At 40.2% G+C, this 59,670-nt stretch overlaps 3 protein-coding genes across 3 annotated transcripts; 1 reads left to right on the top strand and 2 right to left on the bottom strand.

Moving 5' to 3' along the window:
• Window positions 1-702: 702 nt before the first annotated feature.
• Window positions 703-9,404, bottom strand: sdf4 (stromal cell derived factor 4). The gene is made up of 7 exons (XM_054796954.1): window positions 9,129-9,404; window positions 8,092-8,419; window positions 7,894-8,030; window positions 7,711-7,824; window positions 6,117-6,275; window positions 5,830-6,005; window positions 703-2,947 (listed from the first exon to the last, which is right to left on the bottom strand). Exons 2-7 carry the CDS (start codon window positions 8,406-8,408, stop codon window positions 2,771-2,773), a joined length of 1,080 nt encoding a protein of 359 aa, XP_054652929.1. The 5' UTR covers window positions 8,409-8,419; window positions 9,129-9,404; the 3' UTR covers window positions 703-2,770.
• Window positions 9,405-10,196: 792 nt separating this feature from the next.
• On the top strand, window positions 10,197-32,743 carry c1qtnf12 (C1q and TNF related 12). Its single transcript, XM_054781548.1, has 8 exons — window positions 10,197-10,985; window positions 24,606-24,710; window positions 26,221-26,332; window positions 26,403-26,590; window positions 27,328-27,436; window positions 28,848-28,941; window positions 30,286-30,364; window positions 30,456-32,743. The coding sequence occupies exons 1-8, from the start codon at window positions 10,809-10,811 to the stop codon at window positions 30,552-30,554; spliced, it is 963 nt and encodes a 320-aa protein (XP_054637523.1). The 5' UTR covers window positions 10,197-10,808; the 3' UTR covers window positions 30,555-32,743.
• Window positions 32,744-51,378: 18,635 nt separating this feature from the next.
• Window positions 51,379-58,665, bottom strand: LOC129190234 (type-2 ice-structuring protein-like). Its single transcript, XM_054792750.1, has 7 exons — window positions 58,629-58,665; window positions 58,417-58,479; window positions 56,376-56,397; window positions 56,221-56,306; window positions 52,347-52,487; window positions 51,712-51,814; window positions 51,379-51,492 (listed from the first exon to the last, which is right to left on the bottom strand). Exons 2-7 carry the CDS (start codon window positions 58,477-58,479, stop codon window positions 51,395-51,397), a joined length of 513 nt encoding a protein of 170 aa, XP_054648725.1. The 5' UTR covers window positions 58,629-58,665; the 3' UTR covers window positions 51,379-51,394.
• Between the last annotated feature and the right edge of the window lie 1,005 nt (window positions 58,666-59,670).

Raw genomic sequence — 59,670 nt, 5'->3', positions numbered from 1 at the left:
GGCAGCAATCCCAGAACTACAGACTTCCCGCTCTCTGGCCACCTCTTCCAGTTCCACCAGGACACCAAGTTCTTCCCAGGCCGGCTGTGAGACACGATCCCTCCAGCATGTCTTAGATCTGCCCTTGGGCCTCCTCCTGGCTAGGCATGTCCAGAACACCTCATCTAACTAGATGACCGAGCAACCAACCGATGTGAAAGAGCAGTGGCTCAACTTTCATACTTGTCAGTTCTTTTTTAAAGGTGTCTACATTTTGCAGCCCATGACCCCAGTACCAATCCCTGACAAGACCAAGAACAAAGCGATCCAAGGTTGCTCTGGACCATCCGCCTGTGAACCATGAGTACTGACTCACCATCACACTACCACCACCACTTCCCAACACTTGAAGCCACAGAAGACCACGCAGATGTTATGACTCATGCATGTCATTCAAATTACTAATGATTATGACAATTGGTTGCCAGGTCCCGGGCACATTGCCGCCACAGCCAATCGTGATTAATGACTTATGGATAATTGGTTGCCAGGTCCCGGGCACATTGCTGCCACAGCCCATTGTGCCCAGTTAAGTTTGAACTGCAGAGTTGAGACTGTTGAGTGAAATAACATTTCCCGGATCCACAGCTTTACCTAGATCAGCACAAAACCTTTTTCCAGTCTACAAGGCAGACATCTACCACCCATGGAAGGAAAAACAGCTTTCATTGGAAAGATTTATTTGGCGGTGCATCTGCAATAGTTGTGATGAAAAGCTGTCAAGCGTTCCAACACTACAAGGGAATAAAACTTTTTACTGTACATGCTTGTCAAATCTGCTAAATTGATTTGTGTGCATTGACATCAAAGCAGCATCTTAAGAAACCGAGCTGCTCATAGAAATATATGAATTTGTCAGTCTTCAAGTCTTGTTTCAGGACGAGGGGTGTATCATCACAGTTACGATCATTTGGAGTACAGTAGCTTTGATGATTTTTAAAATAGAGCAAAAACCAGTGCGAACTGAGATCAGGTCATTCTCTAACATATTGTGTCAAATTACAACTTATGTTACATGACATTACATTATTGCAATATTACAATTTTCATCTTATACAATTAAAACTAAGTAAAATTATGACTTATACCACATTATTCTTTTAAAATTTGACAGGGTTTTTGTAAAATTAGCTGTTCCTCATTAAATGACTCATGAAAATATGACTTTTTGTCATATGAGGGTATATCTAAAGACTACTTATTACTTAAAATGTTAAGACTGTAATCCTTAGTTTATCATTGGTTCCATACCCTGCGTGATAAGTGAATTCCCACAAAGTAGGGTTTTTTCTTTTTAAATGCAATATTTTTGTAGAGCATAGACAACCGGTGTAAGAGCTAAATGTGTTTAGAGCCCCCAAGACATGATAACACCCCTACAGTCACCTTCAAACTCCTATTATTCAATATACAGGGTCAGGTAAAATGATCTGACACATTTGTAGGTTAAACAAAAGGCAAATAAAGTAAAGAAACAAAAAAGTGTTTTTATTTTCGAAAAGTACATAAGCCATTTTTTTCCATATGTCATTTTGCTTCGTTTCTTTTTCAGTTGCTGCCATGATTTGGACTGGTGAGCATCGCGCTTTCATGTGGAAACATTTATCAAAAAAAATGAATCTAACTGCAACACAACGAGCGTTCCGTTTGCACTTCAATCTTGGTAGACATGATCCCGTACCAGCTCGAAACACCATCTTGTTGGTTACCAACAGAGCTACTGGATCTGCATTGAGTGTGTGGACAGTAATGGATCCCATTTGACTGATTTAATTTTAAAACATAAAGAAACAGAATGGCATTAGATGTACTTTTTGAAAATAAAAACGCTTTGTTTCTTTACTTTGCCTTTTATTTAACCTACAAAGATCATTTTGCCTGACCCTGTAGTAGACTTAGCGAAAATAAGACAGAAAATAAGAAATAAGTTGGTATTGGGAGAGTTCCCCGTTTATTTTATTTCCTTCGGCACAGTACATCCTGCAGTGGCTACTGCCTGATGAATGTACATTTCTGACACCTAGTGACCAGTTTAGAGTACTACATGTCATCGCAATGTCTTTGAATGCTTTATATACTGTATATTGGGATTTTACTTCATTGAGCCGTTTTAATGCTTGAAAATGCTTCATTTAGGGCAAATAAGTAAAATTTGCTCCGTTTTTAAACTCATTTCTCATATTCTGACTTTGTTCTTAGAAAAAATTGCAATATTTTCACATCGTGAATGACGTTTTCAAAATATTCTGACTTTAATCTGTTAAAACTAATATTTGTTTACGTTTTTTTTGTAAAGTGCAAGGATGCAGCCAAGCGCAACAGTAAAATCATCAAGAGCATGAATGATTATTGTAATTGCAGTAAAGTTCCTTATTGGTGCCAGTGTAGTATTCATCATTGAAGTTGCAGATGCACTCCCACAGTTGTGCCTGTGTGAGAACTTGGACCAAACCCCACAAATTTTATGAATACATGAGCAGTTACACCCCAGTCCTTTTGTTTTGGAGCTACAATTAAAAGATCCCAGCTTCAATGACGTGAAAAGCGATGCTGCGTGTGAGTTTTATGGATTATTTACACTGTACACTCACTCACAAGCTGCTCTTTCAGGCTCTTTCAGGGGTAAGTCTCATATGCAAAGCACCAAGCGTGCTAACCAACACATTCTTGGGTCGGCTCTAAAAACCGAAAACAAAACAAAAAAAAAAAAGTGAGACTTTTTGGACTGCGCTCAGAATTCCTCGTGGACGTTCTTGGCATAGTCCATCAGCTTGCTGCCTGTGAAGTACTCGCTGTACTTGAGGATCTCGTCCAGCTCCAGGCTGTGGTTCCTGTTCTCGTCGGCTACAGCGATCATCTGCTTGGCTTCATTCAGAGCGTTGTGCTCGTTCATCGGGTCCATGTACTCCTGCACCACAGTCACATAGATAGAAAATATCAACACCTGTGTGATTGTGACAGGTGCTCCACATTACACACCGTTCTTATGCTACAGTAGATGATACTCAGATACTCACTTAAGGGAATAAAGTTCAAATATTATGGGAATAAAGTCATAATATTTTGAAAAAAAAAACAAAGTTGAAATAGTTGGAAAATTAAAAAACAGCAGCAATGGGGGAAAACAACTCAAATTTTGCAAGATAAAGTCAAAATATTGAGAAAAATGTCGTATTCTAACAACTTTTTAAAAAGGCACAATTTCACAAGAATAAATATTATGAGGAAAAATAATGTAAAAAAAAAAAAACGTAAAATCATAATATGAGAAACAAAATAAAGTTGTTGATTTTGGAAAATTAGCTTTGGGGAAAAAGTCAAAATATTATGGGAATAAAGTCAAAATATTACAAAAACAAAATTTATGACAAGAAAATGAAATAGTTGGAAAATAAAAAACAGCAGAAATGGAAAAAACTGCTGTAAATAAGAACAAAGTGAAAATATTGAGAAAAAGTTGTATTCTAATGAGATACCGATACTGATGTAGATCATCCTTGAGTGAAATCGGCCGATACTGATTACACAGATTAAGTGTACATTTTTAAATTTACTATTGGCTATATCAGGGGTCACCAACACTTTTTTTTGTGAGAGCTACTTTTACAAAATGAAAATGGCCAGTTACGTATTCATTTTTGTAACATTTATTTGTAACATTTGTTTCCATAGCTTATTTCAACCCAACAAAGCAAATATGCCTTTTTTACTAGAACATTAACAGAATGCTGGTATCCACAACTGGTGAAACTTAAGAGACGGGTGCCTTCTTTAAGGAGACTTTGGATGCAAGAGCAGATTGACGGCGCACCAGCAGCACCCCCAAGCAGTCTGCAACCCCGGTGTCCCGCACCGCCGGCGGCAGCTGGCCATCCAGTTCGACGAATCCAACCACTTTTTGGGCTATCCGCCTTAGATCTCCGACTTACCCGCACACATGGGCGCGTGTCCCGCGTGTTGCCTAATTAGCCGCCGCCCAATCGATCACATCGCGAGCTGCGAAAACTCACCAAACCCTGCCTAAGTGCCGGCCCCCCAATGCTGCACCAAACTAAAGCTTTTTAAGGCGCCACCCCGGCGAGACATTTTTCATGGCATGTTTAGTAGGGTGCAAAACTTAAATCACTCTAACAACGACAGGAACTCACACTTAGCAGACATGCTTGTTTTGGCTTTGTGAAGGGAAAGTGGGTGGGGAACACTCTATATGTTGCATTTAAAGAAAGACTTGTTTAAAGAAAGACCGAGTTCAAATCTGAAGTTACTTTTTTTCTGCAAGCTACAGATTTTATGCAATCTTTGATTTTTATTAAAACAGAAAAAAAATCGAGCATTATTATAGGATATTGCAATGTCAGCCACAAATCAGTACATTTAACAAGGCAAAAGAAACAGAACAATAAAATGTGATTTTAGATTAAAGTACACCATTGTTAGAAGTGCCATATGTTTTTTCTGGAAGCGTTTCTCAGAAAACAGTCTTTATCGCAACGTGAGATAAGCGCCATTCAGAACGTTCTTAAGAGTCAATCACAGCTAATAACGCTTATCGCTTTCTGTCTGGACAGTATTTTAGTCAGGCAGGAATTTGCGTTTGTAACTTTTGCGTTTGTACACTTCATCTGGGCAATCTCGTTTAATCCTCCAGCAGTAGTCGGCCATCATACTTTTGTCCCAGCGACCTTGGTAGCATTCTTCCATGATCTTTAGGTCTTGGTGGAACCGCTCTCCTTGTTCGTCACTCACAGCCCCAGGTTTTCAGGGAACTGGTCAAGGTGGCTGTTCAAAAAATGAAGCTTGATGCTCATGTTGCACCTGAGAGCACGAAAAGCGAGGAGCACTCTGTTCACAAGTTCATTGGAGTTCTTTGCCTTGTTCTTTCCAAGGAAGTTCTGAACGACTGCCACAAAGGATAACCATGCTGCCTTCTCCAAGGCGGTCATCTTGGCAACAAACTGATCATCAAGAATGAGGGTTTGAATCTGTGGGCCATCAAACACACCTGCTTTGATCTTCTCGAACGACAATGTCCAATGTCTTTATCGTCTAATGAAGGCAAATCTTTGAAAACTGGAACAGGAACGTCGTCAGAGTGCGGAGCAGGCCGAATAGCTGAGGGAATGTTCGGATATACGATCTTATGTCTGTTTTTCTTGCCCACACCCGCTGTGTTTGCCATGCAGAAGTAGCAATCAGTAACATGGTTGGTGGGTTCTCGCCAAATCACTGGAACTCCAAAAGGCAGACCATTGTGTTTTCCTTTGGTCCAGCTTCGGAGCATTTCCTCATAATTGTGGCACACAACATAAGGAGCCCATTGCTTGTCTTGGTCACCAAGATGAATTTCAAAATAAGCCTTGTAGGCTCACTTCACAAACAAGGATATGGTACGTCTCTGATGATGGAGTGTGTAGCAACTACTGATGTAACAGAAGGCATCAGGCTTGTTTCTACAGTGATATCTCGATGAGGAAGCCATGTTTGATTTGGAAAAAAGCATGATAAAAATATTACAATCTATCTATGTATATAATCTCAAAACGCTTAGATTTGGGTTACGTAAATTCATATTTAGACTATTTCATCTATCTCAAATTGCATGAAAACTAGAGCTTATGGAGAAAAACTAATTTCAGCGCCTAAAAATCCTTCAGAATCAGTCAAAAAATCCAATGCAACACAAAGTTAAAATAGTGTTCCTCAGTGTTATTTAAGAAGAAATTTTAAATATTTGGAAAATATTGTATATTCTGCAAACAGCAACATAGAACAAAGAAAGCGTCACCCTACCTCCAGCTCTTCCATGGTGACGATGCCGTTGCGGTCCAAGTCGATGACGTTCTCAAACTCTTTCCTCCGCTCGCGGACCCAGCTGTCGTCCATGTCCTGGGCCTGCTGGTTCTCCACGGTTCCCGCGGGCAGCGAGATGAACTCCGACAGCGTCAGCTTCTGGTCGCCGTCCTGGTCTGCGAAACGGGTGCACAGGACACATGAATGACAAACGTATCGCACGGCAAGCCTGCCGTGTAACATCACGGTGCCACCCGGTGGACGTTTGAGTCGAAGTGGGAACATACCCAAGTCGCGCACGATCTCCTTGACCATGTACTTGAGCATTCCTCTGCTGTGCTCAGGGTGCAGGAAGGACAGGAACTCCTCCTCATTCAGCAGCTGGTCGGTGGGAGGGTTGTCGGCCTGCAACCAGCGGTCCTTCAGGTTCTCCAGAACCTCCTGAGCTTTTGAGGGGCAACACACACACGCCACTCAAAATCCAAATTCTACAGTCCAAATTATTTGCTTTTCCCCCCCCTTTATTATTTAATAATTGATATTCTTGAAAAATTGAAACTCTGTCATATATTAGGCATTTTTAACCCTACTACAGCTTTGAGAATTTCTGGATTTTCTCCTCAAAAAAAAAAAAAAAAAAAAAAAAAAAAAAAAAAAAAAAAAACTACTTTTTCCTCATAATATTGTAACTTTTATTACTGTGAAATGACAATTTCATATTTTTATTTTTTTTTTACTCATTTTACCTTGGTAAATGAATGACTTTGTTGTTGTAAAATAACATCTTTTTCCATGTAAATATACCCTTTATTGGTATAAAATTACAATTTAATCTCATAAATGATGTACTTTTTTGTCATATTTTATCTTTGTAAATTAATGACTGTTCTCGTAAAATGACAACTTTTTCCTTGTAATAGGACAACCTTTCTCATAGATTACATGTTTTCCTCATACTACATCTTTACATCATCATTTTGCATGTTTGTCCTCGTAAAATTCTAAGTTTTATTCTTGTAAAATGACAATTTAATCTCATATTATGTATTTTTCCCCCCTCATATTTTAGCTGTGTAAATTACTTTGTTCTCGTAAAATGACAACTTTCTCCTCGCAGTATTTCGACTTTCATTCTTATAAAATGACCTTTAAAAAAATGACAATTTGATTTCAGATTATTCTGATATTTTAGCTTTGTCAATTTAGGATTTTTTCCTTATAAAATGACACCTTTTTCCTCATAAAATGTTAGTTTTCAGATTACATGTTTCTGTCATATATCTTGACAACCTTTTTCTTTGTAATACTCTTATTTCTGTAAAATGACAATTTAATCTCAGATTAAATTTTTTTCCCAATTTTAGTTTTACAAAGTAATGACTTTGTTCTCATAAAATGACAACTTTTTCCACGTAATGCTCTAATATTTTAAAATGACAATTTAATCTAAAATGTATTTATTTCTCATATTTTATCTTTGTTAATGATTTTGTTCTCGTGAAATGACAACCTTTTTCTTTGTAATATTGTAACTTTTGTTCCTGTAAAATGCTAATTTAATCTCAGATTACATTTTCCCCTCACATTACAGCTTCACCAATTTACATATTTGTGCTTGTAAAATTGGCTCATAACATTCTACCTTCTATTCCTATAAAGTGACAATTTCATCTCATGTTTTTCAGCTTTGTAAATGAATGACTTTGTTCTCTTAAATGACAATTTTTTTCCTTATAATATTCAAACTTGTTTTCTTGTAAAATGACAACTTCTCTCTTGTATTGTTACACCTTTACTCTTGTACTACTTTAAAGACATTCTTCTTACCTTCCCAACCAAGAACCAAAAAGCAGGAGACATTTGGCGTCGTTTTCAACTTACTTTCTTCATCCAGTTTCAGATCATCTTTTTTCTTGATTTTCTCTGCAATCTCCTTTTCGTTAAAACCTTTGCTGGCAAGAAACTTGATTCTGTATTCATCCCACGTCACATGACCTGCACGTTCAAAAGAAAAAAGTTGAAAAAAATAAAGATGAGTTTGTCATGTTGCTCAAATTGGCCCACCATCGCCGTCTGGATCGACGGCACGAAAGCTGTTCTTGTTCTCCTTCTTGGCCTCCTGGAAATGCTCCTCCGTCTTTTCCATGATCCAGCGCTGCAACTCTGTGGCGCTCACACTGCGGTCCTTGTTGAAGTCCACTCTGGAAGAGAAGCGTTACAATTAGTGGCCGAACAAACGTCATCAATAGAATCGCGTCGTACTTTGTGAAGATCTCACTAAGCTTCTTCCTGTTCCGCCTCGGCTCAGAGTCCTCGTCAAACTCCTCCATCTCTTTGCCCAGAAAGACCTCCTGGTGGAAGTCCCTGTTGAGGTGGCCGTCCAGCTCCATCTTCACGCCGTTCAAGTGGTCCGGCGGGAGGATCTCGTTGTCGTTCTTGCCGGCCGCGCCCTTGTCTTTGTCGTCGACGGACACGTTGGCCGGCCGCGCCCTCACGTCTATCCCCGCGAAGAGCAGGGCGCACAGGAGCAGAGACGCCACCTTGAGGTTGTGGCAGCTTAGTTTTCTCCACATGTACATTTTAATATCACCTGCAGACAGGTTAAGTGTCACATTACAAGGAGTGGGAGTTCAACATCTCTGAAAACATACAGAATGTATCTCCTTGATTTTCTAATGCATTAAATATGGGGTTTCATGACTACTATTTTGCCTTTAAAGTCACCTTAGCTCTTTAACATATGAAGCGTTTTCATTTGTCAAAACTGTAATGTTAGCAAATAATAGTTCATGTTTACATACAGAATCCGAAAAACTGCCATTGGCGTGCTACTGCCGTACATGTCTCAAAGCGTCCTTAATGATGTAATAATGACCAGAGAAGTGACGCGTCATGTAAAATTTGAGACTTTCTGGGAATCGCTAAGCAACCACTTGAGAAATCAAAGCGTCAGCTTATGACCCAAAACAAAAATAATGACGCTCCACTTTAGGGAAGTTGGGTGACTATAATGCTGCCGTAAAATAGACCGACATATGGCGTACATTACACATGACTAACATGTAACTGCCGAAAAATAGGCCGACTGGACGTAAACGCGTTCTGCACATGCGTAGAACCGATTGCGTTTCCGGGGCGGATTGCGCCGTGACGCGGACCACCTCTAAGGTGTCAAAATAAAGGCTAGCTAGTCAATATAGCCCTGCTGTGCTAGCATAGGCAGACACATGACTGAGGACATGGTAACAGTTATTAAATAGAAAACACTTATTTTATGCAATACAATAATGATCGCTCACCTTAACAAGCGTTACAGAAGTCAAAACCCACTAATGCAGACGTCGGTGGGTGAGAGGCGGGCGGCTACCTGCGGTGCTGAGCGGCTAACGACACTAAACTGTTGTATGTTCCCGTTGACGTGGCTACCCTTCCTCCTCCGCCTTTGACTGCACAATGTAGGACGGATAACGAGTGACCTACGTAAAAATCAGAGGGAACGTTGTCTTTGTTTTTTTTAAAGACGCATCAAAACTGACGCCACACGGCTGTAACTTGTAGTTCACGCTAATCCAGGAAGGAACATGAAGACAGGAAGTAGGGCTTTCAAGTTAAAACGTTTCCGTACGAACGGAACAGGAAAAAACTATTGCCCAACATGGAAATGTAATTATCACCAGAAAAAAACTATCATCAAACATGGAAATTTAATTATAACAAACAGCTAAAGAAATTAACTTCTTGGTAATAATTTCGATATGGATTTACGGGCTTTTAAGTCTAACATCAAAACACCCCGTTTGCTGTGCGTTTACCCAACTGACGCGAGCTTCATAGAACAAAGCCAGCTGTTGACTCAGCCACTGGAAGTCAGGTGACACGGGTTAGGCGCCATATTGGGAAGGTCAGTTGTACTTCACGGTACGGCCTTTGGGTGGCACAATATTATAGCGTAATAATACTGGGTACTACAGTAAACAAAAAGCTGATCCAAATAAGAGTCAAATTTTATTGATGATATCCAATTTTATTTATGAAATATACTTGCAACGATTGCAGGATCTGACACTATTTAGTGACATTTTGTAGCCCTTTGCGCCTCTCCTACAAGATGAATCAGATGAGATTCCATGAATTTGCTCAAGGCAACTTGAATCTTGACGTAGGGTTTCACCTGAATTATCATGCCGAGATCCACACGTCGTAACACACCTCTCACGCATGCGAGTCTTTGCCAAAAGAACCTCTTATGCTTCAGATGAGATAAAACAGAACCTAGCTGGGTCAGCTGGCATGCTTGCCAACAGCGGAGAAGGGCGGGAGGACGGCTCCAGCATGCTCCCTCCTGGAAGCTCAGAAAGCCAAGAGGACTCCGACGCACTGAGCTCAGCAACACAACTCGCTGCTGGTGTCTCATGTCAAACAGATGTGAGTTTGCTGGGGAGGGGCGCAACCTTCAGCGAACCACAACTTCTACACCTGAGCAGCACAAAGACCCTGAGGTAGCACGGATGAATATTCAAGAGGAAGAGACTGGGAAGCAGAACTTTGCATATACTCAAAGACGTGATCTTTTTTTGTTGGCAGACTTTAGACTTTTAGCCACTGCATCACTGTGCAGTGAGAAGAAACGTTGTGGACGCCCCTCCTCTCTACTTCTTTTGGTGCACCCCCCCACTTGCCTCCTACCTCCCATCTTCCAGCTCACCCCCCAACAGAGCAGAAAGCGTGAAAAATCTCACTAATGGGTTTATTTGCTGTCAGATCCGGGCCCATGTGTCATTCCCTCGGAGCATTCTGCTTGAAACATTTCATAGTTGAGTAACCAGGAGGGCGAAGAGGGGAGAGAGTGGAGGTGTGGGGGGGCTCAGCTGCAGTTAGTGACTGTCTCTCAGAGTTGCTGCATTCTTCTCGGCTCGGTGGCTCGTGAGCATCCTCCCAACAGAGAGTCCCGTCAGGAACCCGTGCATACGAGTCTGGAGATGTGGTGTGGGACCGCTCCGCTGGCTGTGGTGCTGGCGGTGTTGTGGACGTACTGTGTCCTGGATGCAGTGGAAGCCAAGAAGGAGAGGAGGAGGCCGAAAGAGACCCCGCCGCAACACACCGAGACCTACAACGTGACTCTGTCTAACAGTGAAGAAGAGTCCGGAATCCTGAAGGTACGCGCCAAAACACTTGTGATTAATGGTTTCTCGCCAACGCTAACAGGTTGCAGAGGACAGGTGTGATCTGCAAGGGTCAAACCTAATCAGAAATGTGTGAAACCCTGAATGGATGACTCCCAGGGGGTATGCCAGGAATTTGCGCAGCTGAAGGCTGATCACAGCATCAATTAGTGTGAAGTAGAGTGTCAACATCCTCCAACCATTCCACTGATGAGGTTTTTGCAAGGTTAGCATTGTTAGCATTGATACCTTGACCCAAGAATAACTTGTAGACACTTTCTAGTTTCTGAGTTAAGATGCATTGTTTGATGGTTGTCTTTATACTTTGGGCAGCAGTGGGTTAGAATGCAGCGCAGGTCATTGAGAAACCGGAAGGTCGGTGGTTTGAACCCTGCTTCCTCCTTCCCAGTCACTATTGTTGTGTCCTTGAGCAAGACACTTTACCCAGTTTGCCTTCAGTGCTGCCCACACTGATGGTCACGTTTTTATTAGTGTGTGGCTGTGGATTCTCTCTGTGAAGTGCTCTGGGTAGCTCAGGGTTTATCCTAGGATTTTTTTGAAGCTGTGGTGGTGGGCTGCATGAGAGGGGCTGCCGCCACTGTGTCATGCCGCTGCTGTGTCTGCAATTTTATTTTTAATGACAAATAGCAATTTCTTTGTGACTTACTTATTTATTAACTTATTTAACTTTTTTCAACAACTAGCAGAACATGAAACCAGAACATTGCAAAACTGTTAATTTAATGGCAAAGTTGCTGAGAGCACTGCCAACACTTTATTTACAAAGCACATCTCCACTCTGTGCTCATTTGTCATTAAATACAGGTGCCATGTTTGAATAGAACACTTATAAAAATACTAACAGGTGAAGCAAATATTCTTTGGTGAACTACTCAACATCAGCTGGTGAGCTACTGCTAGCTTATGTGTTACCTGTTGGAGACCCCTGTGATAGCGTCACTGTTAAAGCTGTACACACTACTTGTTTGTGTTGCACCACTTCGACACACAACTAGTGTTTTGAAGAAAAGCCATAGGTGTTATAATGATAACAAGAGAGCAAGATTAAGTGACACTTTAAAAAAGTTCGTTGTAATAGCCACTTGTAGCTCTGAGCTAGCTAGATACTGCCAGCCAGGCATGTAAACAAAGATGCCAGAAAGTGAGATTGAAACGTGAACAATCACACACGCTGGCATAGATAGGCTTAGCATGTGACAAGCTGTCGTCATTTGTCTCCACATTTTACGGGCTATTGTTCATTCTCCTGATAATAAGAAACAAAGTCAACACAAGACGTGTCGCGTATCTGGTCACATGCGCAAGTGCCAGGTGAATGCCATTCCGGTGAATGCTTATCAAAATAATGCGCAGTGAAACATTTTTATGATATTTTAAATCGTTTTCCAAATAATTGTAGTCAATATGTGCGTAAATAATAATCTATATACGTATCCATATAGCATATATATATATATATATATATCCATTCACATAATATATGCCTTAAATTGTTTTCAAGATTTTAAAAAAATCTTTATTTTTAAGATGTGGAGGCTTATATTTTGTAGTGGTTGCAGGGGTTTTCTCCGGGTACAGAAAATCCCTGCCATGATCTAAGACCACCTGCGAATAGTGAAAAAAACACTAGAAATTGAGGCACCCATTTCTATTTTAATTGCCACAACCTTTTTAAAGTATAAAATGTATAGTTACTGACCGCCAATGAATGATAATGAACTGTGATCCAAGAACAGATGGAATCAAAGTCCCGGTTTGTTGTCCTTGGGTGTGAATGTGAGAGTGAATGCTTGTTTATATGTGCACTGTGATTGACTGTCGACCAGTCCAGGGTGTATCCGGCCTCTCATCCAAAGTCCAGCTTAACCTAGTGAAGACAAGTCAAGTCCTTTTCTGCTTTTCTGATGTCATCACTGTCATCATAGCGAGTGGAGTGACATCATAAGGTAGAGTGAATCCTTTGTCATGGGGAATGACTCAGACTGCTCACAGTTTAGTGACTAGCAATGAGCTTGCAGCATTTCAAGGTTTTATTTGGCAAGTCTGGGGAAAAAAATGCAGACAGACTCATCAGTGGATCAGGTGGCTCTTTTGCAGACTGTGTCCAATCATTTTGAAAAAATCTCTCCAGCCCAGTGGTGCCTCCTGGCTTCGGGTGATTTTGACTCCAGCACGGGGGCCACTCTGGCGGACATGTGCACAGAGATAACTCAAAAACTCGCAGCTGATACAATGAAAAGCATCATACTGTTGTTCCAGCGGCGGATTGGTGACACAATCGTTGACAAGGTAAAGCCAATCCCAGAGGGCACTATGAACAACACGTTTTCTCTGGCGCTTAGCGTCCCTGTGCAGCCATGCGACTACGCCAACATGCTGGACTCGCTACTAACGGATGAGATTTCTCAAAGGGTTAACTGTGGTTTGGCTTCAGCCATCAACATGGAAGCTAAGCCGCTGGTGCCGTTCATCTACATCCCCGGCACCTTTACTAATCTCAAGGTACTCTTCCAGATGGTGCAGCTTGCTTGTGGTGCATTGTGGACTTACCTGGGTCAAGTTAAGTTGACAACTCGGTGTTTTGGACCCTGCTGGCGTCAGGTGTCAGGCCATGAGCCTCATGACCATACCCAGGTCACACAGCCATCGAGTCGGATGTCGTCCAACAATCCAAAGTCAAACATCAGCGTTGATGAGACAACAGAGGCGGTAACTGAAATCCTCTACAAATGGTCTGAACCCAAGGACGCAGAACCTGCAGGTTTACGACCCAAGACACCCGTAAATGTACAGGGCACAGCGTCTGACATTGTCACCACGATAGTCGGCGACCTTCACTATCCCCCAGACAGGAACAGCAGCAGCAGCAGCTCGGTCAGCCCTCATTTTGATTTGAGGTTGATTCAGAAGACGCTAATCAGCTTCTTTGCATCGAGCGTACAACCCATCCACCGCCAAGTGTTCCTCCGCAAAAACAGCTTTGTGGACTTCTCAAGAATGCGATTCGACAAGATGATGGCGGATGTGGTCAGCCAAGGTCTTTGGGAAAAGTCTGAGTACCTGGTGAGTCTCCACGGCATCTCAGCTGGCACATCAGATGCTACGGTGTCCCTGCCAACTGTCCTTCCTGAGACTTCTTTGACTTTTGAAGTAATCCAAGACGATGTTGAGGACCTGTACAACAATTTTGCAATCGCAGGAACAAAAGTCACTGAAACCCTTGAGAACCTGAGTGATGAGATCACAATGTTTTCCAAAAAACTGAGGAATAAAATCTACAACTATGTCAATGCTAACCAGGAGACCTCTCAGCTTGCAGCCAAGCTGTCACACGGGCGGAGAATGCCCGCCAAAACGGATGTTTTGTTTCAAATTGTTGAAGATTCTGTGGGGAAGTTTTTGCAGCAGGTGCTCCTCTGGATGGAGATGGAGCCCAGGAAGTGGAAGGCCAGTGCTGATGAAGTTTGCGGTACACTGAGTGACATCGACACGCTTATCACAACAATCGGGACCTCAACCATCACTGACTCATCGCTTTCACGATTTTGTGCGCAGACTCAAACAAAGCTGGCAAGAAGCTTCATGAGCAAGCTGATCAAGATGCTGGTCAAAGATGTACCCCCGAATATGCGGAAGTTGCTGAAACCACACACCATACAGCTGATAATTGTCCGACTCGGAAGCAAAGTGTCCAAGAAGGCCAACCTGAAGTCTCTGTGTACTTTAGACAGTAACTTCATCCAGACTGTTGCTGCGGACATCCTCCAGCATTACCATTCTCACGAGAAGTTGTTAGAAGCTTTAATCTCACAGGAATCGTCTTTTGATAACGTGGTGTTGAACCATCTGATGAGCAACCTCAAAAGCTGCAAAAGTGCTGCTGAGAGAAGTAAAATCAAGAAGTTCTTTTCTGTTTTACTCAAACCCTTCACACCTTTCTGCATGAACTGAGTGGAGGAAGGAAGACCGTTCATTCTTTGGTCCTGACCAAAGCATGGACACAATACACAGTTGATGTCCAGTAATAACACAGGTTGCTACTGGAATCCTCTTCCACTTCTCCATGATGACATCATTGGTGGAGCTGGAGGATGTTAGACACCTTGCACTCCTCCATCGTCCTTTCTTCTTGCGCTTGAGGATGCCCCACAGATGCTCAATTGGGTTCAGGTGTGGAGGAGACAGGCTTGTCCACTCCATCACTTTCATCTTCCTCGGTAAGACACTTGTCACCTTGGAGGTGTGTTTGGACTCTTTGTTATGTTGGAAAACTGCCATGCAGCCCGTTTCTGCTGCACAATATCACAGTATGTTGGAATTCATCTTTCTTCTCAATTAATTGCAGCTCTCCGAGTGCCAGCAGCACTCGTGTAGCCCCAGACCGTGACACTGCCACCACCAAGGGAGAGGATCTTCAGTATGTTACAGTACACATTGGCATTCATGTATTTCAATGAACCAGACCTCCCCCATTGTTGGCAGCACTGGTGCAGCCCCAGGCCATGACACTACCACCACAAAAGGAGCGGATCTTCAGAATATCACAGCAGAATATCACAGCACATTTTGGAATTAATGTTTTTTCTCAACAAACCGCAGCTCTCCTAGTGCCAGCAGCACTCACGTTTCCCCTGACTGTGACGCTACCACCACCCACAATATCCCAGCACATGTTGGAATTCCTATTTTTCCTCAAAAACCGCAGCTCCCCCAGTGCTGGCAGTAGTCATGGAGCCCCAGACTGTGAGACTGCCACCACCAAGGGAGTGGATCTTCAAAATGTCCCAGTACATGTTGGAATTCATGTTTTTCAATGAACCACACCTCCCCCAGTGTCGGCAGCACTCGTGCAGCCCCAGATCGTGACACTACCACCACAAAAGGAGCGGATCTTCAGAATATCACAGCACAATTTTGGAATAAATGTTTCTCCTCAATAAACCACAGCTCTCCTAGTTGTAGTACCACTCATATAGCCCCAGATTGTGACGCTGCCGCCACCAATGGGGCAGCTTTTCCGAATGTCCCAGCACATGTTGGAATTTGTTTCTCCTCAAAACTGCAGCTTCTCCAGTGCTGGCAGCACTCATGGAGCTCCAGACTGTGAGACTGCCTGCCACAACCATGGGAGCGGATATTGATAATGTCACAGCACACATTGGAATTCATGTTTTTTGAAGAACCACACCTCCCCCAGTGTCGGCAGCACTCGTGCCGCCCTAGATTGTGACACTACCACACCAGTTGGAATGTTGGAATTCATGTTTATTGCCAGCAGCGCCTCCCATTTACCTTCATTGACCGCAGCTCCCCAATTATGGCAGCCCTCGTGCAGCCCCTGAACATGATGCTACCGCCGCCATGCTTGATTGTGCACATAATTATCCTGATACTCGTGTTGAGTTGTAGTTCCCTCTGTGAACCGCCGCTCCCCCGTGTCAGCAGCATTCATACAGCCCCTGACCATGATGCTACCGCCATGGTCGACTGTAGACACAATTATCTTGCTACCTACCTGTGTTGCCAACTATTTAAACAGCAATGGCTGTTTGTTGACTCATTTTCAGAGGAGAGTAAATCTATTTGTTAAGCTGTACACCGACTTCTCTAAAGTACTGTATATCCAACTTTGCTTTCTGTATTATAATAATTAAAGATATCATGTGATAAAAATGCTGGAGTTACACTTCCAGCAAGTGCATCATTTCATTTTATTGTTGGACTGTTTCATGGTTCAACAAAAGATAAATGCTAAAAACAAAACACAACATGGGATATTTCTGTCAAACGTTACCCAGCATGAACCATATGTGTTTTGTGAAGGCGGGGTCACGAGCTCGAATGTCAAAAGTCTCAACTGGATGCGATCCAGGCTGTGCATTTGGCAAGAATTTAAAGGTAACATGGAAAATCCCATTGAACATGTTGAGACGCTTTAATCCATCAAATCCCAGCGGCTCAGGTTGTCATGTGTTGTGTTGACGTAGGCTCTGGTTACATTGTGTTCCCTCGGTTGAAACACCACCTATTAAATATCCAACTCATTCATGAATGTACACGCATGTAAGTAGCAAACCGCCATGAAAAGCATCGGTGTGCAGCTACTGCCTTGCCTTGCCTTGGGGATTTGTTTGTTGTTTTGGGGTTTTTGTTGACGTTCGGCCCACCCATTATGTTGGCATCAGATTCATAGTGTCCTTTATAGAGTTGTGCTTGTGTGTGTGTGTTTGTTTGGAAGACAACACGGGGGTGCTTGCGGCCGGCTGCTGTTTATTTGGCTTGGTCTGCCCCGTAAAAGCAGAGCCAATGAAGAATGACCCTGTGTCAACTGAATTCTGCCCAACATTATAAGTCCCTGGGATTCCGCTCGTCTGTCTAGGGTGGATGAGGGGGGTCTCGCTATTTTGACAAACGACACCCTTGCCCACCTCCTCCGCATTGTAGGCCTTGTGTCATGATGTAATTCCTGGGAACGATAGGTGGGCAGATATTTTTAAGAGTTCTTCCCAGTCAATTGATTCTGTCATTCAAAGCTCCGTCTGACTCCGCCGTGTCTGGGACATCCAAACGGGGAGGGGGAGGGCGGCCCTGGAAAGTGTAAGGTTCTCACAAAGACCGCTAAAGTCCTGAAAGAGAACACCTTCAAGAAGGGGTGTCCAAAGTGTGGCCCGTGGCTGTTTTTTTGTTTTATCATTGGCCCGCGGGACATTCTAAAAATATAATTCAACAGGACAACTAAAAAAACAACAGCAAAAATCTTAAAATCAGCAGTAATTTTCCAAGAATAAAGTCAAAGTAATAAGATAAAATTGTATTGTAATTCAATTCTAACAAGAAAAAGTAATTTTACAAAAATACTGAAATATTGTGAGGAAAAATAACTAATAATAGCATAAAGTTGAAATTAAAAAAATATAATAAAAATATAATATGACAAACAATCAAAATTGTAATTGTAAATTACAGTTGGAATTGTAATTTGAAAATTAGGTTGAGGAAAAAGTTATAATGTTGCAAAAATAAAGTCAAAATATTATGGGTAAAAAGTCAATTTCAAGAAGGAAATAAAACAACCGAAAAAATGGAAAAATCTGCAGTAATTTTACAAGAATAAAGTAAAAATATTAACAGAAAAAATTTGTAATAGAATAACGTCATAATATGAGGAAATTTTTTGGGGCTTTTTTGCCGATATGCCGATATTGTCCAACTCTCAATTTCCATATCGTCCGATTCTCAATTTCTGATTCCGATATCAACCGATACCGATATGTGTAACATCACCTATCTCCTGTAGTGGAATTAACACATATCTGTTCTGAAACTAATGGATACAGCCAAGTCATGCTGTCTATGTAGCAATGTTACAAACTTGTGAAATATGTAAAATCAAGTCTGTGATCAGTGTTCCCTCACTACATCATGGTTCACCTTTCCCGGATTCACTGTTTTGCTGATTTTTTGAAGTGCAAATTTGCTTTTTTTTTACAGTGTAGGAATGCGCATTGTGTTCTGCGTCCTTGTGGTGTATTAGAGCGATCTATCGGCACTCTGTTGTATGTGTCTTACTGTATTTACTATTGCCACCAGTAGAGGGTGTTGTATACTCATTTTGATGACATGTGCAGCTCCACCTTTATCAGTATGTGTTTACGTGCCTGTACCCAGAGTAGACAATAGCTGGCTAAACATAGAGCCACAACAGTCTTTATTGGCTAAGGGAGAACCTGTCCATTGTGTTCTGCGTCCTGATTGGCTGGAGACTATTGTCAATCTCCTTTGTGCCGTTTCCTGTTGTGGTCGATAGTTGCTAGCAAACTAGGTAACTGTGTGAGCTGCTTGTTAACCGCCAATAAAAAATAGAAGAAGCAGCTAACCGGCTAAATGAATCTTCGGTTCAAGGAGTAGGACGACGGCAGGAGCAATATGTTTTAACAAGGATACAAAAATGCTACAGCTGAACGGCGCCAGGACGAGGCACGGTCAGAGTAGTGAATACGCGTCAGTCGCTTAATAATTTGTTGTGTCCAACCTAGTGTCCAATGAAATTTGAACTTTGAGAGTGTTTAAACAATAGAGCAATGTGAGAAAATGTTATTGCCTGTCTGAGAAAAGTTTATAAAGTGTATTGTGAGGGGTCTTACAGGCTTAAAACATGTACTGTATAATAATTGCAAACAAATAAAGTTTGCTACTTAGGGGATTTCACTTATTGTGGGCTATTTTTTTATTTACGTGGCTATCCCCCATGATAAATGAGGGAACACTAATTGTATCTAACACAGCATGTCTTGAACTTTGATATATTTGATACCCCATTCACTTCTCTACCCTAAATATTAAAGAAGTTAGAGCAAATTTCATAGCGGGAAATAGTGCCTACGGTCCCCATTGCTTTAACATTGAGTCAAGACAAAAGCTGTGATCGACCCACGGACCTTGGCAAGTACAACTGTACGACAAAATATGTACTACAAAATATATAACTTAGGCTGTGAAATTCTGTTTTTAAAGTCAACAGAGTAGCCATTTTTTAATTGTTTTTGAAAATCAGAAAGTCCAGGGAAGAAAATCAAGTGTCATATTTTTCATGTACATGCCTCACACTGCAGTGCAGCACCGCACTGTGTGTGCATCCATATTGAAAACAGGACAGTTAAAAGTAACGGGTTAAAAAATAACATATTTCATACCATCAGATTTGAATTAAATTTCATCTGCAGATAGATATTAAAGTGAATTAATATCTTATATACCTTTGTATATCGTGTTCTGAAGCTCCGATCCATGAGTTTGAAAGGCTTAAAGTTGGACTTAACATTCAAAGTCGTCGTATGAGTCGATGTGGTTCAACTCTCAGTATAAATCCGATTCAAAATTGAAGATGAAGAAGTAATCCAACTAGCAAACATGTGTACGGATGAAAATACACTCGATATCCTAGGAAAAAATAGTATTTTTACAGACGTATTTTTACAGACGCATGCAGTGTCAGATTTTTGCAGCGCTAAATTACGGGTTTTGTAACATTGCTCGTCTATGGGCCAAATACTATCAAAGGTAATTATGACTTAAAGGGCCATATTGGCTTTCATTATAGGGAAAAAAAACTACTGATATTGACCGATATTACATTTTTATGCCGATATCGGACCAATAATATTGGCGGGGTGATATTATCAGACATCCCTACTTTACTCACATGATATATTGACTTTATTCTTGTAACATTAGAACTTTTTCCGCAACGTAATTTTCCCAAATTGACAACTTTGTTTTGTTTTGTTTGTTTCTCATAATATCAGAATCAGAATCAGCTTTATTGGCCAAGTATGCTTACACAAGCAAGGAATTTGACTGGTTAAATGATCTCTCACTGTATGTACTGTATATACACACACACTTAAGAAATAAAAAAGAGTAACATTGAGTTGTGCAATGGGATAACAGCAATATAATGACGATTAAAGTAAGTAGGTGTGTGATTAGTAAACCGGGACATCTGTAGCGCCTACCTGAGGGGAGGAGTTTGAACAGTTTGTGTCCACGGTGTGAGGTGTCCACATTAGACACTGTGCTGTTGAGGATTGTGACTGCAGGGGGATTTCTCCTGAAGTCCACTGTCATCTCCACAGTCTTGAGCGGGTTCAGCTCCAGATGGTTCTGATCGCACCAGAGGACCAGTTGGTCCACTTCCTGTCTGTATGCGAACTCCTCGCCGTCCCGGATGAGACTGATGACTGTCGTGTCATCTGCAAACTTCAGGAGTTTCACAGACGGGCCCCCTGAGGTGCAGTCATGGGTGTGAGTGGAGAAGAGCAGTGGAGAGTGAACACACCCTTGGCGGGCGCCAGCGCTGGTGGTCCGCGTGCTGGATGTGACGCCCTTCAGCCTCACCTGCTGGCTCCTGTCAGTCAAGAAGGGAGGCTGGCACAATGAGCTGGGAGAGCTTCTGGTGGAGAGCTTCTCAGGGGATGAGGGTGTTGAATGCCGAGCTGAAGTCCACAAACAGGATCCTTGTATAGGTCCCTGGGGAGTCGAGGTGATGCGGGATGTAGTACAGTCCCATGTCCCATCCATCGACCTGTTTGCCCTGTCGGCAAACTGCAGGAGGTCCAGCAGGGGGCCTGTGATGTCCATCAGGTGGCTCAACACCAGTCACTCAAAGGATTTCATGACCACAGATGTCAGGGCCACAGGTCTGTAGTCATTTAATCCTGAGATAGACGCTTTCTTGGGAACTTCTTGAATATTTTAACTCTACGCTAATAAAATGCCTTTTTTTTCTCTTAATATTTTGACTTTATTGTCATAAAATTACAGCTGTTTTTTTTTCCATTTATGCTGTTGTTGTTTTTTAAAATATTCCAGCTAATTAAACTTTCTTTTTTGTAAATTTTCTTCCCGTAATTATTTATTCCAATAATATTTTGACTGTATTCTTATAACGTTTTCTGCAACCTTTTTTTTTTCCAGAAATAACATTTTTTATATTTTAAACCTGTGCTACTAAAATGACATTGTTTCCTCGGAAAATTACAACTTTATTCTCGGAAAACTGCGACTTTTGTCTCATTATGGTACAACTTTTTTCTCTTGATATTTTGACCTTATTTTTATAAAATTACGGCTGTTTTTTCCATTTCTGCTGTTGTTTTTAAAATTTTCCAACTATTTCCACTGTCTTCCTGTACATTTTCTTCTCCGAATTATTACATTATTGCAACTCTCGTAACATAACTTTTTCCGCAACCTAGCTTACCAAAAATGACAAATTGATTTGTTTTGTTTCTCTTTCAACTTATATATGGTACGTATTAAGGTACGTATGGTACCTTTTAAGTGTTGAGTGTTGACACATGGCGAGTACAACGACACGTCCTGCCGTGACGCGTGCGTTGTGACAAAAGAGGCAAACATTTACGCCTGACATTGACGTAGCAGACAGGGCCTTCTCTGTAGTGATCTGCAGTGCTGGTAATGCCTTTCAAAGACATGTAATCCTCTCCTTGTGCCAATTTACACTCTCTTAGAGGGAATGCGAGCCTTATTGCTCTCCAAACAAAAGACGAGAGCAATCTGTCATTGTTGAGAGTGCTGAGGAATCTGCCACGGCTGTAATTGTGTGTGTGGGGGCGGGGGGTGGGGGGGGATGCATCGAGTCAAACATCACGCCCGGCGTGTTGAGTAATGGCGGGATTTCGCCTCAGGCCCAGCCTTTTCTTTCCTGTCAATCGTCCTCGCTGTCGATGAATGCGGCAGTGTCTGCCTGACATTTTGCACCAACCAGCGCCACAGACGCTCCTCTTGTTCGATAAGTCTGCCCAACCACGCTCACCCACCTCCATAACCCTCTCTCAAAACTCTCATTTTAGTATGTCAAATACTTCAACAGATGCATTGTTTGGGTTTCAAAACTATTTAGTGCCATGGGGAATCAGGGAAACTGTCATGCAAATGTAAAAAAGTTAAACACTGCTAAGAATAATGTAAACAGAAATAGTCTGTTCCAGGATGCAACTGTGGCCATCATAAAAGCTTTATTAAGTGTACAGGCAATGTTTTAAGTCACATTTTAAACATTCTTAACTTTCAGGTGTAAAAAGAAGTCAAGCACTGTTAATAATAAAGTAAATAGAAATAGTCTGTTGCATGGTCAAACTGTGGCCATCATAAAAGCATTATTAAGTGTACAAGCAATGTTTTAAGTCACTTTTTAACATTCTTAAATCATTCAATAGCAAAGATGTATTTATAAATTTTTTAAAACCCGAATGCTCGCTCTCAAAGATGTATTTTACGTGTTTTTGCGCGAGAGGCAAAAAGAGGTGATGATGCAAGTGCACAATACAAGAGGTGACTTTTCATGGCGTTTTAAGCTATAAAAGCAGCCACAAGGTGGCCGAAGTGCATTTGATAGGAGCTCTGCATGGATCATTTGCATGTATTAACACGCTCGACAGCAAGGAGGAATTGAAAGAGCATGGAGGAGAGTAGGGTGCAGAAGGTTCTTATCACACATTGTAGTTCCAAATGTGAAAATGGTAAATATTTCATGGTGTTATATTTGCAAATAAATTGTTATTTTGATGTAAAACAACCCTTTTTTGTTGTTTATGTTGTGATGCAGTTGTTTAGATATTTGAGCTGTCACAAAAGCAAAAGATTCTAAGTGAACGTTATGCTTGAAATGTATCTTTTCACAAAAAGCTGTTTTTCTCCCTTCTGTTGGGAACTTACCTATGTTCTACTCCTGATTACTAAAGAACGGAACAAGAGTCGAATCTTTCTTTTGGTAGGTTCCATGTTTGTATAGCCATAAAACACCATATTCTGTGTGCCTTGAAAAATCAGTCAAAATGGTCTAAAATGGCCCGTGCTGAAGGCGTTGAATTTTGAAAAATGACTGGGATTGAATGAGTTAACTGTTATACAAGTGTAAAAAGAAGTTAAGCACTGTTAGCCTACATTCGGAAACAATCTTTTCTATAGAGTTAATCTGTTCCATCATAAAATCTTCCAGTCATATTTGAACATTCTTAACCGTCATGCAAGTGTAAAGTGTAAAGTGTAAAAAGAAGTTAAGTTGGGTGTAGCTGGGATGACTCACGCAAGTTTTTCTCAGGTGTGAATAATAATTATACGCACAGCATGTAACGGCTGTATTCATTCCATGTGACTGCTGCATGGATGTTCATTTTCAATCAGGCGGTTCCTTACAGCCACAGCTGTTAAAGCCAGTGTTTTCAGAGGCGGCGCTCGTGACAGAGCCCTGCAGTTACCTACTTTTATGGACCACGCACCTGGTGGTTAATTGAATAGAGGCGTTAACTATCATGTCTCATTTAAACGGTAGTGTATTCTAAGGTCTCATCTGCATGGAAAGTGAGTTTGTGTTTGTGGAAGCCATCTTGGCGCCTGCTGTTGCGTGTTTCCCAGCAGAAGGGGATTTAAAAAAATGCTAGCTTGTTTGTTTAGTCTGAGAAAGTCGCGCCAGATATTTTGAAAGTGTTTTGATTCCAGCGCGTTGAGAAGGCAAACAAGAAGTTTTTTTTTTTTTTTTTTATTGCAGTGGAAACAAGACGCAGGTCTACTGTTGCTTTTGCAGATAAGCCAAAAGCTAAACAAATTCCACCTTGCTCTTTATCTGCTCATCTATCTGCACTGAAAGACGTTTGCTGAAAGGCTGCTTAAGATTGATGCTGCTGGAATTCATCCGGCCTGGCGTTCGACAGCAGTAAAAAAAAAAACCAAAACGGATGTAGGGCGATGCGTGAAAACAACGCTGCTTCCAGATGTCTTTTTGGAGCTTTCGTGTCTGGCGAGCTTGTAGGACTGGCTTGTTTCACACCAGCTAACAATATTCTGCAGTGTGTTATGATGTTGTGTTGAGGGTCCGCAGAAGCTTCCATCACACTCACAAACGGCACAAAGCCAACAGGGAGAAACACTTTTTGCAAGATTCAAATCCCCCAGAGGATAACCGTGCTATTACAAGACAAGATCACCGGCTTGCACGAATGTTCCACCGTTGTAGGGTCTTGTTTGCCGCCTTACTTGCAAAGTAAGGAACATTTTGGCTTCTACTTGCAGGTTTCCGACCAGCAGAGAGTGGATCCACTGGGATCATGGATGGACTTTGTCAAAAGACCTGTAGGCAACTTCCCGGCCAAGTGTCGCAAACGGAAAAGACCTCTGGTAAACACTAAATAGTCCCAACACGACCCCTTGACATTAAGCACAGTACAATGTATTATTATTATTGGTATCACTGATATTATTATTCGCAGAAATAGCATTATTATTATCATTATTACTAATATTTCTGTTATTATCATGATGACGATTATTATTATGAATATTATTGCTAGTAATATTATTATTATGGTTAATAATATCATGGTAATATGTTATTATTATGGTTAATTATTCTAATCCTTTGTATAATATAATTAGCATAGTATACTGTAGTTAGTTTAGTTAGTATAATATCATATTATATTTACATGTTATATTTACATGAGCAGTAGTATTTGTATTGCTTTTAATAATTATTATTGTTATTACTATTATCATTAATATTATTACTATGATTGGCATTACTAATGTTATTGGTAGTGATACTATTATTGCACATTGTCCACAGGCGCCGAGTTATTGTCATTATTGCTAATATTGCTGTTACGATGACAATGATGATGATTATTAATATTATTGCTATTCATTGTTATTATTACGATTAGAATAATTATCATAATTAGTATATTATATTAGTAGCATTAGTATTATAATTAGTAGTAGTAGTATTGCTTTTAATAAATATTATTGTGATTATTATCATTGTTATATATTTTTTAAATATTGCTATTATTATTATTAGGATTATTACTTTTACCATTATTATTACTATTATTATGATTATTACTATTATTACCATCATTATTATGACTATTACTGATATAATTATTAGTAGTAATAGTATTATTGCACTCCACCTACAGGTGTCTAGTTATCATTATCATTACTAATGTCATTATTACAAATACAGTATTGCTGTTATGATGACAATGATCATGATGATTATTAGTTGATATTATTATTATTGCTAACCATTGTTATTATTATGGTTATTATGACTAGCAGCATTAGTCTTATTATAATTAGTAATTATCATTATATCTTTTAAAATATTATTGCTATTATTATCATTATTCATATTACAATTATTGGTAGTACGAATATTACTGGTAGTTGTAATATTGCTTTTGATAATTACTATTGTTATTATTAACATTATTATAACATTTTTTAAATATATTGCTATGATCATTATGACTATTAATATGGCTATTACTATTATGAACATAATTAATGTTATTACTATTAATGGTATTAGTTGTAATAGTATTATTGTGCTCCGCCTGCAGGTGCGTAGTTATCATTATTATTATTACTTTTGTCAGTATTACTTATATTGCTGTTATGACCGATATCATTATTGTTGTTGCGGTGCATGAGCTGTATATGGCCCGCCAAGAATTTCTAAAGAAAAAAAAAACATAAAACCTCACAGAAGCCCAAAAACACTGAACCTGCACATTCATTATACACAACTTATTGATTATTAATATTGATTCAAAATAATGAATAATTATGGCCATCTGAAGTTCTGATTGGATGCTAACTTTGAGTGTCTGGCCTTCCCGAGCCGGGTCCAGCTGGTCCCCCGGGTCCTCCAGGCCCACAAGGCCCACCCGGCTCACCTGGAGCTGAGGTGACCCAGGAAGTTCTTCTGCAGGAATTCAAAGAGATGATCAAAGGTAGATGTGACGTAGATATACAATGTTGTAGATGCACGTAAGGTGATTGTGTGTTGTTGTGTGACGACAGAGGCCACAGAGAGACGGACCGCGTCCCTCGAAAGACAAACCGCGTCCAGCCAGCCGGCCGTTCCTCTCCTCACGCTGCAGGAGAACTTGACCTCCTACCGGCGAATCCAGGAAGCCTTCCACTGCAAGCTCAAAGGACCTGTGGTCGTCGACAAGAAGACTCTGATGGAGCTCCAGAATTTCCAAACAGTATGTTCTTTACTTTAATCATGACTTGGAATGCACGAGAAAGAGGAAAGGAAAAATAGATCTCCTGGTGTAATAACCGAGGTGCCACTGTCTAGTTTTAGTGTGTCTGGGTAGACTGCCGTAGACCTGAAAACGGTCTTTCCGACCCGTTTGCACGTCTTTCTTAAGCCTGTTGTGGTGAGATGTTGTTGTTCTTGGTAATGGGCAATGTGTTTGCATGGTGCCAGTCGCCCTCGGTGGTACCTGGCACAGCGCAAGCCCGAGGTTCCACCCAGAGCCGGCCGTCAAAAATATCAGTTGAGTCGCACGCATCACTCTCTGGATGGTGCACAAAAGACACTCTGTCTGTGACTTGGACGACACTTTGGAGAGGACAGAAATAGACACCTGGAGAAACAGCGCGCCTGTTGACCCGGCTAGCATAGCGCAGAACTGAAAAACACACGTTGGTGTCTTTCATGCAGCCGGAACGAGTTCCAGTCCTGAAGAATGGTCATTTCATTCAGGGCGGCACGGCTCAGGGGACAGAGTGGTCGTCTCCCCAACCTGAGGGCTGGTGGTTCGGCCCACTGTCCTCCCGTGACCGTGTTGAAGTATCCTTGGGCAAGATACTGAACCCCCTATCTTGAAGATAGAGGAAATCATCGTTATCCATATGGTCATTAAAGGTCTTTCACGCACCAAACCTTTCTACTGTTTATCTGTTTCCTGTTTACGACACCTGATTGTGTTTTCAGCCCCCAGCTAAGGGAGCCTTCCTCAGAGGGTCCGGCATGGATCAGTCCACCGGGAGATTCACTGCCCTCGTCTCAGGGATCTACCAGTTCTCTGCCAACGTCCACATTGGTAAATCACACAAGACAAGCTTCACTTAATCAGTGCTCGAGATAAGTATGATTTCTGTGCCTAAGACGGGGATGTAGGACACCGAAATCACTCCCACTGTGAACAGGTCACATGAAGGACATACAAAATACAGTCATACAAACATTAAATCCAAGAATTATCCCTGTGGTTGTCTTGCACACTGGAAGCGGGGTTGCAAGGGAGGGAGAGACAGGCAGTTATCACTGTCCGTTTCATAGGAGCAGACCCTTTCACATGCTCAAAGATACCATCTTTATCCATCATGATGGCCGCGGCAGTCAGACGGCTTAGACCGGGCAAAGTTTGGTCGACGTTACTCGACTTTCTGAGCATTTTAAGATATCTCCTTTCACTTCAATTTTCACTTTCATTTTCATTGGCGCACTGCGATCAGGAGAGTCTCCCTTAGGTCTGAGGGACATAATGACGGGAAAAAGTGAACTAAAAAAACCAAAAGTGACATTGTCCTTCCACAGTGTTGCAACGCGTGACTTACGTATTCTTCCACCTATGTATTCTTCCTCCATGCGCATGTAACTAGTCCTCTTTTTTGTGTGTGCAGTATTAATCATTTAAACGAGTGCATCATAACAATGACACATTATAACTCGAAATGCCGTAATGCGAAACGTCATACGACATCATCATCACGTAAAATGTCATAACCACAAAACTGCGCAACACGAAACTTCTTAAGGTTAACGCTGTAACCACAAAATTACATAACCACGAAATTTTGTAACATGAAATATAACAATGAAATGTCGTGACCATGAAATGCCTTAAACATCGTATTGCAAAATGCAACATGCCATAAAAACGCTGTAACCACGAAATTACGTAACCACGAAATTTTGTAACACGAAACATCATAACAATGAAACGTCGTAAACACAAAATGCCTTAACCAAAAAACATCGTATTGCAAAATGCAAAACGGCATAAAAACACTGTAATCATGAAAAGCCATAACACGAAATACCGTAACCAGGAAACATCGTAACGAGACACGTCGTGACCATGGAACGGCGCAACACAAAACACCATAACAGAATGTCGGAACACAAAATGGCATAATGCAAAATGTCATAACCATGAAAAGTTGTAACCACGAGATGCCTTGAACACAAAACGTCGTAACCAGGAGACGGCGTGTTAAGAAATGGCGTAACGCAAAGTGCATCAATGCGAAACGTAACCACGAAACGTTGTAACGTGAAACGTCGTAACCACGAGACGTCATAACCACAGTCATTATTTTACATTTCTTTTCTATTGTTTTGATTTTCAACATTTTTTAAATGTATTATTGTTATTGTAAATGTTATTTCTGCATTATTAGTTTCGGTCCATATTGTTGCTTTCGACATAAACGCCACAATCTTTCCAGATCACAGCGAGGTGAAGAGAAGCAAGAGTCAACTCAAGGCCAGAGACAACATTCGAGTTCTCATCTGCATTGAGTCGCTGTGCCACAGATACACGTAAGTATCACACATGGCGTCATGAAGCTCCAACACGGTCCGGTACTGCTCAACACCTTCCTTTTGACCAAAATTGAGAACATCTGTCCCCTCTTAAATTAAGCTAAACCGGGCACTAGCTGGTGATGTTGTCTTTTTTAATGGTCTTTTCTCTTTGTGTGCCCCCAGGCTATTGTTGTCCTCTTCTGTCATTTTGTTCTCTATATTTGTCCCCTCTTAAATGAAGCTAAACCATGCACTAGCTGGTGATGTTATTGTCTTTTTGATGGTCTTTTTGAAATATTGTCTTGTCAGGTTGTTGTTGTCTTCTGTCAGAGTTTGGTCTCCATATTCCCTCAGTCTGTCCCCTCTTAAATGAAGCTAGACCATGCACTAGCTGGTGATGTTGTTGTCTTTTTTATCATCTTTTCTCTTTTTGTGCCCCCAGGCTATTGTTGTTGTCCTCTTCTGTGATTTTGTTCTCCATATTTGTTCAGTCTGTCCCCTCTTAAATGAAGCTAAACCATGCACTAGCTGGTGATGTTATTGTCTTTTTGATGGTCTTTTTGAAATATTGTCTTGTCAGGTTGTTGTTGTCTTCTGTCAGAGTTTGGTTTCCATACTCCCTCAGTCTGTCCCCTCTTAAATGAAGCTAGACCATGCACTAGCTGGTGATGTTATTGTCTTTTTGATGGTCTTTTTGAAATATTGTCTTGTCAGGTTGTTGTTGTCTTCTGTCAGAGTTTGGTCTCCATATTCCCTCAGTCTGTCCCCTCTTAAATGAAGCTAAACCATGCACTAGCTGGTGATGTTGTCTTTTTTTAATGGTCATTTCTCTTTTTGTGCCCCCAGGCTATTGTTGTTGTCCTCTTCTCTGATTTTGTTCTCTATATTTGTTCAGTCTGTCCCCTCTTAAATGAAGCTAAACCATGCACTAGCAGGTGATGTTATTGTCTTTTTGATGGTCTTTTTGAAATATTGTCTTGTCAGGTTGTTGTTGTCTTCTGTCAGAGTTTGGTCTCCATATTCCCTCAGTCTGTCCCCTCTTAAATGAAGCTAAACCACACACTAGCTGGTGATGTTGTTGTCTTTATTATTGTCTTTTTAAATGATCGTCTTTCCAGGTTGTTGTTGTCGTCTTTTGTCATTTTGTTCTCTCATTTCTCTTGCTATGTCCCCTCTTAAAGCACATATTGTTTATGATCCGGTGGTGTTCCAATACAGGCTGCGAAATGAGTAGTATGATTCCCTTTGTCCTTGTCTCTTAAGTGACCAGGGCACATCCCCTTGAGTGATGGCTTACCTGGCAGTTTTTGTGCTTTCGCTATTGTTACTGGATTTATGGTAGTTTGTGATGTCTTGCAGCTCGTTGGAGATGATTGTGGGCTTGGAGAGCAACAGCAGGACCTTCAGCGTGAGCGTTCAAGGACTCCTGGAGCTCCAGGTGAGTCCAAGGCAATCTTTTCAAAGCATCCATTGATTCTGAGTGAGGAAAGACACCTAGCCTTGGCTAATAATTCCACTGGCCCCTGCAGGCCGGCCAGTACACCTCCATCTTCGTGGACAACGCCGCCAGCGCCGCCATCACGATCCAGAACGGCTCCGACTTTACGGGCATGCTCCTGGGCGTGTAGCGTGACGCTGCGGCCGTTGTCGCCGCCACCTAATGAACTGCTGCGCCGAGCGCGGCCAAGCGAGTCCGAGCTGAAGGGGGCGGAGCTTAAGCGAGTTTATTTTGGACAAACTCTGAGCGGCAAAACGAGACATGATTGCCACGCTTGTACTCCACGTAGAACATAGAAGCATATGTACAGTACGTATGATTCATACCGTGTACATTTCTTTACACAGCATCACTTTATAGCCACCGGTTGTCATGGCAACATGCTCCAAAGTCATACATATACTGTACATACATATCACTGTTCTATCCTGCCTTGTAAATGATCATAACTTGTTAGCACTGTATTTTGTTGTGATATTTATGTATGAATCTTGCAGTATGTATGCTATTTGACCAAATAAAATGATTTTTTTGTGACTTTTGTTATAAATTATAACATTCTTAACTCGCATACAAGTGTAAAAAGAAGTTAACTGCTGCTAATACTAATTTAATACAAATAGTCTTTTCCAGGGTCAAACTGTAGCCATCATAAAAGATTTATTAAGTGTACAGGCAATGTTTTAAGTCACATTTCTGACATTTTTTCCTGTCATACAAGTGTAAAAAGAAGTTAATCACTCTTGATAATAATGTAAATACAAATAGTCAGTTCCAAGGTCAAGCTGTGGCCATCATAAAAGCTTTATTAAGTGTACAGGCAATTCTTAACTGTTATACAAGAACAGGAAATCAAAAAATGTGTTTGAAAACTGTTCACTGAAACGAAAAATAAAGTGAAACTATTCATACCGGCCTTAGGAAGACGCTGCAGAGCGATACTGTCCCCTAGTGGCCTTTTACAGGTGGCGCTGGACTGAAGTGTTGCATTGTGTATTTTTGTTTTGTTTTAATTGGTCTTGGTCCTGAATAAATTGTCTTCCAGCCAGACCCTTTCCCATATCGCAGATCGTTCTATTCCCTGTTCTATGTTTATCATCACATTTTACCAACTTTGGACACCCCTGCTTTCCAGGCTCACTGAGCTGAAGTCTCGTGGGATTGGCTAATGTCTGGCCTGATGATGTTTGACTTTTGGGGCACATTTTCAAACCTCCAAATTTGTTGAAAATGGAGGATTTTTCCTTGGTACGTCCAGTCTCCATGGAGACAGCTGGAGGTGTTGGACGCGTGTGCTCAATGCCGTCCGTCACCGGGCAGGTCGGTGAGGTGAAGGAATGTGCTTATTAAAGCCTCGTTAGCGCACGCACACACACACACACACACGCATACAAACAATGGCGCTGCTTGATCTCTCAGCGTTTGCTGTAATCGCAGTCACTCAGTCTGATGCTGATAATGGCGACGATGGGAAATTCCTGTCAGCACTTTGGCAACCTCTGTCTTGGCAGGCTCCGTCAAATGCGTTACAGCACGCACGCTGTCATTAAACACTATTTGGAATAAAAACACACAATTAAAACTCACAAGGCGTGTGTGTGTGTCTGTGTGTGTCAGTCTGCGCCTTCCTTGTTATTTTTGGCGCGTCATGAAGAGGAATAAAAATTGGTGTTTGAGCGGCCATGATGATGCGTTTATGTGAACACACAATACGACATACGAAACCTGTCAGGTCATCAAGCTCTAACAGGGCACAGGCTTTTGGACTCGTGGTTTAGAATGAGGCCTATTAACTTCTTTTTACACTTGTATGAATTGTACTTGTACTTGTTAAAAATTTAAAACATTGCCTGTACACTTAATACAGCTTTTATGATGGCCACAGTTTGACCCTTGAAAACCTATTTTTTTTAACAATCATTAACAGTGGTTAACTTACTTTTACACTTGTATGACAGCCAACAAGTGATTTAAAACATTGCCTGTACACTAAAAAAGCTTTTATGATGGCCACAGTTTGACCCTGGAACAGGCTATTTCTATTTCTGTTATTATTCAAGATTCAAGATTCAAGATTCAAGAGAGTTTTATTGTCATGTGCATGGTAAAACAGCAGTTATACCATGCAATGAAAATCTTATTCTGTTCATTCTCCCAAGAAAAGAAAGAAAACAAATGAAAGAATAAGAACATAAGAAACATAAACACATAAACATATATACCAATAAATTAAGCAACAACAACAGACGAGACATTAATACAAGTAAATAATACAAATAAATAAATAAATAAAGTGCTATGAGTGTGTGCGTGTGTTGTGTGCGGCGTGTGCGAGTGCTTCGTTGAGGAGCCTGATGGCCTGTGGGTAAAAACTGTTTGCCAGCCTTGTGGTCCTGGACTTCAAACTCCTGTAGCGTCTGCCTGACGGTAGGAGTGTGAATAGTGAGTGTTGTGGATGTGTGCTGTCCTTGATGAGGTTGTGTGTTCTTCGTAGGACTCTAGATTTATAAATGTCTTGCAGTGTGGGGAGGGCTGCCCCAACAATGTTCTGTGAGGTCTTGATCACCCGCTGGAGTGCCTTCCTATCACGTGTTGTACAGTTACCGTACCAAACAGTGATGGAGGCGGTAAGGACACTTTCGATAGTGCATCTGTAGAAGCAACTCAGGATTGTGGTGGACATGCCAAATTTCCTCAGTCTTCTCAGGAAGTACAGTCTCCTTTGGGACTTCTTCAGAATTTGTTGGGTGTTGTGAGACCAGGTGAGGTCCTCGCTGATGTGTGTGCCATTATTAACTACATTGAACTTCTTTTTACACTTGTATGACAGTTAAGAATGTTAAAATGTGACAAAACATTGCCTGTGCACTTAATAAAGCTTCTACGATGGTCACAGTTTGACCCTGGAACAGACTATTTATATTTCCATGACTTCCTATGAAAAAAAAGGTTTTGAAGGTTCAGCTGGTCCAAATAAGGCGGTGTAGGACAGGTGACCATAGTAGGAAGCCTGAGTGTGAGGAGGTGCAGCAGTGGCTGATCCGGGACTCCTCCTGGGATCTTTCTGGCTTTTGTCAGCACTTCCAAACATGGCCACCTGCAGAGCGGATCAGACAGACAGACGACGGTGAGCAAAAGGATGCCAGACTCCTGTATGTGACGTCTCTGGCATGCCTCACATATTTTCACCGCTGCCGTTGGTTACTCCAAACACTGGCCTGCTGATACTAAACAAAAGCTGCTGCCAGGACATCTCCGTCCTCCTTTCACCACAGACAGTATAATGGAAGCATGCTGGGGCCATTTTCATATTCTCCACTTTTATGAAGCACGCTAAAACCAATCCAATGAATCCAACGTAGGTCAAGATATGCTGAGCGCTTAAATATTGTTGGCTACATACAAAATAGAGGCCAATTTTTTCATTTTCAATTTTTTTAAATCTCAAATTTAAATTAATTAAATAATTTACTGATTATCCAAATACTCTATAAATATTATATAGGCCAACATATTTTTTCACTACTATTTTTTTGTGTTTGTTTTTCATTTTAGATTATTTTGTTTACATGATTTTTTTTATTTTGGATTATTTTTCTATATTTATGTTTATATATTAGAATAAGTTGTCTCATCCACAGTTGTAAAAAATAAAAATAAAAATTCCTGGCTAATGTGATTTTTTTTTTTTTGCCAGTTAAAGGCAATCATAACACAGTTGTTTCATTTGCAATTGTATTTATTATTATTATAATCATAATATACTATATAATTATTAGAAGTGTTATACATATGATATAACTAATATGATATATTTTTTCATACGTACAACTTTTTAATTGTTTTCTTTTCAGCGTGTCCCTATTCTTGCTTAGAGTTCCACTTTTTGAAGCGTGGTGGAAGGAAGCTTTGGGTGTAGCATTGTTGACCACTAGAGGCACTGTCCTACCGGTTTGCCTGTATATGTGTTTTGAAAGCGTAGAAGAAGAGTGACCGGCAGATTTGACGGTGTTCAAGTTGTAAATTGTCGACGTTTTACTGGTTTTGTTTGCTTTTATTTAATCATTTTTTCCCCCACCTGCGTACTTGTTATCCAGCACTCAAACAATTGTTTTTCGGCACAGTTCATTGCTCGCCGCCATCTTTTATACACTCTTTGCTAACACACTATATTAGCATAATTGCTAAGGAAGCTAAGGAAGAATGTTACAAAATTTTTAAATACTGTATGCAAAATCAAGTCTGTGGTCAATTCTACCTGATAAAGCATGACTTGAACTTTAATTTGATACCCCATTCACTTCTCGACCCCAAATATTAAAGAAGTTAGAATATTTTATACTGGAAAACAGTGGCTTCGGTCCCCATTGCTTTAACATTGAGTCAAGACAAAAGCTGTGATCGACCCACGGACCTTGGCAAGTACAACCGTACTACAAAATATACAGTATCATAACTTGGGCTGTGAAAATCTGTTTTGAAAGTCAACAGAGTAGCCATTTACACAAGTCCAGGGAAGAAAATCAAGTGTCATAATTTTCATGTCGGCCTAGCATTGCAGTGCAAGCTGTGTGTTCGTTTTCACCCCACACTAACCACAACAAATACACCTAGCTATCATCCATGACAGGAACATCCACTCCATATTTGACAAAATCTATGTTTTTTAGCATGATTTTGTTATAATGAAGCAGCATAGAAAATGGATGGATATCTAAATTATCCATATTTTATTTGCTTTTATATTTACAAACAAGGCATCCATATTGAAAATGGGAATGCGGACACGACATGCAGTAATTCCAGGTAAAAAAACAACAACATACATATCAGATTTCAATGACATTTCGTTTTCAGGTAGATATTAAAGTGAATTAATATCCCATATACATTTCATCTCGTCCCGATCCATGAGTTTGAATGGCTTACAGTTGTACTTGACTTTCCAAGCACTCTTTTGCCTTGATGTGGTCCAACATTCAATATAAACCTGATACGAAATTGAAGATGAAGAAGTAATCTACCTAACAAACATGTATACCAATGAAAATACACCCAATATCATATGAAAACATTGCATTTTTAGTCTCCACAGACTCTCCTAACAGAGCGCACACGCTCAGTGTCAGATTTTTGCATTGCTAAAATACGGGTTTTGAAACATTGCTACAATGTCATAATAAACACGGTGCACTCAGTTTAATGTGAAATCAGCGTCTCACCAAGCCAAGGTGAAAAAAAGCGGTTCTTTTAAGGTGGACTGGCTGTCGGAGAGGCTCCAGCACACCCCTGCGACCCCAGTGAGGATAAGCGGCATAGAAAATGGATGGCTGGATGGCTGTTGGAGTCCGTGCAAACAGAAGAAGAAGAGGTGAAACCGGGTGAGATTTTTTTGAATGAGAAAGGTCTGCTTTATAAAACATGCTGCAAAACCAAAGTAGCAAGCCAGTGAAAAGTGTGGACTGAATGTGTGGCGTAACTGTGCATGTTTTGCTGCCCTGCTTATGTCTTTTGATGGGCGGACGTGCAGTTTGTGTACACCGAGTTTGTGTTGCAAGAGGAATTTTTTTAACATATACAGTACAACAAACATGGCATCAATTTCAAGTACATTTTCAGGATAAAATAGTGCCACAACGGGCTGCTTTCAAACAGAAAGTGAAAGTGAAATAAGGAAATGAAAGTATACCTAATTAACAATGTACACGGTAAACAAGAAAATAAGTTGGGAATAAAATGATAAAATAGGGGTTTTTCGACTGAAATGGTTAATTGTATGAGACCGTGACTTGTTTTGTCTGAGGTATAGAATAAAGAATTTATTGAACATTGTGGAATCCTCTTTGCCTTCTGTTTGAAACCACTTATATACAAAATATGAGCGAATGGAAGTAAATTAGGAGGAACATGACATTGCAGTGGACTAACATAAAAAGCAACTATTTCCAAAAAGGCTCCTCAAGGCATGCTGGGAGTGTTTCCGGCGTAAACATACTAAAGTTTCGTCTCAAAAGGGGCACCGCAAAACATGGTTTTGTTGCGACCTGTTCGCATAAACACATTATAATGGGACCCCCAAGCCTCCCCTCACCACCCGTCCCGTGGGAAACGCCGGTGGTCATGTCAAACACACACGCATGCATTTTTAATGACACTCTATCCTTCCTGGACAACGCAGTAGTTACACACAGCCTGAAGGGGATCTGTCACTGCTAATGATCGTTTGGTTGCATTTAGGAGCCCGCTGGTGGCGGTGGGGTGCGGGACTGGAGCCGCTGGTCAGATTGGTATCGTGTTAATGGCTCCACAGGCTCCAAAAACCGTCAGAGACCCCGGAATGCGGAGCTCCCTCCAATTGTGGCCCCTCATTAAAGACAATTGCTCGTGCTCTTGCCGTTTCTCATGCCACTCATGTCTGCAAGGAATGGCTGGGCGACTGAAAAAAGATCAACACGTCAATCAACGCTCAGCCACGGATCGGATCTATCAGCCTGTCTGCAATCGTATTGTAATCTGCGCAAACGTATCCCTTATAAGTCATTCATGCGTATATACTGGATGTCTTTGTGCAGGCAGACGTTCAAAAAAGAAAATGCCATCAAGACATGCATCGTAGGACAGGCAGGAGAGTCCTCTCCAAGTTAAATTGCTCTATTAACACTAATAAGGGCAACTAGCCCCCATTATCTTTTCTCCAAGTGATGGCCGAGGATGGAGATGGCGGACTGCGAGGGGTGGACGAGGCGACTCGGGGGCTCCTGGGAATAAACACACACATTTGATGACAAATGATGCATAAAAAATACCTAGTGCTGGCCCAAAGTCTCTTCCTGGTTCTGTAAACATAGTAGAGCTTTCTCACACATATATACTGTATATATACATATATATATATATATATATATACAGGTATATATATATATATATGTATATATATATATTTATATATATATATATATACAAGAAATGTAACAATTTTGCAAGAATAAAGCTGTAATATTATGGGGGAGGGGATGGATGTTATTTTGCCAGCAAAAGTCATACATTTTCCGAGAATGAAGTCGGGTTACGTTGAGGAAAAATGTTGAAATTCTGTCGTTACTTTAGAAGACACGTGTCACATGTGTTCCAAGAATAGACATAGAGTGTATGTACATTATGAGAAATATCACGTTGAAACCAAGTGGTCATTTTTGCAAGAATAAAGTTGTAATATTATGAGGAAAAGAAATGGAAATTAACCACAAGAAAAATGTTACATTTGCTGAAGAATAAAGTAGAAAAAAGTTGTACATTTTATGATAATAAAGTTGGAATATTTGAAGAAAAAAAATTGGATTTTTACCAGGAGAAAAAAGGTATAATATTATGAGGAAAAAATACATTCAATTGTAAGTATATGTATGATCATTTTTGATAATAAAAATTGAATAAGTAAATAAAACTAAATAACATTTCATAATAAAGTTTGATTATGAGAAAAAATATTGAAGTAAAGTCATGTTTTGTTTTGTTTTTTAAGCAGAAAAGCCATACATTTTATGAGAATAAAGACATATTTCATTTATTCAGTCCTAAAATTGCAAGAAATGTTTAAATTATGAGACAAAAAAACATTGAAAGGTGGTAGTTTTACAAGAATAAAGCCGCGATTTTATGAGGAAAAATGAAATGAAGTTGGAACATAACAAGGAAAACGTTACATTTTGTTACAATAAAGCAAAGAAATATCAGAAATGAAATTAATATTGCAAGAAAAGTTTGTTTATTTTATGAGAACAAAGTTGGAACTTAACGAGCAAAAATAATTCATTTCTAAGGTTACAAGAAATGTATTTTCTGAGAAATAAGAATACAAGAATAACGTTGTAATATCATCAGGAAAAAAGACATGAATTTGTAACTTTATTTTAAAAAGTGTTTTGTCTGTTGCAAAAATGTAGTACAGAAATAAAAACTCAAAATTGTAATATTGCAGTAAAAAGAAGTTGGAATGTTGCAAGACAAAATAGTGAAAAAGTGAAGAACAAAGTTGTCATATTATGAGAAAAAATTCTTAAGTTAAGTTGCAACTTTACAAACATTTTTTAAATTTGTTACAAGAATAAAGTAGCGAAAAAAAAAGTATTTTTCTGAGAATTCAGTTGGAATTTGATGAGAATCAAAATAATGAAGACGTGATTTTTACCAGAAAAGTATGGAAGCCTGTTTCTGCCGCTGAGAGAGAAAAAATGTCCCAATGGTAAGTCATAATTATGAGAAAAAAAGTCCAAATTGTAAGATAAAACTCAAAATTACGAGATAAGAAAGTCATAATTATGAGATAAAAAGTTTAAATTATGAAATAGAAAGTTGAAATTAGGAGATAAAAAGTCCAAATTATGTGATAAGTCAAATTATGAGATAAAAAGGCAAAATTATGAGAAAAAAAGGCAAAATTATGAGAAAAAAAGTCGAAATGATGAGATTACAAAGTCAAAATGATGAGATAAAGTCAAAATTATGACATAAAAATTCAAAATTATGAGAAAAAAAGTCCAAATTGTGAGATAAAAAACTTAAAACTATAAAAAAAACTATAAAAATTATGAGATAAGAAAGTCATAATTATGAGATTAAAAGTCATAATTATGAGATAACGTCATGAAAATAAGACAAAAAGTCTAAATTAGGTGACGAAAAGTCTAAATTATGAGATAAAATGTCCAAATTATGAGATAAAAACTCAAAATTATGAGATAAGAAAGTCAAAATTAGGAGATAAAGTCATGAACATAAAATAAAAAGTCAAAATTAGGTGATAAAAAGTCAAAATTTGGAGATAAAAAGTTATAATTATGAGATCATAAATCAAAATTCTGAGATAAAAAGTCCAAATTAGGAGAAGAAAAAGTCAAAATTAGGAGAAAAAAAGTAAAAATTATGAGATAAGAAAATAAAAATTATGGGATAAAAAGTCAAAATTAGGATGTAAAAAGTCAAAATGAGGAGATAAAAAATGTCCAAATTATGAGATAGAAACTCAAAATTATGAGATAAGACAGTCAATATTAGGAGATAAAAAGTTAAATTTAGGAGATAAAAAGTCAAAATTAGGAGATTAAAAAGTCGAAATTATGAGATAAGAAAATCAAAATTATGAGATAAGAAAGTCATTATTATGAGATAAAACATCATAATTATGAGATAAAAAGTCAGCGCAATTTGTACCACCATATTTTCCACTTTTCTCTCATAATTTCAACTTTTTATACTTTTCATAATTCAGATTTTTGATCTCTTAATTTTGACATTTTATTTCAGAATTATGACTTTCTTATCTCATAGTTTTGACTTTTTTATCTCAGAATTATGACTTTTTTTCTTTTGGTGACAGAAACGGGTTTCCATGGAAAAGATGTACATTTTGTGAGAATACACTTATAATATTACAAGAAAAAAAAGGTTATAATTATGCAAAAAAATGAAAAAGGTAATTGCTATAGAAAAAATGAATTAAGCTGTCCTTTTTAACAGAAAACACGTACATTTTAGGAGATATTATGGATTTTATGAGGGGAATTCTTTATTTTTTTTAATGAATTGGTACATTCATGCATTTTGACAGTCCTTATTTGCGAGGACAAAGAGTCGGTGTGCATGTGTGTCGTGTTTCTTCACAAAGTGACGTCGCCAATTAGTGGTCTAGCATGCACATTGCACTCTTTTCACTCCTTTTTGCAGCTCTGCGTGAGCGTGGATCGTCGGTGTAGCTGTCAGCGTGTGTGGTATGTTGGTTTTGTAAATAACGTGCAAAATAAAACATTCATTGTTGAACCACGCGTGATGGGTAAACCCGGGGAATGCGGAACGATCCACTTCTCCGATGGCAGCCATTGGTGTTTTGGGCAGGTGAGAGAGTTTGCCAGGGTGGATTCCTAAAAGTATCTTCCCAGACGCAGGGAGTGGAAAAACAACAACTCCCTGTCTTCTTCCAGGGAGACAAGGCTCGGCCCGATATCCATCAGCGGGGGTAACCTTTAACCCGAGCATCACATGACGCCGGGTGCTCGGAGATCCTGCTGCAGCCAGACAGTCTGTCTAGGAAGTCTTATCCCGACACTTCCTTTTCTTTCTCCCACATTGGCCTCTCTCTCCTCACATCCCTGCTTTATCTCGGACACCACTCCATTTTTCACCAAGCACAACATGTCATTAATAGCAGCTTTGGATGCTGGCCTTGGCCCCCAATCAAAGGCAACACACTCCCCCAGCATGCCTCAGTAACATTACACACGATTGTATTGCCTCATATAAATACACTGTCATGTCGTGATGTTGTAAAATGTTGTACCGTAATTCAACAAGAAAAAGATGTAATTTTACGAGAATAATGTTGTAATTTTATGAGGAAAAAATAACCTCATTTTGAAAAAAATAAAGTGTTATTTTTTTAAGGTTGTAATATGGTTTACAAGCAAAATAATGTATACATTTGTAATTTTTGGAGAAATAGGTTGGAGAAAAAGAATAAAGTCAAAATATTACGGGAATAAATTCATAAGAAGTAGAAAGTCAAAATAGTTGGAAAATTAAAAAAAAAAAAACGACAGCAGAAATGGAAAAAAACAGCTGTAATTTCACGGGAATAAAATTTGAAATAGTATGACAAAAAAGTTGTACTGTTATGAGAAAAAAGTAGAAATTTTACGAGATAAACTCGTAATATTATGTCATTTTAGTAGCATAGAGGTCAAATATTAAAGAAAAAATACGCTATTTTTTTCAAAGTGCTAACATTATAAGAAACAAACCAACCAAAATAAAGTTGTTATTTTTGGAAAGTTAGATTAGGGAAAAAGTTATAATGTTACGAAAATAAAATAATAATTACAAGAAGGAAATTCACAAGAAGAAAGAAATACAGTAGTACCTCGAATAACGTAAACCTCCTTTTACGTAAATTCCACTGAACGTAAAGAATTTATGTAAAGTTTTTGCATCGTATTACGGAAGAAATTCCATATAACGTAAAGCGTCAAGTCGGTGCAAATTCAGAAATTCGATTTGAATAGCTCGCGCGACAGAGAGAGGGAAACATTTTCCATGACTAACAGAGTACACTTGGTGACGCCTTCTGAAGCTTCACGCTATCATTGGCTGATTATCGGGGCACCGCCTACGCTCTCATCTCATTGCCTGACTTATACAGCGCTTACGTGAGTTTGTGTGAGAGACAGGCTTCTCCCTTCAACCTCGCTTCCACTTTGTAGTCACCCTTAAACTAGTTCGCACGCATTGAAATCTCTTCTTGAATATTTTGAAGGGCCAAAGGGGTGAGTTTGGGAAGATCTTGGAACGGATTAGGCTATTTACATGTATTTTACGCTTCGTATAACATAAAAACCCTATAATGTAAACGTTCTCGGAACGGATTATTTACGTTGTAGGGGCGTCTACTGTAGTTGCGGAAATGTTGTATTATAACAAGAAAAACTCATAATATCACGAGGAAAAATAATGTAATTTTAGTAGCATAGAATTGAAATATTCAAGAAAAAAACTTTACGTTTAAAGTCTGAATAGTATGAAAGGCAAGGAAAACAAAGATGTAATTTGTTTGTTTGCAAGCGAAAAGAAAATGTCAGAAGATAAATTAAGAAAAAAAGTTTACAAATTTGGAAAATGTAAAAAAAACAACAGCAACAATGGGGCAAAAAAGAGCAAAGTGTGAAATTGATATTCATAATAGGCTTTTTCAGCTAAACGACAAAGCTGAGATGCAGCTTTTTCTTGAACTTTATATAACTTCTTAGCATATCGACATGTGTTGCTTTACAAAATATCAACGTGGCAAAGTTGCATCCTTTCATTTTTCATTTTACACCCCTGGTGTATAGCCTCAACATTCAAACAGACCTCAGATATTGGTACAATATCAGTACGAGTATCAGGTTATATCGATCTGCATCTAAAATCTCTGATATCCAATACAAGCAGTCAATTCCTGACACCGCGCCAGCATTTCTAGTCAGCGGCGCCCACATAGGGCCCACGTGATCACAACAACAGAGTGTGCTAACGGGCTAACAAAGGAGCAGGAGTGACATCGAAGTCCGAAAAAAATAGCCGCCGCAGACGAGTTCAAGACTAGTCCCCCAAGGGGGAACATAACCGGGGCATTTCGTCACGACCAACCCGTGGCAGCGCCACAAAAAAACAGCATGCGGACCCTCGCGAGACCACAGAAGTGAAAAACAAACCGGTAAAAGATTTATTATTGTCAACGTAGTCATACATCATACAACGGACGCAGCATCTGGTTTCATGTTGGTTGCTTCTGAGTTTTGGATGAGCTTGCAAGATCTGTTGGACCCAAGAGCAAGGAGCGTAGTGATGGTGCCAACTGTTGGGCTTCAGTAACTACTAAATCTTACTCAAGGAGAACTGCTCTGATGTTCGCTGGCCGCTGACGTTGTTGAGTGTGTCAACACTGATTAGCAGTGACGAGCATCTGGTGGACAATTTACAGAAAACATGTTCTGGTTTGACTTTCAATGGTACGTGGGACCGTGATCACAAATCTCTGGACTGCTTGTACTCCAAAATGTAAATATGTTATAGTTGTTAGAATATGTTATGTTTAAAATTGCTTAAAAACTGCCCTGGTTAGACCGCTTCCGGTTTTTGCCAGCCAAGAATTTTCGACAAAAATACACATTTAGGAAGAATTTCTCCAAGATCTTGACATGTCTTTTATTGTCCGTTTGTGAGGTCAGAAGTTGCTGATATTGGGGCTCTCTGTTCTAGTTCACCCCAAAGGGGTGTGATGGACTTGTTCTTCCACAGCAAAGGTTTGTTAAAGGGTTACAGTTCGGTGGGTTCATGTCAGGATTCAGGATTAGTTGTAGGGTTAAATTTAGGTTGATGAGATAAGGATTAGGGTTAGGATTTGGGGTGTTAAGGTTGTAGTCAACTTGGTCTGAGGTAAGAAGGGTTAGGTAGAGTTGGGGGTTAGGGGGACAGTGGGTCAGAGGGTTAAGGGTTGAGGTTAGGAATTAGGGTGTGGTTGGGGTTAGGGCTTGGTGTGACGAACGGAATGATAATTTTGGAATGAAGGTCAGGATTAAGGTTTGGTTGGGTTATGGTTTTCGGGTGTGCACCAGAGGGTTGTAAATTGGGGTAAAAGTTAGGGGTTAGGGCATATGGTTCTGGCTAAAATTGGGGGTTAGGGTTTATGGTTCCGAGAGAGGGTCAGATGGTTAGCGGTTGAGGTTAGGATTTGGGTATGGTTGGGGTTAGTGCTTTGTTGGAGGATTGGAATGTTAGAGTTTTGGAGTGACAGTTAGGATTACGGTTTGGTAGGAGCTAGGGCGGTGACAGAGGGCTATGGGTTGGCGTAAAGGTTGGCAAAAGTTGGGGGTTAGGGTTTAGGGTTCAGAGAGAGGATCAGAGGGTGAGTGGTTGAGGTTAGGATTCGGGTGTGGCTGGGGTTTAGGGATTGCTGTTAGGGTAATCAGAGGATTCGGGTTCAAGGTTAGGGTTGGAGTTGTTCGGGTAAAGGGTTAGGGTCAGGCATGCATAAAAACAGTCAGAAAAGAATATGAACTCACTATACCTGTCAGGTAGAAATGTTTTGCTGACGATGAAGGTCATTTTATATTACATTTATGTTTAAAAAGCAGAGAGATGAATATAGCAGCTGCATATTTGATGTGTTTCAGCATTTAGCATTGTGCATGACTGAGCAAAACCTGCCTCTGTGCATACCATTATCTGGCAAAGCTCTCATTAGACGCTCCGTGGCGGCCAACATGTCGCCTCACGCTCCCTGCGTCACGCCGCACTCAGGCCGACACCCTCCCACCCTCCTCTTGGCGTGGCGCTCGTCTCGCAGCGTGACTCACCGCAGAGACATGCCTGCAGTGTGACGCCTGCCAAAGTACGAAGTGAACATAAACGTGTAAAGCAAAGGGGGCCCACCTGCGAGACCCCCAATTGCAAAACCTCTCGTCGGCACGCGTCGCCGATGCACACGTTCCATTCCCTCCCCTTTTTCAATTGCCGGCGCTCGTCATGTTTTGGCTCCGTGCCGTGTTGTTGATTGGTGCTGAACAGCAGCTTGCAATGTAAACGCTGCATATTTCTCCCACAAAGCGATGACATGTTTAGTGAAAGTATGAATGCACGCCGCCCTCTATAATTATCATGCAGCGCCTATAAAAACCTCAACAATAAATCAAACACGCGTCAGGATGGACTACAACTGCGTGCAAAAGTAGGATTTAGGATTTGTTTGCACAACCACAGACTCACTCTCGCCATGTCTTAAGTCAGGGGTGTCCAAACTTTTTACTCCAGCTTTTTACTTTTCCCCCGACCTAATTTTACAAAAAGTACCACTTTACCAAAAGTAGCACTGTTTTACTTGTTTCTCATAATCGTACAACTTTGAAAACTGTCAGATTTTTTCTTAAATTTTTCAACTCTGTGCTACTAAAATGTCATTATTTTTTCTCAAAATATTAGTTTATTTTCCTAAAATTTTGTTTTTTTTCACTCGTTACAATACGACTTTTTTTTCTTAATATTTTGGCTTTATTCCTGTAAGATTACAGCTTTTTACAAAATTTCTGCTTCTGCTATTACAATGTTATTCTTGTAAAATTAAAATTGTTATCGTTAAATGACAACTATTTGTCTTAATATTTTGAATTTATTCTTGTAAAAATACTGCTGCTTTTTCCATTTTTACTCCTTTTGTTGTTGTTTTTTTTAAGTGTTCTTGTTAAATTATATTTTTAGAATGTCTCGCGGGCCCATAAAAAAATAGCTGCATGCGGCCAATGGTCCCCGGGCTGCACGTTGCACGCTATATGGACAAAAGTATTGGAACATAACCTTAATATTATAGCTTAAATTTTTGTTATTGCATCCTAGCAAGACATTTTGGACAACTGTATGCTAGGCTTGTGGGAACGCTTTTGGGGAAGGCCTCAGAGCTACAAGGTCCCGCGTAGGACATTTTGCATTTAGGAATGTGGAGACCCCTGCAGGCAGGCAGGCCGGCCTGGGACGTGACTATCACCTGGACTGACGCGCTGCTCAGTCAGCCAGAAAGCCTCCCAGCAGCAAGGGCTTGCATAGGTCAAGCGATTTACCTCAGCATTAAAGAGCCCGTTGTTCTTTACGTCGCCTCGGCCTGAACGCTCATGTGAGCTGGCACCCATCCGCCGGCTTTCATGACCTTCTTCTCACTCCCACCGATGAGCAAACCACCTCTAACATGTCCACACTGGCACAGATATTTGCGTTCAACACCTTTTCTCAACACATGAGCACTTTTTGCAATATGACAATTTTATTCTTAGATTATATAATTATTTTTAATTACAATTTTACATATTTTTTATAGGGTTATCAGCCCAATATTGACTTAAAAATGTTATAGGATTTTTTCCTTACGTTGAAAGAGTTGTTATTATCGATGTCGCAGTGCCGCTCACTATCCTGGGAGATATATATATATATATATATATATATATATATATATATATATATATATATATATATAGTTAATTGTTGTAATATTATTTTTATTTATTTTATTTTGTTCGGTAATATGATGATATACTCTAACACATTACAACTATGACTCTTTTCTTGATAGGCTTTAGCATACCCTCGTGACCTTAGTGAGGACAAGCAGCATAGAAAATGGGTGGATTTTTATTTTTATTTTTTTCTTCATAAATATTGTATACATATCATGATAATATGATCATCATATTATTTTGCAGGTTTTACGTAAATACAAAAGAAAATTCCGATTGACATTTTGTGATAAAGCTGCCAGTCTTGATGTGAACTGAGTGAGTTGTCCGTTTTAGCTTTTTTCTCAAAAGAAAAAGAAAGAATTTGTATATGAATTTAAATTGCACCGCTTCCTAGACGCAATGAAGTTGGTCTTGTAACAATGCAGTGAAATGCTGCCATCTTGTGTCCGGCCTGTGAAACTACGTGCAAATGACCCAATTCAGTCCCGCAACAGAGCATGACTGCACTATGCAATGCAGTAAATGTGACACAATTAGTGGATGAAGCTGGCCCTCAGTCTGCTAGTCGAAGTATGCTCACAAAAAAGCTGGAAAGAGGTATTCGATCCCCTGCTGAGTTTGTGAGTTTAGTTCCTGTACGTGACGTATGACAGGTTTATACCACTTCATTCTCTTAAAATTAGGAGTTTTTCCATGCGTGATGCCCTGTTTCTTGCAAAATTGCAGCATAAAAAAGTTATACTTTTACTCGTAAAATCGCGATTCTCATATCATAAAATTGCAGTTTTCACATTTTTTCTCATATTCGTTCTTGTAACATTGCAATATTTTATCATAAAATTGCTACTTTTTCATGTAATATTGCAACTTCTTCTCATGAGGACTTTTTTCGCGTTACATTGCGCCTTTAAAATCGATGTCTTTTTCCCGTAGAAGTGCAATTTTTTTTTGTTTTAGACTTTTTAGACTTTTGTCTCGTAAAATGTACTTATCTCTCACAAATGTATGACTAATTCTCATATTAAATGTTTTTTTTTTCTCTCGTACAATTTGACTTCTTTCTTTCACAATATTTTCTTGACGAATTAGAGGAGTTTTTCCATTTAAACTTGCGACTCTCATTTCGTGAAATTGCAGTTTTTGAATTTTTTTCCTCATATTCTTACTTTGTTGTAGTATTTTATCATAAAATTACTACTTTTTCATGTAAAATTACAAGTTTTTTAAATGAGGATTTTTTTTGCGTAACATCGCACATTTAAAACCGATGACTCTTTTGCAGCATAAAAATTAGGACTTTTTCCCTCAGAAGTGCAACTTTGGACTTTTGTCTCATAAAATTGCAAGTTATTTCTCCTAAACGTCTGACTAATTGTTCTATTAAATTATTATTTTTTTCTCTCTCATCGTAAAGTTTTGACTTTTGACTTCTTTCGCAGTTTTTTCTCTTAGATTTTATGAGTGTTTCCATGAAAAATTGTGACTTTGTCACATGATGACTTTTTTTTCGCAAAATAGTGACTTTCGTCTTGTGAAATTGCAGTTTTATCATTTTTTTCCTCAAATTCTTACTTTGTTTTTGTAACACTGCAGTATTTTCTCATAAAAGTATTACTTTTTCGTGTAAAATGAAAACTTTTTTTCATGATGACTTTTTTTCTGGAAAAATTGCAGCATAAAAACGCAAACTTTCTCCTGTAGAAATACAACTTATTTCTTGAAAATGTATGACTTTTTCTTATACAAAATTTGAATTGTTATCTCTTTTCTTGTGAAGTTTGCATTTTTTCGTGTCATATTCCGACTTTGTTCTTGTAACATTGCAATATTTTCTGGTAAAATCTGATAAAATGGTAACATTTTTCATGTAAAATGACAACTTTTTTTCTCTTAAAATTATGACTTTAATTTTGTGAATTCTCAAAATCAAAAAGACTAAATAATATATAACATAATAAATTAATAATAAATAATATAATACATACAAATAAATACAATAATATATAATAGGACTATATTGTATTACATACATACTATATACTGTGTATCTAATCTACTTTAAAATAGAATTAATATCCATTATTCTATTTCTACAGTACGCCAATGGCCAACAGTGCTTTATTAATATGTGATTGTTACTCTCCTTTCACAGCAAAGGAACTCTGTCAACCTCCTCCCACGCTGCACCACAGGCCATACAAATACTACATTAATAACGTCCATAATCAACACGCACGCAAAGACACGCCCTCATATTCCATAATTACGGTTTGGCAGCAGTGAGGAAGTCCAAATCTCTTTTGGGGAAAAGGAAGAAACAAACACAAGCTGAACCAGATTGAGGGTGTGTCTGGCATCGGCTGGCCAGGAATGATTGAGAATCACATGATTATGTTCATACATTTGCATCCAACATGAAATAATGGTCCTTTACTCCACTTGTGGTACGATACGCCTGCAGCCACAGACTCCCTGCGGCAGACGGACGGTTTCCGCCAACGGTGGGTTGGAACCACCAATCCTGCGGTGACTGAACAGGGGTGTTTGCATGAAATACACAAAGAGAACTCTTAATGACGCTGCTGGGATAGCAATGACCATTAAGACATGCCATTGTTGCAAAGTCACTCTTCAAACCAGATCGGTTGCTACGCTCCAAGAACAAACGCACTTAATTACTCTTAACGAACGTTGTTACTCAACTGTATTTATACAGCACTTTTCATACAGGGAACTGCTCAAACCAGTTACAGGCTTTTGCTGAAGCTTTGAATGATCTCATGACAGGCACAGACGCCCCAGCTGTCAGCATCCTTGTGAAAGTGTAAAACTTAGTCAAAGTCAAGGATGACTTCATTCAGGGTTTCAAGCAGCTCACTACCATGGTCACCAGGTCACATACCCCTGTGCAGCAAAATGACCACCTTGGCCAAACAGTTTTCCAGAGGTCTGAAAGGGATAATCAGCTTGCACCTTCAGTTGACGACCTCTCCTTCCTGCAGCAGATGGGAAAGGAGTTTATCAGAGATGAGAGTGGCAGCTACGTGGCACCCTTGCCATTTCGGAACCCAAAGAAGCCTCTCTTTGACAGCCATACCAACGACTTGTGTCACTACAGCATAACTTCCAAACTCCCATGCTGAACTGGCACCACTGCTGAAGAGGGAAAGGGAAGGTGGTGTATCACCCGCAGAAGCCCGGGAGTCGTGTTTGACTCGTGCTCGTTTTGAGGAGTGTCCCTCAATGACACTTTGCTTCCAACGCCGAACCTCAACAACTTTCTCTGAGTCCTTCCTGAGATTCCGGAAGGAACTCGCTGCCATATCTGCTGACATCAAGGAAATAGTTTATTGCTTCCTTGTCACGAAAGAACCAAGGGACTTCTTGCTCAAGGAAGTGGTGGAATGTGGAATGACGGTTCATGTGTTCAGGAACAGCTCGTCACCAGCAGTAGCCACCTACAGTATAGATAAAGGAGAGCAGCGCAAGAGGGAGCTGAGACGAAAGCTCTCAATTTACCGGTCGAGCTACATTCCTACCCTCACCTTTGGTCATGAGCTTTGGGTAGTAACCGAAAGGACAAGATCGTGGGTTTTCTCTTTAGGGTGGCTGGGCTCTCCTTCAGAGATAAGGTGAGAAGCACTGTCATTCCGGAGAAACTTGAACCGCTGCTCCTCCGCATTGAGAGGAGCCAGATGACGTGGCTCGGGCATCTGGTCAGGATGCCTATCAGATGTCTCCCTGGGGCACGGGGCTTGTTTCACCTGTAGTAGGCCTCAAGGAAGACACAGGACACGTTGGAGAACTATGTCTCTTAACTGGCCTGGGAACATCTTGGGATCCGCCGGGAGGAGCCTCGCAAAGTACCCCACACCCCGACCTTAGATAAGGGGAAGAAGATGGATGGCACAAGAGGGAGAAAATGACATTGGCAGCGATATTTATCATTTCATTAAGACAAAACTGTTATGTGGTGCTCTCAGATCCTTTCCGACAGCAGCCAAAGCAATGGATGTTCTAAGAAGAGGCCGGAAGCTGTTGGAGTCTTACAACATCAAGCTGACCGAGGTCATGAATGCCTTCCCCAAAGAGGTTCAAGCCAAGGATATTGACCTTGCTGTGAATGACTTGCCGCCTCAGCAAAGTCTTGGAGTAGCCTGGAAAATGGCAATAGACACATTTACCTTCAACATTCCCGTACCCCAGAAACCTTTCACACGGCGAGATGTGCTTTCTACCATCAACAGTCAACAGTCAATCCATTGGATTTTCTGGCACCAGTGACAGATCAAGGCCGACTCCTTCTACGAGAACTAGTCTCTCAAGGCACAGACTGGGACACGCCGGCCTGAGGAGACGTTCATGACGTGGCAGAGGTGGCAAACCTCATTTCAAGAGCTTAATGAGTTGAACGTCCCACGCATCGGTGCTTTCTAACTAACGACCAAAGGCCTAGAACAGGGGTACCCATTATGGGTACTCCTTATCAAAACTTTTAAGTAAAACTGTACTTTTTTTGGAATTTTGCCCATCATCCACAATCCTTATGTGAGACATTAACACATATGTCTTTCTCTTTTCTGTGCATTCTAAAGATATACAAATAGCTAAAAAGATGCAGCTAAGAATGCACGTAATGGGAAAAACGTATTCCGCCTATAAAGCCTTGTGAAAAAAACTCCACAAAGCACCAACAATGCTCCATTTACATATAATGTGACATATTACCCAAGCTACAGCGGCATTATTATTATTAGTAACATTGTTACAGCGGTCAAACTATGTTACTGGCGTATTGACACTTGCCACACCACACCGGCTAGCTACTAGCTAGATAGTGACTAGCTTCACCACACACTCGCCCGCAGCGTGTCAGCGCTCTCGGTGCCTCAGGCCACTAACAAAATGTAACGCTACATATTGAATCTGCCGCCACTGCTACTGCTGTTTTTGTTTTTGAGTTTGGAAAAGTCAATGCTAGGTGTAGGCGTTTGTTTCTATGTTGCTATGTGAAACTAATGCGCCCAGGAAAGAAAGAAAAAAAGAAAGAAAAAACAGTTTTTCAGGTGATTAACAAGAATAGCACAGCTCCTCATTACGGAGTCCTTTTTGTTAGCATTTTATTTCTATTTTAGGGTGTGGGGGTTCATGTTTTTTTGAGCTATGATCAGCTGATGAACAGCTTATTTCACTTTACTGCTTGTTCGCAATAAATTGTTTCCTCAAAAAATTAACAGTCAATAGAGCAAGACGCCTCCCGGTCTGTTGAACGGGCACGCGGGTCATCTTTCCAGGGAAAGGTCTAATTACCGGAAATGTGGAAGTAAAATGAAATGAGTATGAAGTCAAATAAATGAAATGACTCTTATTTATTTATTAATATGCCTTTTTGAATCATTTCACAGGTTGTGAAATACAGTTTTTAAAGACTGTGTCACTCCTCCTGCATGCAGATGGATACACACTGGAACACGTCTCGGACACAAATAAAGCGGTTGCTGTCTGTGCAAGATGTCTCAAACCACGCCTCACCTGTTGAAAAACACAAACACACACACACACACACACACACACACACACACACACAACAGTAAAATATTAAGATGATAGCAGGTTTTACATCAATCACAAACACACACACACACACACACACACACACACACACACACAACAGTAAAATATTAAGATGATAGCAGGTTTTACATCAATCAGTCTCTAAAAACCACAAGATGAAAAAAATGTAACGTGTACCGTCAGACACTGAGCAGGGTGCAATGCCATCGATAGCGCCGACTGACTCGAGAAGGATGTCAAAATCAAAGTCTGAGCCATCAGTCCAAACGAAGGTTTGCTCCTGGAAGACCGAGTCAGATTTAAACGAGTCACTCGTAAAGACAGTGTTTCACACGGGACTGCAATCAATCTTGTGGTGCAGTTCACTGAGAAGAGCCACACTTCCTTTCAGGCTCCAAAAGTTTCTTCACTAGACTTCCCGTTTGTTGCTTTTTTTTAAAAACACAACCTAGAGGGGCCTGAATACTCGCGAAATATAAGTTGGCAAAAGCGATCCCTCCTGCTACGTCTTCTTATTCTCTCCTATCCCAGAAAATACCCGGAGAAAACCCACGCACGCACTTTGGGGGGAACATACGCACAAAGATGTTCTAACAGGGAGGAGTGTGGAGGACAAATCTTACATCTCATCCTGACAGTAAAGTTGATTTCTTTACAAACGCAAGTTCTCCCAGTGGACATGTACCAAATGTCAACCTGTAGATGGTGCTGGAGGACATGTTCTCTGGTGCTGTGTGACGTGTCTGAAGGACACGTTCATGTTGTATGTACAAACAAACACTCCTACCGGGCACAAGACAACCTTGGTTCACCTGTAGGGAAAAACTGAGTCCAATCCAGAAGTCTCCGCTAATGTCCGGCTCGAGCAGCACCTCAGTGAGCCCATCAATGAGTGCTTGTTCCACGGGACTGTGGATGGAGGCCAAATTCCCACCAAGGCTTTTGCAGTTTTCCTAATGGGGGATAGAGAATTGTAAAAAAATACACCGGTACCTTGGTTAGCGTCATTTATCCCTTCCAGAAGGTCCGACTCAAACCGAAACAGAAGCTGACCAATTACAAGAAATTGTGTAAATCCAATTCATTCGTTCCAGGCACCCAACGATGTTAACACAAAACACGTTTTCATGGTTTTACATGTACAGTTTTCTATTCAGAACGCAATTCAAAATGCATATAAATGCATTTAAAATTACTTTTAACTTCACTGAAGATGCGATTGTTGCCAAAGACACTATGTGGCAGCGAGATCCACACAGACACCATCTTGGAGTTTTGCTGTGAGTTATTCCTTGAATTCAATAGTGCTTCTCACCTTTTTCATCAAAATTCCGGCACTTGCAACTTTCTTGTGCTCCATTTTGGCTAATTTTGCAGCTGTGATCAATAAGAATAGAGTTCCTATTAGGGATGTGCCGATCGATCGCCCACCGATTTCCGTGAAAAATCGCCATATGCTGAAAAATGCCTTTCAACGCTGGTCACCTGTGGCTAGCACTGTTGCAGCCCGCAGCGATCCATGCATGCAGTTAAGAGTTTTGCCCTAACTAATGCCTTGGGCATTGTGCTCCTCCCACTTTCCTTGTCAGGCATGCCAAAACAAAACCACCATGTCTGCCGTGTATAACTTAACTACCAGTACATGCCACGAAAACTATCTTGCGGGGGGCAGCATGTGAAAAAGCTTTAATTTAATACGGCATTTGAAGAACAAACACTTGACGGAGTATGGTGAGTTTTCTCGGCTCACGGTGTGATCATTTGTCAGACGGCAGCTAACGCAGCCATGTGGACACTCGCCCGCATGTGCGTGACAGTCAGAAGGCTAAGCTAATAACCAGAAAAATAATTGAATTCGTCGGACGGGATGACCAGCCTTTCTCAGCGGTGGACGACACTGGGTTTGCAGACTGCTCTCTCACTTACCTAGAAGTCCCGCTAGAGCTCCACCAATGTACTCTCACGTCCTTAGTCTCCTTAAAGGAAAACTGCACTATTTTGGGAATTTTGCCCATCATTCACAACCCTTATGTGAAACATCAACATATATTTCTTTCCCTTTTCTGTGCGTTCTAAGGAGAGAAAATGAGTCAGTATGAACCAGCTAACAATGCACATCATGGGAGGTAACTATTTTGACTCAAAAGCCCTAACAAAAAAACCCTAAAAAAAAATGCCACCTGTGTTCTATTTACGTAACTGACCTGTATATTAACCAAGCTACAGCCATATTGTTATTGTAGCAGCTAACACGAAAAACGATATTTATCTGGTGGAGTAACAGGACGCCTAGCTCGCCGCTAGTCTCAGCGTCACTCACAACGCCGCAAGCCACTGCAACGAGACAGACGGAAGAGTGGATACTACTGGCTCTCAATTTCGCTACGAAGTCTCAACAAGATGCTCGTTTACTGTCAGCATTTTTACCGTTTTTATGACTGGTCTTGTGCTGGAAGACACAGCCGTCCCAATGAGAGTGGACACCGTAAGTGTGGTCGCTGTTTCTATGCTGCTGTTGTTGACGGGAGTCGCGTTAGCTGTGAAATCAATGCACCGAGGAAAGAAGTTTCGGTAATGTTTTAAATCATCAAAATACGGCAAGACACTGTAAGTATCAATGTACTTGTTAATGCATGATCACAATGTTAGAGGTTTTTTAGAGGGCTCCATAGTCTAAATGTGGCTCATACTAACTCGTTTTCTCTCGTGAGAACGCACAGAAAAGGGAAAGAAATATGTGTTCATGTTGTTTCACATAAGGATTGTGGATGATAGGCAAAATTCTTTGCTGCCGCCTGTCTGTATTTTGTTGCAGCACACTGGCCTGGGAGGAGCCACCTGGTCACACCTGCGGTCGGTTAACCTGGGATTACTTGATCGTATTACCTCTTGTTCATTGCTGTCTGGTCCACCCTTGTTGTGTTGTAAGTATATTGTTCCCTGCTTGGCTTCTCCAGCAGCGGTGTGGTTTTTGTTATATTTTTGCTCTAGCCGTGCCTGTTTAGTTTTCAGCAGTGCCTTAGCTACCAGTGCATTTTTCCCTGCTTGGTTTTTCTGCAGCGCTTTTCGTTCCCATTGTCTTTTTTTTTTTCCCCTGCTATCTCCGTGCGATTTGTGTTAGTTTGTATTTTTCCCGTCGCTCGGCTCGGCTGTGTCCGTTGTACTTTCCTGTTTTGTGTTTTTGCTCTTATACATCATCATCTGTAGGTTTCACTATATGTTCTCTTCAAAAAGTAAGTCAAATATCCATCCATTTTCTATGCTGCTTGGCCTCACTATGGGTATGGGCATGCTGGAGCCTATCCCAGCTGACTTGGGCGAGAGGCGGAGTACACCCTGAACTGGTCGCCAGCCAATGGCAGGGCACATATAGACAAACAACCATTCACACTCACATTCATACCTATGGACAATTTAGAGTCTCCAATTAACCTAGCATGCATGTTTTCGGATGTGGGAGGAAACCGGAGTACCCGGAGAAAACCCACGCACGCACGGGGAGAACATGCAAACTTCACACAGAGATGCCCAACGGAGATTCCTCCTGATCTCCTGACTGTGTGGCCAACATGCTAACCACTCGGCCACCGTGCGACCAAGTCAAATATGTTTTTATCTAAATTAAGGTGATTTTCTGGTTCCTTTTTTAATATCATGTGGCCAGCAGCACTCCATCATAAATAAATTGTATAATTAAAAATGTATAATTAATCCATGTGATTGGTATGGGCCGATTTCAGTCCTGGATGATTGGTATCGGAATCGGCAGCATAAACCCCTGATCGGCGCATTCCTCGTTCCTATAAAAGTATGGAATTTGGTTTCTCTAAATTTTTAGGTCTGGAAAAATAGAAACAAGTCAGGCATGGAGGCTTGGCCCTTTTTTCCAATTTAAATTTTCCAAATATTTCAGCTTTTTTCTTAAATCTTTTTTCTTTAATCTTCCCGTAATTTTAATGTGTTGTTCCCATACTATTATAACTTCCCTACCTAACTCCGTCTTCCCCCTACCCAATTTTTCTTCCCGTAATTATGACGTTCTTCCCAAAATATTTTGATTTTATTCTCATTTAACATTTAATAACTTTTTCCCTCAACATAATTTTTCAAAAATTACAGTTTCATCTAATTACAACTTTAAAAATTAGCATATTTTTCCATTTAATATTTCAAATTTATGCTACTAAAATGAAGTATTTTAAGTGATAACCTTTTCTCATTAGATCCTTTTTTTTGTCTTAATGTTTTGACTTTATTCTTGTAAAATTACTGCTTAACCATTTCCATTCATTTTTTGCTGCTGTTGTTTTTTAGTTTTCTTGTTAAAGTATGTTGTTACAGTGTCTTACAGTAATTTTTTTAATTTTTTATTGTTATTCATAATTCTTTTTAATAGAAAACAGAAAAGTGGTAACAGCATTTTTCCAGACCTGAAAATTTAGCAAATTAAATTCCATCCTTTTCCATACTTGTGTAAAACCCTGTTCTGATTGATCGAGTGAATTAGGCACCAGATTCATTTCAGTGACTGACTCGTAAGACCTCGAGTCAGTAAAAGGAATCGAGTTCCCCATCAAGGCCCGGTATTTGGACTACCTTGACCACTAGACCATCAGTGACCCAAATGCAGAAACAAGGATGAAGTTCAGACAGAAAAGCAGACGAGAGTAAAAAAAACTTCCATACCTCTGCTTCGGCAAAAGTAAGTATCGCATTACGGATGATGAAGCAACGATTGTCCAACCGGGTCCAGCCTTCAGGACACTGATTACCTGCATCACAAATGTGATTTTAGCGAGGAGACAAGATGTAGACATTGAAGCAGGCATCAAACCACCTACGTGAGGCTCCAAGTTCAGACCGCTGTGAAGAAGAGAACATTGATGTCATGAATTTGGTCTTAAGTTACTGACACACTTTAAGAATGACGACGTATTAAATTGCATGCAGGTCCTAATTAGTCTTTGATTGGCCGTCAATGGGACCCGTTTGGGCTGTGGGATGGTACGTGTTCCGCGTATTGGAGATATGCGAGTTCAAAGCTTGAAAGTTTTTTACTAAATTGGGACTCACTGGTCTCCGTTAACTCGTTCACTTGCTGCCTCCTGCTACTGCTAGCTGGATTTTCTCATGACTCACATGTACTCCACGAAATCTCCAGTTTCACTGACTCACCGGTACTCGATGAAGACTCGTGTTTCACTGACTTACGGGCGCTTGAGGAAGACTAGAGTTACAATGACTCATGGGTGCTCGAGGAAAACTCGAAAACTGTGTCACTGACACAGAGGTCCTTGAAGAAAGACTTGAGTTTCACTGTCTCACGGGTACCAAGGAGACTCGAGGTTCACTGACTCAATGGTACTCGACCAAGACGCGAGTTTCACTGTCTCACTGAAACTCGACAAAGACTCGAGTTTCACTGACTCACGTGTGCTCGACGACGACCCATATGTCACTGACTCACGCGTACCCACGAGACCGGACTCACTGGTACTTGAGGAAAACTCAACGAAGACTGGAGTTTCAGTGAGTTAAGGTCACACCAGCTGACTCAAGTTGCACTCATTCATGGATAAGTTTTACTGACTTACGGGTGCTCGAGGAAGACTCAAGTTTCACTGACACAGAGGTCCATGAAAAAAGACTTGAGTTTCACTGACTCACTGGTGCTCGACGACCACCCATATTTCACTGACTCACGCGTACCACAAGACCAGACTGTCACAGACTCATGGGTACCGAGGAAGACTCGAGTTTCACTGACTAACGGGTGCTTGAAGAAGACTCAGGTTTCACTGACACAGAGGTCCTTGAAAAAAAGCCTCAAGTTTCACTGACTCACTGGCACTCAAGGAGACTCGAGTTTCACTGACTCACTGGTTGGTACTTGACAAAGTCCCAAGTTTCACTGACTGAGCTGTGTTTGAAAAAAGACTTGAGTTTCACTGACTCACTGGTGCTTGACGAAGACTCGAGTTTCACTGACTCATGGGTACCCAAGGAGACTCGAGCTTCACTGACTCACCGGTACTCAAGGAAAACTCAAGTTCCACTGACTTACAGGTACTCGACAAAGTCCCAAGTTTCACTGACTCACTGGTGCTTGATGAAGACTCGAGTTTCACTGACTCACAGGTACTCAAGGAGACTGGAGTTTCACTAATTTACAGTGGAACCTTGGTTAGCGTCTGGCCCGGTTAGCGTGTTTTCCGGTTAATGATGAAAATTAATGCCAAAATTTGGCCTCGGTTTGTGTACATTCTCCAGTTAGCGTACAATGTGGCGCACGTCTTGTCATGTGCATGAGTCCAGCTGTGTTCTTCATGTATTTTTTTTATCACAAAACATCCTTCCTGGTTAGCATCTTATTAGCTATCTTACAAAACGGCAACCTGAACCGGAAGCTACGCCGCCCGTCATGATATCATCAGCGGTTGTCTTGAATGTTAACATGAAGCGTGTTTTTATAGCTTCGCAATTATAGAATTAGTCATAATTTGTATAGAATTATAGTTAGTTCTATAATTATGCAAAAAAAGATACAATACGGGACAGGATGACATTTATTTATATATATTAACAGCTCCAAATGAACTGGAAATCTATTTCCCAAACACCAGTTTCTTTAATAGTAGCAGAACATACAGTATGAATCACACTTTAACATTCAATATTTCAACGTTTTCCTCTTGTCAATGTGGCCCTCACCCTGCGTCATAATGTTTCATTTTATGTATACGACGTCCCCTGGGGGGCCCGGTTCGGGAATCCCACTCAGATTCTTTCTGAGGAAGATTTTAGGACGGTTCTCCCATGACCACATATAGAATATACTGTACATGTGTACTGTATGTTTGACTAGTAAATGTAATGACTTACAGCTCCAGTTATCAGTCCACTGATCCCACAAAGGAGGGACAACACACGACATGCCAACGCCATCTGTGCAATTATACGCAAATACATTGGATTTGTAAATGTAACATCCTAAAATCATGGCAAGCTTCACACGTGACCTTGTGAAAGGTTTAAAAAAAACAACAAGCAAACAAACTTGAGATCAAATGAAAAAGGACGTAAAGTTGTCTTACCTTTCCTCGAGGCTGCAAACGACGACAGTGCTTTTGTTTCAAGTCAGCCGGAATGTTAATGACTTGACAGCATGCGTCACAACGAACACCTTCCCCAACCAGGAAAAAGACTTATGAATAAAACTAGAAAGGCCTGTTGATTTTTTTGAAGTTAAGACCCTTACAAGGTCAGGCATGCTAAGCTTATTTCAGCAGAGACAGAATATCAACACAGACAATCCAGCCAATAACCTGAATAAGGTTACAGATTACAACTTCTTTGGTTCTCATGAATCCGTTCCGAAAGGTCAGATGAAAACAAAAACCAAAGCAATTTCATGACCGATCGGCTTATTCGGGTTGAACGTCAATTTGCACCAATTTTTATGATGTTTAATTTGTAATTGTGAAAAATATCTCTTCTTTTGAACCACTATTGGCAACATACGCTAGCCACTGGGGGTGTTTTTATTTTTTGGTGGAAAAAAAATGTAATTTTGAGCCAGTTGCGTACTGTCCCTTTTATAATAAAACATAAAAACATGCATGCAGGGAATGTGCAAATAAATCAAATCTGTCAAATGACATGACAGTGCTCATAATATTACAGCTTTATTCTTGTAAAATTAGGAGTTTTTCCATGTAAAATTGTTTCATGATGCCTTTTTTCTTGTAAAATTACAGCATGAAAATTTTTCTCGTAGAATTACGGCTTTCATCTTGTAACACTGCAGTTTTCACACTTTTTCCCCTCATATTCTTACTTTGTTCTTGTAAAATTGCAATATTTTGTCATAAAATTATTACTTTTTCTTGTAAAATTACAACTCATTCAAGTCATGTAATTTTTTTTTTCTTTCTGTAATGTTTTCATATTTTTTCTCATATTCTTACTTTGTTTTTACAAAGTACAAAATTACAATTTTTTCCTCATAAAATCATTACTCTTTTATGTCAAAGTTTTTCCCACAAGGTCTTTTTTTCTCATAAAATCGCAGCATAAAAATTATGACTTTTCCCCATAGAAATTCAGTTTTTTCCCGTCAAATTAAGACTTTTATCT

Source organism: Dunckerocampus dactyliophorus, chromosome 1, assembly GCF_027744805.1.
Source record: "Dunckerocampus dactyliophorus isolate RoL2022-P2 chromosome 1, RoL_Ddac_1.1, whole genome shotgun sequence".
NCBI classification, from domain to species: domain Eukaryota; kingdom Metazoa; phylum Chordata; class Actinopteri; order Syngnathiformes; family Syngnathidae; genus Dunckerocampus; species Dunckerocampus dactyliophorus.
The sequence above is the reverse complement of the archived record's forward strand: the minus strand, read 5'-3'. Positions and strand labels throughout refer to the sequence as shown.

Bases quoted from the DNA above. Each gene is read 5' to 3' on its own strand.
- sdf4 (XM_054796954.1), bottom strand. From the start codon at position 8,408: ATGTACATGTGGAGAAAACTAAGCTGCCACAACCTCAAGGTGGCGTCT. The intron at 6,006-6,116 runs GTATGTTCCCAC...CCCGTTTCGCAG, and splicing joins GGAGATCGTGCGCGACTTGG to ACCAGGACGGCGACCAGAAG. The intron at 2,948-5,829 runs GTAGGGTGACGC...ACTGTGGTGCAG, and splicing joins TCACCATGGAAGAGCTGGAG to GAGTACATGGACCCGATGAA.
- c1qtnf12 (XM_054781548.1), top strand. From the start codon at position 10,809: ATGTGGTGTGGGACCGCTCCGCTGGCTGTGGTGCTGGCGGTGTTGTGG. The intron at 24,711-26,220 runs GTAAACACTAAA...GGCCTTCCCGAG, and splicing joins GCAAACGGAAAAGACCTCTG to CCGGGTCCAGCTGGTCCCCC. The intron at 27,437-28,847 runs GTAAATCACACA...CAATCTTTCCAG, and splicing joins CTCTGCCAACGTCCACATTG to ATCACAGCGAGGTGAAGAGA.
- LOC129190234 (XM_054792750.1), bottom strand. From the start codon at position 58,479: ATGGCGTTGGCATGTCGTGTGTTGTCCCTCCTTTGTGGGATCAGTGGA. The intron at 51,815-52,346 runs GTGAACCAAGGT...TCGGTCTTCCAG, and splicing joins GACTCAGTTTTTCCCTACAG to GAGCAAACCTTCGTTTGGAC. The intron at 51,493-51,711 runs GTACACGTTACA...GTTTTTCAACAG, and splicing joins ACCCTGCTCAGTGTCTGACG to GTGAGGCGTGGTTTGAGACA.